The following is a 72,089-nucleotide window of genomic DNA, read 5'->3' on the forward strand; positions in this document are numbered from 1 at the left end:
ACTGAATGGTCATCAAAATTTTGTCCTGCTGTTCTGGGATGCGATTTGTTTTAGACGAACTCGGCTAAGAATGGGTCATAACACAAAAAGCAGCTGAAGAAGTCAAAATTAGATCCCTTTTAATAATCCTTACTGAATATCTTGCTGGATTGAATGAAATTGTTAAATCAGAATGATTTGACATAAATTTAAATATTTCTTATTAGTCTAAATGACTTTGTCTTTCTTATACTTACTGAAGTAAATAATCAGAATGATTTTGCATGTTTAATAGAAGGAATCGTGACATGCAGTTTTTAAAATATAGTCATTTCAACAGTTCAGAAATTTGGAACAAATATGACCAAGTTTGAAAACTCTTATCAAACGAGATAACCAACTTTTGCCATATTTCTGACAATTATCGTAAAAATATAGCCTAACGTTTGCTGAGTTTATTAATGTACTCATCGATAAAAGCAAATGATTACTTGACGAAATAGTAAAATATTCGAGATCAATCTGAGTGGTCAATGTAAACTTCGTATATTGGCTTTAATGCATATTTTTAACTTCACGTTTATACAAGTATACTCGACTTTACACTAACCTCTTTGGTATACGTCAAATGAAGGTAAAACTGATTGCATTAGTAAAATTATGATTGTGTTGGCCTATCATGTGTTATTATTGTTTTTAAGTCACGAGCCATCGTACCTGGTTGAATCATATACCTATTGCGATTCAATGATTTTTATTAGAGAAAAATAGGTCTTGTTGCGCAAGATCATCAATTGCTATACATAATACTATGCATGTTGATATAAATTATAAATAGGTCTATTGATCGCAAATTGCATCATTAGGTAAACTAAACTCACAAAATATCAAACAAAGAAATGAACTTGATAACAAGTTTATATTAATATATCATACACAAGGTCAAAAAACAAAAACTTTCTAACGAAATAATTACGATTTTCTAAACAAAACCTAAGTCTTATAAGGTCATGAACTTCAGGTATGAGAAAATTGGCTGTTGACGTCAGAGAGGTGTGACTTGGCTCATTCATAAATGTAAGTCTCGATTAACTAGTTTAACGACTTACAAATGCAGACTTTGTAGTGTATGCAAAGTTTGTTTGTATACAGAGAGTTTTTTTTCCTAGTAAAGAGTTTTAGATTCACCGTTATGGAAAAAACCCAAATTAAGAATTATGGAAAGTTTTTCGGGTCAAGAATTTGAAAGTTTTGAATTTAAATTTTGAACCACTGACGGATTAGACATTTTTTTGTACCTTTACTATCTGCATTAAGGCCCACAATTAAAATATTTCGACATTGTATTGAATAATCAAATAAATTTTACCGTGTTAGCAAATTTTAGTAGTTGCCACTGTTGAAGTTTTAGACATTTTTCATTAAAATCTCTGATTCCAAACCACTGAATGGTAGATGACAAGTTAACGCCCTCTGTTAGCTAAAATATATCGAGCATTAATGTATATTTATAGACCCATATCCCACTCATAGACAGCTGTTGCAGTCAAATGATCTGAAAGTTTGAAACCTATCCAGATTTAAATGCCATCTTCCCTTGGTTCTAGACCCTATATTTAGGGTGAAAGTTCAGAAATAAAAACGACTTCGTGTGTATTTGACTTTACTGCAGGCGGTTGAATTACACTCCAAGTTACATTATCAATTATATTTTAATTTATGACTTCAAAGGGGTGGATCTTTAAGTTGAGTAAAGTAATGTAGGGATGAATTTGATTCAAGTGTCAAGGAAAGGGAATGTGGTTAAATCGAAAAAAACATGCATAACCAAATTTCAAGGACATTTTCGATAAGCATTCATTTGTCAAACCAATACCACAAAGATTTGCTAATATAAACACAACATAAAATATAACAGATCTTGATCTTGAATGAATGACGTGTATCGAAGGCACTCCCTATCATCATACCCCTTGCTAAGGTTTTGTTTATGTCTTAAAGATAAAGATAATAAAAACCCTTCCCTTTTCGAGTTAAATATTAATCTTAAGACAGGCCTTAATCATGGGTTAGCCAGTGCGTGCAAGTTTAACCAAAATGCGGACAATATAACATAGAAAGACGGATTTACGAACGTTTCGCAGAAGAGATCCGGATATCTCTGAAACAAACAATAAAATATTGTCTTTGAAATTTGGTTAAGGTTTTGACTTAAAGAATTTTTTGTCCCTTCTCAATAAAATCTGCTGCTGCTTCTATGTTTCAGCTTCGACGATTATAAGGGTAATCATAGATTGTAAAAATTGACCGATAATATTTGTAAGGAGAGCCACTCCTAATCATTTATTTCCTAAAATATAAGGAGTTTTACGTTCTACTCTTCTGCGCGAAATTGGGCTTAAGAAAATGGGCAACACCATGACGTGTGCACTGAAGGAAATATTTCCATGACGTTGGTATTTGTCTACTCTTTGTCAATTTCCAGTAGCCCGTATAAAGTCGCGAATAGACGAGGTACGGTGTCCGGCGCGGTGTACGGTGCGGAATGATCGAGACAAACGAAAGTAGAAGGAAAGAACACAAGAGGTAAGGGCTCGGACTTCGTGCGGACACGATTCGTTTATTTTATTTTTTACTATATCATTAATGCCGCACCGTACACCACACCGGACACCGTACTTCGTCTATTCGCACCTTTTTACAGGGCATCGATAACTGCTTAAAAGAATAACTGCTTAAAAGAATTGCTTATTTCATCTTTATCAGGGCTATCGAACAATCAAAGGTGTCCTAAGTCAAATTATCTATGACCTTCAAATGAATGAAAACTGGAAAATTCTGGTTTCTAATGGTATTCAGGTATTGATTTTATTTGTGAGATTCGAGTATAGTAATATTTTCCTGCTGTACACAATGGAATGTTGGATGACGAAATAGTTGTGAAATAGCCTAAGGTCGGTGCAGGTCAATTCATATCATGTTATTTCAAAAATATAAATTACAATGTTGTTTATATTAAAGCAACAACCATAAAACAGCAAATTATCTAGCTTCCTTCGAAATTATGAGAAAAATTTCGGGTAAAAGTTGACGCTTATTTTTCCAGACATCCCACACCGTCTTTTGATTACAATATGAAGCGGAAAAATACTATGCCTCGAATATCCAGAATTAAGATAATTATTATGAATGGATTCTACGTCACGATATATTTATTCTAGCCAATCACAATGCGATATGTTAATGATGTAAACACGGTATAAAAGAAAATTACGCTAATGTTTACTTCAGAGTCAGGATTTCAGGCAACGTGTAAATTTGAATATCATATTTCAAATTACACTATAATTGTTGAATTCAATTTTCATTTCTTATTTATCGGAAGTTTGAAAAATATTTGAGATGGAGGAACCTTTATCGAATAAGCTGCCCTTACCTGAGTGTCAGATAGTGAGTATAGAGCAAGTCGATAACAACCAGTCTTTGACTGAGTATTTACAACAGTATGGACAAGAAATCGATTATAAATACGCGCCCGCGGTAAGTTGTATTTGTATTTTATTGTATTAGATATTTATTTGGGAGTTAAACATGGAAGCAACCGCAGATACACCCAATATTTGATTTTTCATACAGACACTTAGAGCAAGTTTTTCAATTAAGGGCATTTTGTCCTGGACATGAACGCACTTAGTCCTGGTTATGAAGACACTTACGACTGACTATGGCACATCTTTTAAAGATTTAACATTTAACATTATTTATGTAGGCTCTTTGCCCCCCCCCCCCCCTCCCCCCTCTTTCTCTCTCTCTCCATGAACATATATTATGATTTTTATAAATCGCCGGCCCACTGTGGTATTATATCTAGAGCGCGGTATTCCCTGGTGTTACTTCCCTCATAACTTCATCAGAATTTATGAGTCACCGAAAACCGGCACTACAGATGCCGGTAGTGAATTTAATTTGGGTTGAAACTTAACCCGATACTTCCTTGTATCGGCTTCATTTAATGAGGCGTTTATCATTAAATTTCTAATTCAACAAATTTGTAAAAGGAAAAGATATTGCAGGGTGTTATTACATCATCGTTTTTGCTTTTGTGGCGGGATATCTTCCTATTTTAAAAAGTGTACTCTATTCTATAGAAGAAAAATCGATATTCAGTTAATGACGTCTCTTAGTAGGTTAAGGGTAATTGTCCTGTCGATGCTAACTTCTCATTTACTCGAAGTTACTTCACACAAGCAAATTTTTATGTCCAAAATTTGCTTTCAGGCCTGATTTTGGACTCGATTTGTGTTAATGAATTCGAGTGCCAACTATTATTAGCCTTCGTAAATATGTAAATTTTTTATATCAAATTTACATGTCACAAACATGACTCAAAATTTTTGTTATTTTACTAAGGCCCTACTTATCACCTAATATTTGACTAGTTCTGAGAACTGACGTGAGTACACTAAGGTCAATCTATGACCTAGTTCCATGACCTAGTTTTATCCAGATGAAAGCGATTGTTCCAAAGAACTATATGCCAAACAATTGCTAAGGCATGGGCCTTTGATGATCACAATGGATTTTCTTCTTGTCAAACTGTATGTGGATCTACTTTCATTAAACTGGAGGATTTGTAATCTGTAGCAATCTGATTATAAAAGGATTAGTAATTTTTCATCCGCTTTCATCTGAAAAAAAACAATGCAACAATGTGATTTTGAGTTTAGCAGTAACACCCCCTCATAGACAGCCTTCATATTGTATAAAAAACGTGGTCCAAGATTATATTGTTTCAAGTAGCATTGTCTTCAGGATCTAAAGGCATGGGGAGTTTTTTTTTATGAAAACCAACAGAAACAGGTTTTTGTTTCACACCAAATCAGTTGATAACTGTAGTTTTAATCCCCCTTTCCGAGTGGTGTGAATATTACACGAGGATGTGCAATTCCTTTCCTCGAGGTCATTTTCAATCCACTTGATTACCTTTAAAATCAATACCAAATTGCGAAATACCGAATAGTGAAATGAATGTTTAGATCGACGATGGCTGAATTGTTATTTTGATGTATCTGAGGTGTAACGGAAGTCTACAAACGCCACCTGAACATGCCAATGAGCATTTCGGTTAATGTGAACCCCAAATTCGCGATAATGATTATTATATATTTATATAATATACATGTAGTCCTAATAGGTCTAATGTGGACAATTTATCTCTTTTTTTTTGGCATCCATAGGTTATTAATGCCAATATTGCACCGAATAATTCCATATTTAACATTGTGGATATCCTGTTTCTAATATTAGATACCAGACTGCCAGGAACTGGTTCTGATTTGTTTTGAAACATTATCAATCAGTACTTGGCACTACTAACAGAGTTTTAAAAATAATTCATAATTACGTCATCGGCTTTCACCTACACTGACCTTGTGTCACCTTCAACCAGACGTAAACATATTAGATCGTCTGGTTGCAGTCAGAATTTATTTTTCATCGATTTTTCTTCGTCTGGTTATAAGGAAGACCTGGGAATTATTATTTAATCAACTTATGGCTTATAATAGAATAGTCCAAGAGTTCTGGTTCTGTAGATCACTCTACCCAGTTCTTCGTGCCAGACCTATGTCTGATGAACCCTCATGTAAAAATAACAAAAACAGTTATGAAACAATATGAGGCCAACATGAGGTTGGTGCAGGTTTACTATTGACTCAAAGCATCTTCTAATAAATATCTCGAACATGACCCAAGAAAAGCAACTGCTATGAACTGGACAGTCGAAGATTCCAACTGTTCAAGTCGACGACATTAGCCTATTCCTGTGATGACAACTGGCTCTCAAATTCGACTAAATTTGGCGATTGATTCTTCCTATTACCATCATTTAGTTGCCTTAAAATTCTTTAAGTCACAAGGTCAATCTGATTAAATTGAAAATTAAGTAATAAACTTCACTTGCGGAAATAAAACACGAAACGAAACACCAGATTGTCATTTGTACCCACCTTCAGAAACAAACTTCCCCAAAAGCAAGCTACTAATCAAATGAGTTGAAACAGGAAAAGCAGATGCATTCCAAGAATAAACAAACCTTTGGGTAACTTAACTAAATTATTTACGACCCTTGGGTAGAAATAACTGACAACCGATCATATTTCAATGACCTTAATTAAAAACAATTGACAATAATTGTATTATTGAACTGTGATTTATTTATGCCATTCTAGCCGAATCGTGACCAGACATTAATCATGATTTCAGGATCTTTGTGGACTAGTAACTACAAGAACAGTTTCAGAAACGACACTATTACTTTATATTCAACATTTATTCAATAAATAAAATTATTATCGGTAATGACAAGTTTTCGCAGGAGATATTACGAAGGGCCGATTGCAGCATAATGCTCGGTAACTAGGTGTTGTGAAAATCTTCCTTCCAACAGATGATAGTTCTTGGTAATGCGCAATGTTGATATCACTATCGTCTCAAAATTACGTTGTGCACAAATCAAAAGGGATGTAGGCCCCCCCCCCCCCCCCCCCCCCCCGATAAATGGATTGCAAAAAATCTGACAACCCACCGATTTTATTACTGCAAATAACAACATATTCCATTGCACCTCCGAATATCTTACTTACGATCAATCAAGTCTGGTTACGAGCCAGGTTAGTGGAAGGTTCTATCTTCACTTAACTTATGCACTTGAGAAATAGCTTCTGATGAGTAGAAACAAACGTTAAATAATTTAATTTAGTACGTTCTGAATTGAGTGGGCAGGTGGAACATTCCTGGATGTTTGAGAAAAATTCTTTTGAATTGAATCACGAAGAAAGCACGGCTTAACATAGACCCTTTAAATATTGCTCCTTTGATTTAACTTTAATTAAAATAATGATGAATATTGGTATAATCAACATCAACAATCAATTGGTCATTTTGATTCTGAATCAATTGGTCATTTTGATTCAAAATCAACGTCGTCATTTTTTATTCAAAATCAACGTCATCATTTTTTATTCTAAATCAATCGTCATTTTTTATTCTAAAACAATTCGTCATATTAATTCTAAATCAACCTCTACATTTGGAATTCGATGGTCTGTGTACTATAATAACAGTTCAATCAATTGCGTAGTTATAGAGCTATTTGGTTTCTAAGAGCCGTTAGGTTGCATGAATTAGCTTTCTAGTTACCAATAGATTTGCTCTACTTTCTATACCCTCCAACGTAATAAATTCTTCATTAGATTTCATCCAATCAGTTTAAAACACATTATTGATCCCTACTGGTTTACTCTGTATGATCTCACTGGAAGAAAGCGACAAAAGCATCACGAAGTAGACGCGAACGTACGTGTCAAAACGCTGTTAGAATATCTTCACCAACTATTAAATTGATTAGGGTGGATTTTTAGCTTTCAGACTGAATGTAGGCCACGGATTGTTACATAGATGAGTGGGCTAAATTCAATTATATAAACGATGATGCAAGTTATTTTAAAACCTCGCATGTTATTTTCATCTACCCACAATCCCGTAGTCTTTGTACTTACATAAGTGGCAACGGCAAGGCTTCAATAGTTTATTTTTTCTTCTTTCTTATCCCCATACGTCATTACAGTGTCCAACTAGTCACTTACTTGACGCATGGACAGTTTTTTTCTTGCTCAATACATTATTTGATAGAGTCAAACGAGAATGGAGTCTCCTTATTTTCTTAAAAAAAAAAATAACACCATATAGACTGTCACTCGGGCTTGGTTTATTAACGACACCCAAAATGAAATGAAATGGTGTTTTACGTCTTACTTTTCTGCTCCATATAAGGATGATGGAGATTACAGAGCCTTTGTCATAGATATTTTAAAAAGTTGCCTCTTGAATATTGTGGCCAATTCCACCCAAACTTTCATAGAAATACTTAAAGATGGGTTCCCTTATTTTCATTTATGAAAATGAAAATGCTAATACTTATATGAACAGAAAGTGGAGGTGTTCTAATGACTTGGAAAAATACCAGTTTGTCTCACATGTCCATAATTAATTCATAATTAGCTAAGTTAGAAGGGAATTACCAGCAGAATTCCAGAAAAGTCAAAATCTTTTTTTATGTATCCAGATTGCATTTATGATTGGTTAAAACTCTGAATTACATGTATGTGCAATAAGATCATAATGATATGATTAAAAATAGATGATAATTCATTAGAAACACCAATTAATCAAATAGTTTAAAATAAGGAAACCCATCTTTAAGCTTTGTTATTTAATGTTTGAGGACCTTCAAATTGCTCAGTAAGCAGTCTCTCAAAGATAACCTTATGTAAACCTATTGCACTCTGAATAATAACTATAAAAGCATAACAAATATCCATCGTTAATCGATATTCTAAATATAACACTCAGATCCGGTACTAACTGGTTTAATGTATACTAAACTAGCAAAACCTGGAACCAATAAACAAAAATTTCAACCAATTTTAGAAGCATTTATATCGCAAACATGTCAATAATAATAAGTTTAGAAGATGAATTAAACAGATGAGAGTCAGAAATTCTATTTTCGTTCTCAAATCATTGAAATTACTTCAATCCCTCTTACTAACTCCATGACGTCAATGGCATCGATCTTAGTCTGGCACTGTGCCAGGAATCACAAGGTTACTGCCGATGTTCCTATAGTATCAACATGCCTGCCTAATATGGCATTGTTTGATAACATAGGGTTAATAAATAATCATTTAGGAAATCGTCGAGCAGGAATTTGTTTTGATCTTCTTTTAAAGACGCCCAAACACTTTAATTGATTTTCTTGGAAATAGTAAAAATCGATCGTCCTCCTTCTCGCCTATACAATGTGATTTACTATAGTGATAGACATTATTCTAGCTTCCAGGTTTATTGTAACTAAAATAAAATGTCAGAGCCTGCTATATTGTCTTAAGCATTGTTATACAATGAAGATAGATAAATATAAAGAGGACAAAAGAAATAAAAAACAAAGCAAGAGTTAATAAAAGAAATAGAAAGTAAACAATATGAATGTTATTTTGCTATTTGAAAAGACGTAGTTCTGCGGAAATTCTGCGATCTTTTATAAATCATCTGTATCAGCATACTTGTTGGTTACTGAATTATTTCAGATGCCTTAATCAGAGTCTATAGAATTTCAGCTGCGAACATTTGCATAATTTTCTGATCATATCAAAAAATGGCATTATGTCTTGATGGGCTATAAGAAGATTGGTGTCCAACGGGACATTTCTTCATTAGTCATCGGTTCTAAGAAACCATTTATTAAGTATAGTTCAAGTTGACTATAATTAAAAAAACGTAAATGGTTCCTAAATGGTCGCATCATTTCGACTTAAATAAAGTTAACGTCTGTCATAAACGGATATTTTCCATTCTTGCAGCATGGTACTCAAGCTAACGAAGATCCTGATGATTTTGCTAGTAAAGATACCATTGAAAGCGTGGAGGAAGAGAGAGCTAATTGGGGAGGAAAAATGGAATTTCTTCTCACTTGTATTGGTTACGCTGTGGGTTTGGGAAATGTTTGGAGGTTCCCGTATCTTTGTTACAAAAACGGAGGAGGTAAGGATAAACACTTTGTTCAATGTGGAGATTTTGGTTTGTTCCCTAACATCAAAACGTCTCGGTGCTAACTTATATTACATTAAATATTCCTCTAAATGCAACCATAACCAATGCAAACCGGAAGTAGAATCAAACTATTGGCGGTAAAACTCTCAAGTTAATATACTGAGAATCTTGTCATATAAACATGCCTCCAAACATGTACATCCCCATTTCAAGTCCATCCCTAATACTTATGTATCCAGATCAAGCTAGAAGCAAAAAGAACATGATACTTTAGAGTCATATCTTAAATGTTAGGCCTACCAATCTTGAAAAAGCATGTAAAAGAAAACGACTAACCACTGATTTGCACAATCATTCCAAAACACGTATAGTTGCTGTTTCCTGACGTCAGAGCAGGACTCGTGGTAATAGAGTTATTTACTATATTGATGAGGTACGGATGTCCGTAATATTCATAACTATAGATCAACAGGATTTAGTGTAATACATTATACCGCGAAGACACAAACAACAATAAATGTATGTCCGTAAACGACATATACTTATTTTCACACCAGTTTTACATCCTTATACTTTTCAGTACATGTTTTGGGCTTGGTTATTATTTAATGTTGGGAAAGTAAAAGAATATTCTTGAAAAAAAATTTCATCTTTCCTGAGCTTATAATTTAATTCCCCTTCAAATTCGATGATTTCAAAAACGCCAATAAAACTGAAACGATTTGATAAACTTAATAATGTGTCAAATTTCCCTATTATGAAATAAATGTATTGTTCGCGTTTGAAGAGTTTCGTAATATTCTTCAAGAAAATTCCAAATATAAAACTTCATTTATAAATTCTTAATTTCACAATTTCACATTTGAAATTAGTTACTGTCAAAATGGCAGCCAATATCACGAAACTACAATTGTTATATTGTAAGTGAAACAGGAAGATTTCCTCTATTCTCACGTTGTTCATTATTAAAGCAATACGTTCCCATACGATTTACAAATAAATTATTAGTCAATTTATCAAACCAACTTGGCTAAACTGAAGTAGAACGTTTGATTGAGCAAGATTTCAATTACCAAACTTCATTTCTAAAAAAAATCTAAAAATCCCATACACTTTACAAAGTATTACTTATTCAATAAAAATAACCAACGAATTTCCGTATTTGAAATATGACAGATTTGATCATATATATATATATATATTTTTATTTTTATTGTAGGTGCCTTTTTAATCCCCTATTTGATTATGTTGGCAGCGGTTGGTTTACCTCTGTTCTTTATGGAACTTGCATTTGGCCAGTTTGCAAGTTTAGGGCCAATTGCTATTTGGACTGTCAACCCCATTTTTAAAGGTAACTATTTTCATACTTTTACACTTAATAGCAAATCAAAGTACTACTTAGATAAATGGTTGACCTATATACGTAAACGTAAATTTCATGACCATGACAATAAATGCTTATATATTAAAGTAATAATGATAAAAATAATGAACTGTATTTATATTCAAATAGAAATGAGATAGCACATGATAGTATCTCATGATAATGACTATTCATATTGTGACGTAGTTTATACATGGATTTTACCTATATGACTTTAACAACATTAAAAGTCTATTAAAGCTCAATTAATACTATGACATGAGTCTCAACTCATTGAGCTAACGCATGTCACAGAATAACCCCTCGTGTTGTCCACGTCAAAATCACATGAGATGCTAATTGGATGATATTTGTCATTGATAACTTCACGATCTGTTATATAACATATGGAAACATAAGCCATGAGCAGACCCTTTGTGAGACAAAAACTTGATTTTAGACCCACTTAAAACATGATGTTTAAATTACTAACTATCTGATAGAGCACAATTTCAGACAACCTACAATCAGATCTCAGTATTTGACTCTGGAAAGTGTGGCTGAAATTGAGCCCAGACAGCTTGTAAAGCAAATATGTTGACTTTTTTATGAATTTTCAGAATGGTAGGTTTCATTTTTTGAGGCCAAGAGTGATTCCGATTATCATATGACGTAAACATAAATGAGATAAACGATGAATGTTCAGATGAAAAACAAGTCTGGCATTCGTGTCATTCATTTTAATTTGTCAAATATATTCCTAGACCGTCTACAGTAAAATAGTCGTCAAGAGACACTTAATGGCCAGAACTAAACTGTCTGAAGACTTTTAATTTTGAAAATTGAAAATGGCCGACATAAATAATACAATATTAAATTATAATAGATTTTAAAAAGTTATGGCTATTCGAAACTAAGGCGACGACCAATTATGAACGTATCAATTGTTTTTTGTATAGAAAGTTTACAACCCTCAGTGTATTCTGACCACTTAAAACTGTCATTTGCCAAGCACTGCTTCCTAAATTGACAGGAACATTTTTAATACCGACGAATTTTCTCGCCTATGATTATGATTATGATTTCGAAATGAAAGACCAATCAAATTAATAGTATGATCTTTTGTTTTGTAGGATTAGGTTATGGTATGGTGATATCATCATGGTTAATCAGTTTATATTATAATGTTATTATAGCTCATACATTATTTTACCTATATTCCTCATTTACTAGTCAGTTACCTTGGATCAGCTGTAATAATACCTGGAACACAGAAAACTGCCTTCCTTATGAGTTTACTCTTACTGATGAAGAACGTGAGTTGGTGTTTTTCCCTACTCCCCGAGATGGTCCCGCTTTATATCCTAAACAGCTGAGCCATATGTCTATCAAAAACGGAATCATTCCTTTAGATCCTGGTGTTCAAGGATAGGGTTGAACCGTTATTCCTTTAATCTGAATCTAATAGATTTTAAGAAGGTTTCAGTGCACCATTTAGCCCGGGATCTAGTGCAGAAAAGGTGCCTTAACACTTCGACATGGACCACAAATGAGGCATTAAGAAAATCTTTCACACGTATCTGTTGTGGCCCCTTTGCTTCAAATAAAGCCGAGACGAAAAGGTTTACCTGAAAGGTTGCTGGCCATTGTGACCAAATTAAAACAGGTTCCAATGAAGTTATTGTGACATATTTTTGAATATACATGTAATAAACAAATGACTATATTAAATGCAATTATCCTAATTGTTTTCAATTTGCTTGTAGGGATCAATTACACGTCTACACATGCCCATAATGGTTCAATGAATACGCCTAGTGAAGAATATTATAAGTGAGTATTGATTTTAAAGCTACTATGATGCTTTTAGGGATGTTTGATATATTATGCTACAGATTACAATGCATTTGCCTACTAACTAATGTTGCCTAAATTAATGTTTATATAGTCCCGATCAAAATACCTTGCCGATGGTATTCGCGTTGCATTTTGTAAAAAGTAAGTACATTGCTACGATCTTCTTTCAGATATTACGTTCTAGAACAGAGTGAAAGTATTGATGACTTTGGTACTGTTAACTGGAAATTGGCAATCTGTTTATTTCTTGCCTGGTTAATCGTAGGTGCATGTTTATTACGAGGTATCCAGTCTCTTGGAAAGGTAATTTTGTTTCTCTGATTTACCCTATTATCTTGTTTAATTCCACCTTTATCAATGATACCCAAAATCATTTGACCAAGAATGTAGCGATAAATAAAGACAACTACTTCTCTCTTTATTTTGATTGACTTCTGTTAATATTTTCAGGTTGTGTATTTTACCGCTGTATTTCCCTATATTATGTTATGTATATTGTTAATACGAGGTGTTACTCTAGAAGGTGCTGTTAATGGTATTATTTATTATCTGAAACCTGATTTCAGTCGACTGTCAGATCCTAGGGTATGTAAACTAAATTAGTACATCATCTTTTAAATTGCGTACAAGCTTTAATTTTGTGACTTTTTGAGGAAAAAATAATTTCATTTTAACGTTCTTAGATCTTTAAAGTCACCGAGAAAATTGAAAAGAATACACTTGCGTGATAACATTTACGCGACCAACATTTTGTAGATTGTTGATGTAACCCACATTTTTAAATATTATTTATCGTGTTTGATTTTATGATTGCATGTTAGCTTTAATAAACTGGCAAATCAAGAACTTATCTGTACTGAGTAATCATGCCTTACTTATTTCATGACCTTTTTCAGGTATGGAGCGATGCTGCTACTCAAATTTTCTACTCATTAAGTACCTGCAGTGGTGGTCTTATAGCTATGTCGTCTTACAACAAATTTAAGAATAACTGTTTCAAAGATTCCCTGATTGTCGCCTTGATTAACTGTTTCACCAGTATTTTCGCTGGATTCGTCATCTTCTCGATTCTTGGTTTTATGGCTCACGAAAAAGGCGTTGAGGTTTCTGAGGTGGCTGCAGGAGGTAAATACACAGTTAGCTTTAAACCTGGTTGAAAGAATGGGCACTGTTGCTGTGCAAACAAAAATTATAATGGACATTAAAGCCAGACTTTGATCGCAAAAAATATAACTTCAAATTAGATATGTTTTTTTTCTTTTACAGGACCTGGATTGGCCTTTATTGTATACCCAGAAGCTATAGCAAGAATGCCAGTTTCACCACTTTGGGCTGTTTTCTTCTTTCTGATGATGTTAACCTTAGGATTTGGTTCACAGTTTTCCATAGTGGAGTGTGTTTTGAGTGCTTTGACTGATGAATTTCCCAGATATTTAAGAACTCATAAAGGATCTTACAGTTTCCGTATAACAGTTATGGTTACATCATTCTTACTTGGTTTACCAATGATTTGTAAGGTAGGAGGCATAACTCTTTTTAAAATTTCCAGACAAAATTTCTTCTCTGTGGACGAAGGTTTTCACTCCTTTTGCACCAAATCAAAAATAGCGTTTTACCAGGTTGATACCATGATGGTATTCCTTGACAGTTGAAAAGGGACAGAATGCATTTTATATGGCGTTTATATGAACGATGTTGTTTATTAGCCGAAACTGGATCATATTTTTTTTCAAATTGATCATCATAGATGTTTTTATTCTTTAGGGTGGAATACATTTATTGAACCTCGTAGACTACAGTGTTGGTGGTTTCCCATTGTTGGTCATTGGTTTCCTGGAATTGTTTGTCTTGAATTGGATTTACGGTGAGCACGTCTTTTACAAGAATCTATTCTTAGCCTACTTAATATGAGCAGCATCGGACTGCAGGTGTCACATCTCCATTATAAGGATTCTGAATAGATTTCTTCATGTTAAGGCAGATAACATCCGAATAACTGCCTTACCCTTCCTTTTATGTCAGTCATTTTGTCAGTTTTGTAGGATATCTTATATACAAATGCAAATTCCACACGTAAAACCTTTCTTTTTTCTACCTTTTTAGGTTATGATAGGTTCGCTGAAAATATTGAAATGATGATTGGATTTAAACCCCAAATTTATTGGAAAATTTGTTGGAAATATGTCTCCCCCATAGCTGTGATGGTGAGTATTTTTGTTATTTCAGTTTAACTTTAAATTATTCAAAAATAGAAGAAAACCAGAGATTGAAATAAGATAACATTTAGAATAACAATATAAAGGGAACAAACCAAGGTGTTTTCATATAACATATAAAAAAGACCAAAGCTGGTACCAAGAGTACACGAATTTATCACTAAATCGAGAATTAATATTAAATATTTTATTCTTATTTTAGCATTGATTTTGCATTGAAACCTTTATCCTTTTTTCAGGTAACTATTCTATGCAATATGATCTTATATAAAGAACCAACATTTGATGATAAACCCTATCCTAGTTGGGCAGTGGCATTGGGATGGTTAATATCTCTCTTCCCTATTGTTGTTGTACCTGTATGGGCATTGTTTAAATATTGTACAGAAGGTGGCTTTACAGTAAGTTTATTTTACATTTTCTAATAAAACTCTGACGTATTTACTAACTATCTGGTTGATTTTGGTCTAAAGTCTTGGATTATAATTTGATCGAAATGGACTTCATGGAACTGCTATATATATATAGAGCTAGGAACAGTTGTTAGAATTTCAGACCAAATTCCTATGCGACCGTTTTGATGACGCTCTAACCGTACCGTGTTGTCGGCAGGGACGAGGCAGGTTTCAGAACAGCACTTGGGTAAATGGTGTCTCGTCATAATAAGATATATTTTTTTCGGGCAGATACCCTAAAGAGTGACCTGTAAAGCCGATAGATGTCATCACTCCTGATGCCTCTGGTTGTGTTTAGGAGGTTGATGGATCTTATTTCATTGTATTTCAGTAATTCAGTAAATCCATTTCATGACTTATATGGATAAATGTATTTTCATTTCAGTTATTACAAACCAATATGCAGCCTACAGAAGACTGGGGACCACGAAATGAAAGACTGAGAAGAAACATTATGCTCCCCCAATTTTTAGACGCCGCCCACATCCGACCTCAGGAGTTTAATAGACTTATAAACAGTACATCAACGGTCAACACCATTGATACCCCACTAGGATCCACCATGTCTGTGTCAGTTAACCCTAATGGTCACTCCCCACCGTCCATTACATTGAACAATCTTCTCAAAGTCAGTAAAATTGACAAAGTGTAGAACGCCGTCGAGTGAAAATAGTGTAAAAGGACTATGAGTGTGAATGATGGTTGAATGACTTATAGTGACATATTTTTCTCAGGATCTAGTCCGAAATCAAAGACCCAGTGAACTTGGATCAAAAAGAGCTATTTTATTAGATGCATATCTGTGATTTTGTCTTAAAGGGCATTCCATAGTACAAACCGGGTATAGAGTTTAAAATAATTATACATATTATAATAGAGGTTTTTTTATTATATATACGAATGTCACTGCCAGATGAAACAAGGCAACGTATATGCAATGTATAGAATAGTGCCGAAAACGAACAACTAAGAAGCACTATACAATGTCAAACATTGAGGCCTTTACATGTATAATATTCAATAAGGGCAATAGTGGCATGTGGATTGAATATTTGAAAATTGTTAAAGTTTAACTGCAAAAGTGGTTGTCAAAAGTCAACTGTTAAGTACTTAATTCAAATTAGTTTTAAGTATTTTTTCTCTCCTTGGCTTGTTAGATGCTGAGTATATTTGCTTCAAATTTCATTTGTCGTCCTCAAGATATTAATGTGATTTTGATTGTATGTTCGTCCATTTGTCGAATCTCGTTTAAAGCTAGTTTGTACGTCATTGTTAATTTTTTAGAGACTATTTTTGTAGCGATTTAGTGTTGGCAAATCCAGCCATTTGAAATTTGATTGTTTATGGTTCTTTCATGTTGGCAAGTCTAGTCATGTTTAGTGTTATGGGTTTTTGTTATAGATTAAGCCAATGTTTTTAAGTGGTTTATGTCTTTTAATGCTTCTTTTATGATTGTAATACTGCCTTGAAAATGATCTAAAATACAAAAAAACTCAAAATTATCACAGCCAGACAGAATATTATCATCGATTCATTTGTATCTTAGTTATTATCCCTGTCGACTCTTTAAGTCAACGAATCTCTTAGTCCTGCCATAAATTGTCTTGGAAACGTGTTTGGTAATACATGTTTTGGACCCTGCTTTTGACCATGGGTCACATGCTTTTCGTTCTATTTCATGATCAAGATTATCGTACATGACCACAAATTTATATTACCTTAGCTTTTTTGTCTCAGGATACATAGAATTTTCTTCATTTGCACGTCTTTTATTCAAGAATATTATTATTATTATTATACTAATTCATAAATCATTGTTCAAAATCATGAATTAAAATCCAGCGCATATTACTTATACAAAAATCATGTTTACTTATAGAAATGTTTGTAAATAATATAGAAATTTAGTATTTGTGTTTTAACATTATACAAAAGTTATTAAATGTATATTTTGTTATACAATGTAATTGTACTTCCTCTCCATGAATTTGTATTAGACAAATTCAATTCTATTTTTAACTATACAAATTCAATTGTATTTTGAGCTATACAAAGTTCGGAAGATAAATTGATACAAAAATGGTCTTAATTATAGTAAATAAACTAATATTATACAAATACGAAATATTATTTTGTATATTGAATTAATCAAAACCATTAGAAATTTGTACATTATACAAGCTCAAAGTGTTGACATTTCCACACGTTTTTATTAGATCCATGACAACATCTGCATTAGTCCGAAGATTGATTTATAATAGCTGTATATAAATTATACAAAATCATTGTATACAAATTAAACAAAATCATTGTATATAAATTATACAAAATCATTGTATATAAATTATACAAAATCATTGTATATTAACATCATGGTAATTTATTTCATTGTAAATCATTCATTATGATGATCTGAAAAATGATGATATACTATTTTGATCATTTTGAAACTGTCTTCTTAAAGAGTACTGTCCCAGAAAACAAACTTCTAACCATCATTGTCAGAATTTAGAATCATGTTTTTGAAATCAGAAATAAAATTGAATCCTATCGCCTACAGTTTGTCAGAATCAAAGTTAGACCTTTGGTATGTCAGAATCAAATTTAGACTAACGGTGTGTCAGATATCAAATTCATTTCCATTGTGTGTCAGAAATCAAATTTAGACTCATGTTGTGTCAGAAATCAAATTTAGACCCATAATGTGTCAGAAATCAAGTTAATATCTATCAAGTTTCAGAAATTAAATTTGTATCTATAATATTTCAGAAATCAAATTTGTATCTATCAGGTTTCCAATTTCAAAAGTTATACCTATCAGATATAACATATGATTAGTATATAACATGTTGATACCATTTTATTGTTTATATATAGATAACAAAATAACATAGTATATTATTGTTCATAACAACTTTATTTCTAATAAAAACTATATAAAATATAGTGCATATTTCTTTGTTTGTTTTCATTTATTTTATATCTAAATCTAAATCTTCTAGAAATGTATCTAAAATAATATACAACTTTTCTCATTCACCCGTTCCATCAACTTCGATTGCTTCAAAGAGATTTTGATATCCTTAGTATATGTACAGGGGAACATATAGCACTTGTGGTGTTAGCAATTCCTGACATGACTTCATGCTGCCTGGTATTGCAGGCTAAGAGAAAGGTATAGAATTCATATGATTTCCATAAACACGTACCAAATATCTTCTATTCTGTACTTTTATTGTCAGGAAGTAGGCCCTACCCGTAACTCGGACGTGATATCAATACGTTATGGGCTTGACATAAAATGTCATTTTTGATGGCAGTTGCTCCGATCACAATAAAGTCGAGGGGTAAGATTAACCCTTCTTCGATGTATCCTCGGATTTCATGTGCCTTACATAGGTACATTGGAATCGTGACACATTTCAGTCACATTCGTGAAGTATCCCACAAGGAAAAACCATTAGGCTACTACTTCATAATATAATAATCAATAATCAATAATTATTGAAATACAACGACGTTATGTATTTCCGGTAGAGAGAATGGAACTGATCGATCATCAACATTGGTGTTACAGAATACAGTTTTCCCCCTTTATTTGTAATGGCGTTACATAGCCGATTCTTATTGATATCCAGTTGTGAACCATATTCAAGATTCAGTAAAATGAATTGGTTAAAAGTGTAGTCTCTAGAACCTCCAACATTAGTACTATCTAAGAGTACGAAAACCATTTAGTTACATAGTTAAGTAATGTCTAGGCATATACATATCCTTCTTTCTGTCATTGAGAAAACATCTCAGAATGTCCATTAACCAATCCCAGCATTCACAACAAAACATCATAATAGCCATATATAATGTTTCAGATATAAATATTATTTTTATAGTGCTTTTATCTAAAAAAAATGGTGATAAAAAATACGACTGTTACAGAGCTGATTTCTTATTTAAATGCACACGATCACCAATAATCAATTATCCCATATCCCACGGCAGGGGATCTATTGGATGCAACCGTGGATATTAGTACCTGACTTCATACCTTTCAAAACATTGAAGTACTGCAGCTTTTAACACCCACCATTAAAAGACATCGGAACGGTTGCGTCCTTGTTACCCTTAAGCAGGGGAAGCGGCAGGATGCAACCAATGATGTGAGTTCATGACTCGATACTTGCTTTAAACAAGTTGTCGATGGTGTAGATTCTGAACACCTTCCATAAAAGACCATCGGGTTGGTTGCCTCCTGGATCACCACAATCACCACATTCTTGCCGAATGCAGCCTTCCATTAGTCGATTCGAGTTGACCGAGTCGAACTGTAAAGCATATATATCGCTATGCCGCGATTGCTGCCCAGCTTATGGTTGATCACTTTGCAATTTTTTTTCTTGTTCTAGTTCGTTCTTTTTTTGGCAAAATGGGTCGATTTGTCTTGTACAGGGCACCTATACCACAGATTAATGATGATGGACTTTTATCACTGACGATTGTTACACCATTTTCACTATAAAACAGAAAGTTTCTATGTAACCTTGATAAAGGAAATCGAACCCCAAATTCAGATCCTACCCACACGACTTCAAAGGGGTCATTAATGCTAGATGAACCATTGAGTCATTGATGTTTGACACTATAGTCAGAAAACCATCATCATTTAGGCCAATCAGTGGAGAATTTTCAGATTCATTTCATGTCTTATGACATGGAGTGAACGGAAAAATGAGGGTTTGGTTTCTACTTCAACTTTGACAAGCCCATAACCTCACCCATAAAGCTTACCTTGGATGTTGTGTTTTTGAATAATCTTGAGTAATTAATGAGAGAGGACGACTAAGATTCTTTCCATCATTTGCGTTCCCATTTAGCTTCTTAGAGTCTTCATTATGGGATTTAGCAATTGATGTCTCTTCAGTTGTTCTACAATTAATAAATTACCATATTACATATATATAGTTCTTCCAACAGAGATACTAAATAACTTTATCAGACACATGGAATGATTTGCAGTACTGGAAGATCCACAAATCATACTGCAATAAGTAGAGCCCAAATTGTGCACTTGGCCGTATCCAGTAGTTGGTTGTCCAAATTTACGTTACCGCCATATCCAGACTCAGTGCCGTTTCTTTGGATAGGAGACAGGGAAGGTTGGATGTTACAAAACTGAGAATGACCCGTCTTTGACACCTCCATTCCACCTCTTCTTCCCTCTGTCTCGTATTTATCATAAAGATCTTAAATGTCTGCTGCTCTGACCTCATCTTTAGCCTTACTCGTCGTTCGCCCTCCAACATAGTGGTTGATAGAAAATCACTGACCGGCTTTTGCATTTTGCACACACCAGATTGAATTGAGCGTATCTGTTCACTCGTTAAATTTTGTATAGCAGCGTTTTAAAAAAAATACTGATCTTACTTCGTTCCTGGTGAGGTAGGAGACAAAAGACTTTTCATGCCAAACTTTTCTGTGTTTTCATTCTTTGCAGTCGACGTAGAATTATTGCCATTGGGTTTCGTGGAATCATCGGATCTAAAACAAACCAGTAGTACATAAATAAGGATAATAAAAAGGTGCTGAGATTCATTTTCAAATACTAATAGCATTGATATGTTGTGTAAAAATAATATTCCCGAACAAGATTTTCATTACCCACGGTACTTAAAAAAAAACTTTAAATTTAAATTGGGCGTTATAGATCTAAAGGTTCAGTCACAACGTAGTTGATGGTGGTTGCAAGTGATTCAGGTAGAATGATTGATGAACAGCCCGAAGCCGTTTGTGCCCCTTAAGGATTCCTCGTTATTTGAAAATCAGAAAAGAGTCGATTTAGAAACATTGTAAAAAATTTTACTTTGATATTAGGGTACGATCTCTTCTAAATGGTGTAGGAGGACGATCTCTGGTCAGATGAAATTGTAATTCTGAATCTTCAGTTGACGCTTTGTGATCAAATTTAGAGAAGAGACTGAAACAAAATAAACGACATTGCCAGCATAATGTTTGGTAGATTATTAATCACTGATAACTCAAATCGTATTCATGTGATGAATGGAAGGGCACAAGGAGATACCGTTTTAACCTACAGAAAGTAGAAAATCTCTAAACCTATGATTGTGGTGAGTATCGAGGAATATGGCTATAACGTTGATCTGAACCTGGATCTACCTGTTGCAATATTTGAGACAATTTTGACATCAGAATAATAATTTCGCAATGAAAACTTACAGATCTCTTTCCTTTACAGTCATTCCTTGACTAAGGGCTGCAAAGGGACAGGTAAACCCTTCCATTCCCGAACTTCCACTATTCTCCCTGAAAGGTATTGTATCAGGCTTGGATTTATCGTTGTTTCTGAAAATAATAATTTGAACTTTAACTATATATATATATATAAATATTGACACTGAAGTTGAGCTTTGGTCAAAAATATCTACACTTTTCAAACGCCAAAATGGCAAATGGTAATTACGTCATAATGTGGCCAAGATGTGGAATTAAAAGAGCCACGTCGAATCAGAATGTACACCATCCGTAGGTGATAAAAAAAACCTCTTTATTTCTGAAACAAGCACCTACATTATTGTTTGATTCCCGGTTTCTTCTTCATTCATCAATTTTAAATCGATAGTTTTGTTTTCTGTTGTGGGAGAACTGACCTCATCTGGTGATTTTGGATTTTCAACTCTGAAAGATATAAAAGAAGTAGTCTAGAGGACAGCTCGTTATTAACTTCTAGTGGAATTCCCATCATCTAAAAATCTAATCAAGATATGCGACTGTTTTTGCGTGATGCAAACAGTTTGATGGTTTCAGATAAATATTATGTGTTACAGAAAAAAAGCCCTTAATGGAATTTTTTCGTCCCTCTATTCTGCTTCAGACCAAACTATTTGCAAGGATAAGGAGTCAATTCTACAAACGGGTGATCATCAATAAGAAGAGTTTGTAGTACACCTGTTTTCCTTTATTTCATTCGGACGAGTAGACCAAAACAATAAGGTTCAATACATACAATGAACCCATTCAACTTTTTAAAATGGCCTGTTTAATAAAAAATGAACAAAAGAAATTAAACAAAGAAACAAAAGAAACTTACATATTCCTCTCTTTGCGACCAATTTCTTGACTAAGGGCGGCAAAGGGACACATCGGTATCAGTTCTTCCTTTTCAGAACTCTCATTGTTTCTCTTTAAAGGCCCTGTGTGTTGGTTTTCTTTATCGTTGCATCTAGATATAAAATACATTTAATATAGTCTACAACAAGTCAAGGGACAGATTCGCCATCCGTCACAAAGCACAGAAAATAGTGAATTGTTTATTCAAATTTAGTCAGAAAACAACCACATTTGTCTTTCAAGTATTTCTATGACATATCAAGGATCTGGTCACGTGATCTTTACAGATGGTGGCTGAAAAGCAGTATCTGGTGTATTCACCTTGTGCGTTAATAACGGCACAGTATCTTCTGCACATGGAGTGGCACAAACGATTTACAGACGCCATTGGAATCTGCGCCAAGACTCTTAGGAAAGCTGCACTGATTTGGAAGCGGTTGGATCTGGTTTAGTCGTCATTGGATGTCATCTCACAAGGGTTCTATAGGGTTTAAGTCGAGGCTGAGTGAGGTATATGGTATTACTCTAATGTTATTTTTTTGAAGGAAGGTTCTGGTGGCAATGGACGGGCGTAGTTATGATGGAAGGTGTGGTTTTGGCGTCTGTCAAAATGTGGTACAACGTGGGATCGATGTCGATGTAACGGGCAGCTGTGACCCCGTGGCCTTTGTCTGGGCAGATATTCTGGAAGACAACAGGTTCAAGTTTCTGATTGCACCCTTTTTCATAATGCTTGGCCCTCCCCACGGATCTCTTTCAACTACACACTGTTCTGTAAAACGTTCACCTCTTCTTCGCCACACCCGTACTCTGCCATCTGCGATGGAAATGCAGTACCGACTTTCGTCTGAGAACACGTGGATCATCACTGCTGATGCCGCCAATGTTGTCGTTGGGTGGCCCACACAAGGCGTTGCTTACGATTATGGGGAGTGAGCACCGGACCTCTTTATGGACAGCAGTTGCGGTGCAAATCCCCACCCCCTCCCTCGCAGCCCCGAAAGCAAAGTTTTCGGGCAAAAATCTCATAACTAGGTTAAAGATTCGGGCAATCTCAGGTATCTCGCCCCCTCTCGACCGTAGACCTGGTTCCGCCACTGATGGACAGCGACATTGGTGGCCAATGGTCTTACGAGCTGTCTGTGGTGAATCTGTCATGCAGATGTTGCCGCAGGATATATCGATCTCGTCTTGGTGTTGTTACTCGGGTAGGACCACTACGTGGACGGTCATCAGTACTGTTGATGGTGTTGTAACGAATCCAAAGTCTCTCAATGGTTAGTATACTACAGTTAAATGTATTGGGAATGACTTGAACACGTTGTCCGACATGTATTCGTCCGATGGATTGTTCACGTTGTTGGGAGGTTAGACGTGCCATCAGCTCGCTGTCTTCACGGAAACTGAATTCTCAGCAGGCGTCAGTTTGTTTTTATACAGAACTCTGGTACGTGTTGCACGTGCATTTCGATTTTCCTTAATCACTTACAACTTGCTCCCACGGACAGTATAGAACATACATACATGTGGAATTCCTAGTTTGAGGATTTATGTTTTTCGTAGATGACTATCTACATATATTCAAGACACAAATCAACCCCCGAAAATGAGAATAAACATGTTTGCAAATTCACAGTCAATGCGTACAATTGTTCGGTTTCATTTAGTCTAAAAAATTCATTAGAGCCAATTCAGATGGATTTGAGACGAGTTTAAAACTATTTTTAAAGGAATCTCGTGATTTGTCTCCCTTGACATACAAATAAAGCATGGTAAATACACTTACATGGAAGTTTGACTTTCCGTATCTTCACTGGTATTATTTTCTTTAGTTGTAGGTGAGACGGTTTCTTCTTTTTTATCACTTGGACTTTCATAATTAAAAGATAGAAAAATTTGATATTTTCCAGAGGACACAATTTTTACAGACATATAGATGAGACGGCGAATAAGAATAAAAAAACATTGTATTTTGTAAGAGATTCCTCAGGAAAAGACCAATGATTTCTTTAGGGTAAGATTACGACAGCAGTGTTCTGATTTATTCGAAATCCCAAACAAAAACTATGACAGGTGTAGCTTGAAAAGCAGAGGGAGTGCACCTTGTGTCACTATGCGAACTTGTATGTCACCTCGACATCTCTTTTGAAACAGTCCAACATGAAAAGTACATTTGATATCAAATATTCGGCATCTATTGAACATACTACCTAGGAGGTTTTCTAGTGTACTTTCGTAGATCAGTTTGTATTAATTTATTATGTAATTCTTCTTCATCCTCTCTGCCCTCTAACCAATAAGTTGTTTGAAGACCTTTTCCCTGTAAAACATATAAAAACAAATTCATAAACATCAACGATTCCAGTTCACATAATCTAATTAAAATACAGCTCGTGATATTTTGTTCCGTTTTTCCTGTGGGTGGAAATGAATTATCGTTGTGCAGATTTTGACACAATGACAGCTGTTAATAAGCTATCCTTATCACGTTTTTGAACGAAATTTGACGTTTAGTTTGATTGTTATAAGAATTAAGAAAAAAATGCTATGAAGAATTGTTAGTTATGAGCTCTCATATCACGGATATAATGGCATATAAGATGCGTATGAAAATCGTAACTGCTCTTGAATTTCGCCGATACGCAGGCGAAACAGACACCAGACATGATATTCTGAAAAGTGATTTGGATGGCTTTAAATTGAGCTTAAAAGGAAAATATCAAGACTATATCTCTTACAGATGAGAACATTCAAAGATATTTCGACCTCTATTGGAATTGGAATGCAATAGAAACATGTCAAAGAAAATCATGCAGTAATACTGTTTATCTCAATATAACATTTTCATTTTTTTTCTACAGAAAATGCCAACGGCGTTTGAAATGAACCACAATCTATTGGCAGCATCATAAGAACAATAAAACAAAGGAAACACACAAAACATGTGGCCTTCATTTTGAAAAGGATCTATTGGTCGTGTTTTTGTCACATATGTTGTCAATCTGTAATCGGTGAAAGTTGATTCTCCTCTAGTCACCCTTTTATCATGTTCGTTTTCTATCGAGAAATTTCATAAAGAGAATCGTGCCAAGAATAAAGTAGTGTTTTTCAATGTGGTTATAATTCTTGTAATACAGGTAGGCGGTAGATATTTATACGCATGCTAACAGTCTCTTAAATAATGTTTTTAGAATATTAATCTTTTTATAAGTTATCACTCATTGTTATCCCATTTATGACAATTTGATGCAATGAGTAAATTTGGCGAATTTGATAAGGTCTTTCTATAAAATTGATTTGTAATGTTTGCTTTCTCTGAAATTAATTTTGTAATGGCACCTATGGTCATATCAATTACTTTTTGCATAGATATCAAAGCTCGGTTTGCTAGCCAATATTTATAAAGTTTCCCTTGTAAAATAAACTTAGGACCTAAAAGATTATAACATGTTTAAGATCCCTCGACAGTCGGAAAAAGAAATATATTTCATTTTATTTTATGCCTCAATACAGGAATTGTAGGTTAAGTAAGTACACAAATGTAAAATAACGACGATCGTAATCCTTGAGATGTTCCATTTTATGAGTTCCCTGACTGTTGTACACAATGTCAATATTTTCCAGTTAAGATGATATATCATCTGACCAGTGTCCTACTGACAGTATTGACCATCTTCGCTCTCCAATGTCAAAGTCAAGAGAATATCTGTCAATCCTCAGCATACCGGAATCTACCAACAGCGTTACAGAATGAACACCAGTGTATGGTGCTGGAACGTCTACAGTCAGATATGTTGAGTGAAAAAAGCACAAGAGATCGACAATTCAACAGCATCCTTACGTAAGTGTAATTGTCACTCATTAGCAATTCCCTATTAGGGTTGTCGTGAATCAATACAATACAGTATCACACGAATGGTCCACCATTTGCATCGTCTCCAAAGTTCGAAAAAGTTTTTGAAACAGTCAATATCCGATCTGATTAAAATGCAAATCTGGATGGTTTTTTCTGTCATTTTTTTTACAGTTAGAAAACAAAAACATGAAACGAAAAATCCATAAATAGTTATAAATAATATAAAAATCTGTTGTGGAAGCATTTAAAAAAATCTAAAAAGCACAACAACCTTTATATCAGTTGTTAACAGATTACATTTACAGACTGCACTTACAGACAAATAATCCCTCTCAATATCTTCAGTAGGTTTTCACTATGTCCACTATATTTGAAACCATGTCATTGTGATATTTTTTTAAACGATTTTTCATAAAACATATTTATGCCCTTAAATTTCTTTGAAGGTTGTATTATCTTTGAAGTCCAGTGAATTTATTTTGATTGTAGAAAATTGTCCCGCCTTGACACCAAAATGCAAGCTGGTTTTCATCGAGTAAAAAATCTACCAAGTTCAAATAGAGCTCGAGGGTTCCCTGCACTCAAGGATATCCCAGTAGCACGTAGTAAGTTTATTATTGTTGTGAATGTTTATAACCCGGAGTATCCAATTATGATTTGTATTATATAACGTAGTCAGATGTAATAATGTGAAACACGTTATGTGAATATCAAATGAATTTGATATGAGCATTGAGGTTATACCAAATAAATCAAATCCGATTACGTAAGGTAACAAAATCAAGAGCGCAAAATGGCATGAAAATGTTCGTTTCCGATATGCTCCTTAATGAAAAATGCTAAATGCCGTTTGTTCTAATTTGGTAGCTGTAAGGTTATAAAAAAGAGTTTTTAATTCCATTCCAATTGTTTTCAGATTGTTATGAATTGAAGATGAGTCAAATCACAATAAGTGGTATCTACCCAATTAAATTACCAAGTGGATACGTCGTCAATGTATGGTGTGATTTTGAGACAGATGGCGGAGGTTGGACATTGATACAGAGACGATTTGATGGATCCGTCAACTTCACCAGAAACTGGGACGATTATGCTTTCGGATTTGGGAACGTCAATTCCGAATTCTACCTTGGAAACGAGAACATGTACTATATGTTACGGAACACCAACTACACTCTGCGTATTGATATGTGGGATTGGGAAGACCAACACGCATACGCCCAGTACGATTATTTCAAAATTGCAAACGAGGATGACAAATATCGTTTGAACATTGGTGCCTTCTCGGGAACAGCCGGTGATTCTCTGGGATACCACAATGATATGTTTTTCAGTTCCATGGACAGAGATCATGATAAATGGTATGCTAGCTGTGCTAATAAAGATCGTTCTGGATGGTGGTTCAATGCTTGTAGCTATGCCTCTTTGAATGGTATCTTCTACCCCAATGGCGAGCAGAATATCACACCAGATGGAGTTATTACTGGTATCACGTGGTTTGAATGGAAACAAGACCTCACATACTCTATGAAACGAGTGGAAATGAAAGTAAAACCACGAGTTGCCCTCATGGCGGAAGCGGAAAGTAATTTCGAGGGAATTTAAGTGCATTTTTCTCTTGTTCTATATTATATTCACATATTTTCTGAATTAAAATCTTAGACTGTAACATTTAGACTATAGTTTGATTACACTTACAGACGTTTATAAAATCCGATTTTTTAACCAAATTGTCATGTTAAGAAAAATTGAGACATTTACAAAAAGTAAAGGTAAATTTTCCAATGATTGGAACTGATCCGATTAATGACGTTTGGTGTCGGCCTAAGGCTATAATTATGTCATCATTATATTTCTTTCAAGGAGAAAGGTAACCGGTTTAAGAACCATTCCAGAAAGATCTGACATACATAATATTCACATTTATGGCTGAAGATCATTATATCGTCTCTATCGCAATGGTCCTATAAGATGTTCTTCGCAAAATTTGCAATAGTTAAAGAAACCCTTAACAAGCTCTGTGACATGTTATATAGCGGATTTAATAAACGATCATCAGCAAAATCTGCGTCTGAATGGGACGCCACATTTAATCCGACTTATGATGATCTCAATCCAATCAAAGGTTGTTTCCGGAACCGGAAGTAGAATAATACTCACCTTAACTTCCAGATAGCCTCGATATTTAATAATAAATCCTTTATCCTGTAAGTATTCTTTACATGGTTCACTAATATGAATCTTTCCTGCCTGAAATAGAAGGTTGTGTATGTCTCAGTCGACATTTATGTATATATTTATATATATAGCCAGCCAATATTATATTAAGCCAATTAAAGCGCGGAAAGAAAAGATCAAAACTTAAACCGATTTCGAATTCTCATGACATTTTTTTGATATAAGCAGATTCAAATTAACTAGACCGTGTTTCTTAAAAAAATCTACAATAAATCTGCTAATAAACTTATCTAGAACAAGTACAGTTCATTCACATTCTAAATTTTTGGGGCCAAAGTGTCAAATGTGTCCAAGAACCTAAGACTTAGGGTACAGACAGAGGGCAGCATAACGCAATGGGGGAGATAACTGTCGAGGCTGAATTCAAAAAGCGGCAACTCTCGAATAGAATTTACAATTTGGGACGCAAACAATCTTTTTAGGGTGCCCCCCCCCCCCCATGACCTCACTGGCGCCGTCACTGTCAAGCACAGATTTTTATGTAATTTAAGTGCGACTTGCACAAATATAAGTCATATGTACTGGTGTTGGACAGCCGTTTGGAATAATCAAGATGCTTTTTTCAAATGTTTGTCAAATCAGGTTGCCCAAACAGCAAATTTTGAAGACTATTGTTTGTGTATTGAATTGTCAAAGATCAATGTCGACCTTCGTCTGATAACCATGTTAACATTAAAGATCTAATGATATTTATTAACCAACTGATATATAAACATTAACAGGAATGAACAATAGAATGATAAATGGAATAAAAATTTGGTTAATTATTTGTCAACAACATACACAGTGGCATTCATAACACTGCCAATTATTTTGGATATAAAGATGGATACGAATCTGACCAGGCTAAGTTATAGAAATAAATTTGACTTTTCAACTAAAAGTCCAAATCTGTATATTCTATCTATCCGATGAGGCAAATTTGACCATCCTTAGAACCTACTCAGCGATGTTATTTAATTTTCCTACCAGCTGTCATCAATGACCCAATTCTATGTATTAAGTGTTGACGGCGTCCAAGAAAACCAATCAAATATCTCCAGACCTAAATTAATTGTGAACTAAACCACTACTAAATTGTGTCAGTAAGAGATTAAGTGTTAGAAGTAGCCTTGTAAATAACTAAGATCGACTGATATATCGACAGATCTAACACTGTAAATTTTTCCGGATTATCCATACCTTTTTACAGCTGTGTACAGTGGACTGGTGAGGAACGAGGTACCCAAACTTTGATAGGCTGATCGAACCGAAGACCACCATTTGTTTGACATGACCAAGCACATAACATCATGCGCATCATAAGAATCTTTTTAAATTAAGTGAACTACCGTCTCATCTGTTCATCGGTTTTTTGCGTCCAAAGTGACCTTACCTCACCGTAGGACTGCATCCTTGAGGCTGTGTTAACAGTATCACCAAATAAACAATATTGGGAGGTTTTCCTTCCTACCAAACCAGCTGCTATACTTCCTATATGCATACCTGAAGATAAATATACATACTAAAATTCCAAAGTAAAATCTTCTTTATCAGCCCAATGCAGATGAAACATATTTGTTGGCAGTAACAATTTTCAAAAAAGAAATTTGCTATTTTCATTTTTTTGTAGAATAACGCTTTGTAGTGGAGAGGGCGCTTGGGATATAGCGATTATTAAGACCGTTTACGTCATTCAACGATACGTGGTCAACAAGAAAAAGGTTACGACTTAATCCGATGAATGACATTATATTTAGATTTGTCATACCACTAGTATTGTTAAATTCCTTAATATCTCCATTAACTTACCAATTCTAGCTTGCAAATTAGTTCCAGAAAGTGGATCTTTGAAGGCACTTGCTTTTTCTACAAACTCCAGAGATAGATTAGCTAATCGTTCTGTATGACCAGGTTGTCTGTCTGGTACACCACCAGCGACCATATATATAGCATCTCCTAATGTTTCTACCTAAATAGAGTATACATTATCAATAACCAAACCAATTTGTATGCACCATGTGATGAGACTGTGATGATACACTGGTTGTACTTCAGAGCTTATTTGGGCATTAATATTCTCTGCCGAACAACTGTGCAAATTAGAACTAGGCTTATTCTTTGTCAGTAAGTAGCTGATCATTGGGGTTTCCATAACACATATGAATCGAGTGACACTTATTATCACGGAAGGTCACAGCAAACCAGGCAGTTAACAAATTGTTCACATACGAGTCAAGAGGTGGTTCTATGCCTCTCCAGAAGCAGTTTTGCACTTTGCAAGAGAAGGGGGAGGGAAGCGTAACGCATGTGACTCGGTTTGCCATTTATTAAGTTTTTGGTTGTATATTAAGACCCGTGTATCTGTTTCGCATAACGCTTGGAGACTATAAACGGACTGACAAGACTTGCAATCTGTCCATTGTAAACAAAACGGTCAGGCTACCGAAAAGATATGATTATTATTATTATATATACAGACAAATTAAGTTCTTTGGTGTAAATGTGTCAAAATACCATACACATACCTTAAAAGCTTTATGTCGGTCAACCACATCATCAAATACAATAAAAACATTGTTTATAAACTCAACAACTTGTAATGGTGATGCCCTCCCACACATCTCGTCAAATCCAACAAAATAACAAAACATTATCGTTACACAATCAAATGTCTGAAAAACCAAAAAGAGAGACATAATCCTTGCCATTAGCATCCACAACAACTTAATAATAATTGTTTGTATTTTAAATTATTTTCATTCTGAAGAAGTTCTAAGGCGTTATTACTCAATAAACCTTCTAGGCATTATCTTTCTTATTTAGCTCTTAAACATTATGATCATTCTTTTAAAGTTGTAAAGTATCATTCCTATTCATATTTAAAACATTATCTTTATCATTCCTCTCCATTTTTAAAACGTTTTCATTCCCATTCAGTTTTCATACAAAGATAACTCTCATTACGTTTTCATACTAAGATATTCTTATTACGTTTTTATTCAAAGATAATTTTTATACAGGTCTAAAACATTATCATTCCTATACAGTTATAAGCATTATCATTCTTATAAAGTTTTAAAATATTATAATTCTTATACAGTTTTAAAACATTACCATTCTTATTCAGTTTTAAAACATTGTCATTCTTATAGTTTTAAAACATTGTCATTCTTATAGTTTTAAAACATTGTCATTCTTATAAAGTTTCTCATATAGTTGAACAACATCATCCTTCTTATTAATTTTTAAAACATTATCATTCCTATACAGTTTTAAAATATTATAATTCTTATACAGTTTTAAAACATTACCATTCTTATTAAGTTTTAATACATTGTCATTCTCATAAATTTTTAAACATTGTCATTCTTGTATACGCGAGAAAAGCACTGATCGTAAACAATGCGTATCTATTTTTTCAGGCTTGTCAGTGCCATTCAGTCATGAATCGAAATTCCTGTAAAATTACTTTACATGTCTGCTAGGTCTGGTTGCCAGTAATTCAAGTAATTTGATCTTAATTCAGAGAGTCATATGCGTGACCAACTAGTTATTAGCAATAGACATTTGTTTACGTGATATTAGGCTGTATGATGATCAAGATTACTGTCAACGAGAATCAGATATGTGACAAAAAAGCTGTTTTATAAAATGTCACTGGGTCTGCGTGACAATCATCATGTGTAATTTCAGATTATCTTCCGTGAGAGGATTATTTATTTAATTTTAAGCGCTAAATTTAGATTGCAATTAAATTGAATTTTACATGCTTCCTTTCGACGTATTATTTGTCGTATGACCAATTAGTAAACATGGTAAAATTAATCATCCTAATGGCTGACTGCAAGTCTCATAGTCTCTGACTGATCATTTTATAGACTGGTGACATTGAGCTAGTTTGGGACTAGGATGTTGTCAGAAAAGAAAATGTTACATGACTCAGTAAATAGTCGGTCGATCCGACCTGCTTCATTGATAAGAGGGGAATCAAAAGGTTTTACTCAAGTCTTAGCGTCTACCTTGACGACTTCCGATGATATTCGGAGAGTTCCGATGAAACATCCTCCCTTGTGATGTAATCAACGATACATCCCGGAAGTCGTTAAAGGGTCGTTTGGGTGTCAAAAACACTCTGAGGCACTAAGTGAAATATGATCACACCATTCTGTAATAAAACCATTATATTCAATTACAACTTATAGTAAATCCTAATAGAAAATCGAATGAAATGTGGTAGATTTTATTTCTGGAATGGGGCTTTAATATCACAGATCGATTTAGCACTATATTATCTGAAATGTCCACTGGAATTTATATAAATCATGAATGAGAGTATCAGAACCAGAGTTTTGAAAACTTTCTCCACAAGATAAGATGGAACTCTTCCTCACTGGAACCATTATCATGATTTGCTTCGCCAAGCTATTCCCAACAATATTATCGAGCTATTAGTTTGTGCTAAGTGAGGTCCAACCGGTGCAGCCTACTAGTTTAATGTGTATACATTTAGTCGGATAAGGATACCCGGGGATACTTTAATTCATGATGCACACCATAAACGAGTCTCAGAGACGGGATGTTTTGTAGCTAAGCCAATCAGTTCTAGTGTTCAGAACTCACCGTCGAAATTTGAGTCTTCAAATCCATGTCCAGAATTATCCGTGTTAAAAAGAGTTTTCATTTTTCTGAAGACTATTTACATATATTCAAATCTCAAATCAACCCCCTAAAATGGCGCACCTGTCCCTGTAAATAATTACTTGACATGCAAGATTGTCTTCAATGCTGCTAAAAATAGGCTGATCTGGTTGTCGGATGTTGAGATCTCCTGGGATTTGATATACAAGAGATCGTTTTCTCAACTCTGTCATTGGTGCAAGTCTGTATCGAATCGAGTCTTGTCTTACGGGTGGTATAACCAATCTCATTGCTCATCTACAATTGTCCAAGACAAAAAATCATGACGTTAAACTACATTTAATTTCATTTGTTTATCTCAATCGATTCCAATATACGTGAAATATTCAACGTCCTTTCTACCTTAAGTGATAATCAGTACTTTTACTAAGTCAAGGGCAATAACTCAAAAACCGTTCAATCAACATATATAATATACACGCATACTAAGTTTCATCGTGATCGAATTAAAACTGCAGTCTCTGGCATGTCTACAAGAAAGGTGACGGACAGGGGTCGACGGAAATATACGTCCAAATTTGAATGCGTATAAAAAGAGGTTATAATTGTTGATAGTTGTTTGAAGATGTAATGTTATTGAGATGCCCTGGGGATAGCATCGTTGTGATATTTATTAGTTTCAGACTTGCCAGTGTCTGTGGTATAATATTAAATCTGAATTATGGAGTAGATATTTGGAGGGCCAAACAGCAGACTCTGATATTAAAAAGCCTATCATTTAAGTTGTAAATCTTGTAGAGCATGATTAATAAATCTAGGTAACACATTCTTAAAGCAAACTAAGGAACAAGTCCTAGAGAAATCCATCTAAATATTTCAATGTGCTGTTTGGACTAACTTCTAAATAACAAGCGCTCTATCCCATTGTACACAAATCTGCAGGTTGTAGTTGGCTTTGGGAAGATTTTTTCCAATTTTTTACTATGCGTAAATAGCGGAAGTACATCGTGTTTGATAGATTGCATAAAATACAATTACCCATTAAAAATTCAGAGACAAGACAATCAGATTATGTCATATTTCAAATCTAATTAGGCCTGCATAACCACTTAATCGATTAGATTTATCAGACAGCATTAATCCCTAATGGTTAAATTTAATGCTACTGTCTGTCAACATAGTTTACAGAATCGAATTGTATCAATCATTTTCGTATGAAATATCCACTACAAAATACTACAGAGAGTCTTATATTGTTTTTGGATGATGAAAATATCAACCACTGAAAAAGTGATTATTTGTAAATATGTTTTTATCAGATAAAAATGTGGGTCATTGTTACACGATTTTTTCTCGAGTGAAGTGTTTTTATTTCTAATAGCTTTTTGTAGAAGAGAATAGCTGTTTATTCATGGTCCATCAGGGAAGTAAGTAATACGGAAAGTTCCCATTTTACAGAGCCTATTTTTCCGCCAGGCAAATAGCTATCAGATGCTGGAATATAGGCAGATGTTTCGGTCTACTCCGGAATACACTATACAGAAGGTCTGTAGATCTGGTTACTCCAGCATTGTAAACCCATCTATTGCACTCTAAAGAAGTATATCAGAACATGCCATGTGATAAACAATGGTACAGAAACATACCAAAAGGTTCAAGGAAAGACAATTAAAAAGCAATCATTATTTTGTTTCGGGGCAATTAATATACCATATAGTTTTCTGGTAAAAATAATTACCACACTCCATCAAAACAAATTGACAGTCAAGATGACAACGGCTTCACTAAATATCGATCACCTAATCAAGCCCGAAATGTGTCCACGAAAACGTCAAATATATCAAAATAAAAAGTGACGAGAACCGATTGTTTTATGATATATTTAAAAGTTATTTTGTTAAAAACTTTATTTCGCTAATAATCGACAAAGATGGTGCTGGTAAATCTTTTGGAGCAAGTTGCGTCATTATAGAAAAAACTTGTTCAGGTCGACTGGTGGTTCAAAGCACCTCACTTGATCCGCTATCGATGACTTGAGCAAAACGCTCATATCCAGAAGTTAATCGACTACTAGAAAAGGATAGATGATCGAAGATTCCGGCCACTCAAGTAGACGCATCTCCATAATGCTCGTGGTATCATGTTTCCATCTTATATTTTGACCGCAATGACCCACTGTCTTGTTTCACTGAAGTTTGTGAAAGCACCAAATTGATTGGATTGTGAGCTAGCGAATACAGCTAATCTGATCCCCGGGCATAATAACGCATGAAATCGGAGGTTTTAATTGGCTGTATTCGCTGGCGTACAATCCAATGAAATCGTTGAATGTGAAACAAGAAAGGGGTCATTGCAATCAAGGTATAAGATGAAGACCTTGTCCATTGTGCAGAATGGGGGAGACGATAAAAGTAAAAACTGTCTGAATTAAATGACTCAAACAATAATTTGAAATTCTCGATTCTGTCATTTCAATTTTTTTGATCGAGCCAATGTGATGGATGTCTGCATTATATAAATCCTAGATGAATTGTATGGGTTACTTCAGATATTATACGGTAATCGAAAGTTATATATGATCTGTTAATCAATAAACCATTTTAGCTGTTTTTTTTATTAGATATATCACCCCATAGAGAGCATCTTCTTGAAGCCCTTGAGCAGTTCATTGATCAATTTGTCGTAATGCTGATGATGTCTATATTACGTGTACTTTTATCCTGGTACGGTATGAATCTTGGATATGTTACAGAAATATCTACTTTCAGGCCAATGAGAGGTCTCTTCCAACCCAGAGCAATTATATAATTAAGTCGGAACACAGTGGTTATTTTGAGACTTTATCAGATAATATTAATTTATAGAAGAACGGCCCTTTGTTGCAAGGGATTGAAAAAAAGATAGCTTGCCAGGCAAGGTAACATACGCCCACTGGCAGCTGTCAGAAATGATTAAACAATCTTTAGTGACTACAGGGTTGCACAATATAGCTAATAGAGTGAAACGTCAAGTCAGACACGATATTTCAGTGAAATATTATCCGATCATCGCGAAAATCGATAGGGATCATCTTCATAATGACATTGACATACAAAATAAAAATCAAAAGAATCTGTAAACAATTGTAGCCTGTAGAGTGAGCACGAGTTGAACAATATAGCTAATAGAGTAAAACGTCAGGTCAGACACGTTATTCGGTGAAAAATTATCCGATCATCACGAAAATCAATAGGGATCATCTTCATAATGACATTGACACACAAAATAAAAATCAAAAGAATCTGTAAAAAATTGTAGCCTGTAGAGTGAGCACGAGTTGCACAATATAGCTAATAGAGAAAAACGTCAAGTCGGACACGATATTTCGGTGAAAAATTATCCGATCATCACGAAAATCAATAGGGATCATCTTCATAACAACATTGACATACAAAATAAAAATCAAAAGAATCCATAAAGAACTGTAGCCTGTAGAGTGAGCACGAGCCAAATGTGAACGGACGGACGGACGGACCGACGGACCGACGGGATGGTTACAATATACGCCCATCTTACGCGTGGGCGTATAAAAATGAAGTTCCAACATAAAGGTGGCTTTCAATGCGTTTACGATCCGATCTATATTCTAGAAATAAGGAACATCAGACTTCAAATGGGTTGATGCAAATAAGAATACAAGTGTCCTCGATAAATGCTGATACCCTTTGAGATATTACAAGTATTTGGTAGTAGTATATAGTAGTGATGGTTGTCGCGCGCGAAGTAGACCAGGCTCACACTTTTCGAAATACCTAATGGTGTTTGAAGGAGTCTACTTTTATTTAGATATTGAGCATATTGAGTAAGAAAATTTGAGAGGTATTTACCTCGCATGTATTGATAGGATCTTCGCCATTTTTCAATCGTTTAGCTATGGTTATAGGCATCATAGAATATAACAGAAGATCACCCTTCCGTCGCCATTGTTCTTGTTGTTTCAAATTTTCTTCAATCTTCTTACTGGCTGCAACTTGCTAAAGAACAAGATTAAAGGAAACCGTTATGCAACAAATGTGTTCTGAAGAGCATTCACGGTTCGGAAAATCAACAGTGAAATACGAATAAAAGACATACGTTGAAAAGGATTTCGCACTACAACCACTTATGACTTTTTGTCTATCATGCTTTAAAATCTACTTATTTCAACAGTAACAGTAACAGTAGTCGTGTAACTTTCTCTGATGCAGATGCATTCGCTAGGGATTAGATGAAGTAAGTGTCTCTGTCGCTCAGTATGATGCACTAAGTATCTCTGTCGCTAAGGATTAGATGCAGTAAGTATCTCTGTCGCTAAGGATTAGATGCAGTAAGTATCTCTGTCGCTAAGGATTAGATGCACTAATTATCTCTGTCGCTAAGGATCAGATGCAGTAGATATCTCTGTCGCTAAGGATTAGATGCAGTAAGTATCTCTGTCGCTAAAGATTAGATGCAGTAAGTATCTCTATCACAAAGGATTAGATGCAATAAGTGTGTGTTTAGGTGACTGACATTAAATACTTTTAACTAACTTGCAATACATTTTTCAATATATCGACTATGCAATCAGTGGTTCACTTTTCAACCCAATATTGAAAAATGTTACACGACTGACTGTATTGTACCAGTTTTATTCAATGACAAGAGAACAATGCCACTCAACGTTTAACTTTCAAGTTCATTGCAATTTATTCCTTAAATAGTGGCGGCTGGAGATCAAATTCATTGTGTTCCAGAAACGTGTTTAAAATTTGTTAGAATCTTGTCATTGTGAACAATTGTCTCATTTCTTCAGACTGTTTAGTACATTAACAATGCTATTGAAAATTAAGGTTACATTCAATACTTCAATGAGTTTAAAAACAAAGTTCAACCAGCTTTTGCATTTGCTATTTATTTGTGTTTTGAATCTTCATCTTGGCACGGTATACAGTCTTCTTTGATCGAGGCAATATTTTTCTATATGATGCCTTATTGGCAACCGTAAGCAAAACAATTATTGAACGCTGAAATCAATAATTCATATATACGTGTTAACGTTTAGATCTTCACAAAATCTTTTACGGTTAAGTAAGGCCCAAACCGGAAGTCATGTTTTCCTTCATTCAAATCAAGGAATGTAATACTATGTGAGTTTGTTAACTTATTATTAATGTACCCCACAAACGTGATGTCAGCTCTACGACACAGGTTTCTGCTTTCTCTAAAATATTCTCTGATATCAATTTCTCGATCATGTTCATTGAGTTTTATTCGCCGCTTTCGTCTGTACACATGAACTCCAATATTGGAGTTGAAAGTTAATCCATGTCAAAAGCCCGTTACCCTGATGTGTATCGTGTATCCTATACTCGTGTCGACAGCATTTGATTTGCACCGAGCACTAACAAATAATACAAATGCCATTCAAAAATCATTTTCTTGGGTTGCCTTATTTAATTTAAATGGGCAATTTTGATCTAGATTATCCCGGTACAGTATTTGGAAGAAAACAAGAGTCGAATTATTTTATTGGATATTTAAGAATATTGGTAATTTAAAAACAATTTTACACTTAAAACTGATTGAATTATGAATTTTTGATCTGTTTTATTGCCAATAAAAATCACATTAGAAAATATAATTTAATCAGAACAGAAACATTCCTGTGTCCTATTTCTACTTTGAACATTTATCTAAAATCGCAGTTTAAAATTATTCTTAGTTGCAAACGCCTATAACTACGGTGGCTCGTTTACGACATTATTTATTTATTTTAATTATGAATTAAAACACTGGAATATAATTATAAAGCATAATTTTGAATTAAAAACTTTCAACCGGATGAAAATTCTAGAATTTTGATTTAAAAAGTTAAATTTTCACCCTCAAGTTTTGAATTAAATATTATTGAATTATCACCGAGGTGAAAATACACCTTTTTAATTTAAAATTCTAGAATTAATACCTGGGTGAAAATTAATTTTCAAGTTTTTAATTCAATTTTTTAAAGTAAGGCTTTACCATTTTCTACGTATAAGTAACGAAATTTCATCCGTTAGTCGACATCACTCCATTACAAAAGACATGAAAGGTTTCCAGATCTTATGTTTTGAACCGCGTGTTGTAGAAAAAATTAAAAAAATCAAATTTCCTTATCGAAGAAGACTTCTCCAGGGGAAGATTTCCTTTGTTTTTGATCCGACGCTAGGTTTTCACTCCATCATAGAGTTTTTTCAAAATTCCTGCTCAAGCTAGACATCATATAAATCTCATTAAAACCAGTAAATTAGTCTTATTGACTTGCTGATTGGGTGAACTAAAAGCTTACCTGATCAACCCGGTGTTCTAATTGCGAGGCATTATGCCAACCTTTTAACACCATTTCTCGACTATTATCAAACATATTTAAATCATTTATATATAATCCCATTTTTTGCATATCTTCTAGATTAGTTATTCTGAAAATAGATAAATATGTTTTTGTACTTTCACTATTAAAATAGTTTACTATTTATTTGGATATAAAGGGAGTGTGGACTGAAAACTAGAGCACATTTAAAGGAATAACCTCGAGTATCTTGGACTTTATACCAGTTGTAACAGAACTAAAAACACTTTCAGGTACCAGACGAAGTATGCGTCAAATTATAATTATGTAAATTGATCGGTCCCAATCGGGGCTTGAGTATACGACTAGAGTCCTTTAAAGAAAACAACATTAACACAATCTACAAAGTAGGGTTAATGATCTCTGCTGATCACAGTTCAACGGGTTGCCTAAGTATTATCAAACTAAAAAATTAATGATGCTTTCATGATTTTAATTGACTTCTGGTAGAGGTCAAAGATCTGTATCAGCTAGTCATGGGTTCATCAAAGGGCGTCGACAAGGACAAAAGCCGAGAAAGCTCAGAGCTCATTCCTCTGATGGAGGTCAGAGAGTCTGATGTAGGCGGAGTGTTCAGTTTTTGTGATGGGTTGAGTTTTGCCTTTCCTATAGATTGTATCCAACCATCGAGTTTACACAGTAAACCATAACCTCTTTCAGCTTCCCATCTCCGCTCCTTGCATACAGGTATTCAAAGATGAAGTAAGGTATACTACTTTGTCGACACCAATACTTACAAAGGAGTGCATAAAAAGGCCACCATCTTCCACTCTTTTAAGAGCTTCATTTGCCCTTTGAGTAAAAGCTTTTTGGAATGGCTGGATTTCTTGGAAGAACTAGATTTATTTTGAGGCAATTCAAATTTATTTACAGCTTCTAATTCAAATATAACTTTCTGGAGACTTAAAATCTGTAAATAGAAGAACATAAATCAAATTTGATAAGAAGCTTAAAGAATCAAGGGAAATTACTATTATGAATGGGACTTGAATAGAACTCAGATCTAGAATAACAAGTATGTTCATTTGACAGGAGATCAGAGGCTTGGTCTAAAATAACAGTGATTAAAGGGATAAGATTTAAGCCAAGATAATTTATGATTAACACAGTTACACGTCAAAATCAAACCATAGATTCCATAACAATGCATCAAATGACATCTCAACTGCGTAACATATAATTTCATCTTAAAGGGATTGTTCAGAGGTTTTCTAAATTTTGTATGTGTATCGGGGACACTGATAGCATCATTTTGCACCATTCCCATTTTTGATCAGACGCCAGTGGTTCCTGCAATTCCTGCAAGATCCTTATCCGGAGATTCGAAATTCGAAAAAGAACTTTCACCTATAACAGATTGAAGTCCATAAGATCGAAGTTTAGAGTCTATTTCTAAATATCAATATCTAGGCATTCGAAATCTATTTAGGGTCATTTTCAAGAAATCAAATCCGACAAATAAAAGTAACTTCGCATTCGAATAACTTGAATATGGAATTTAATGAGTGTCTCATTCGACCGAAATCAATGTTTACATTTTTCTTCCAAATACTTTCGGTTTTATTGTCATATTATTTAAATCCAAATCTAAAAGTTCAAAGTCGGTTAATTGTTATTGGAATCAGATAAACGATTTCTTTCAAGAATTAATAAGTTTAGCTTTGCTTCAGAGGAAAAGTTTTAATATGTTTCGGATTAAGCTTTAAAATGCATTACAAGTCCTCCGATGCAAATGTCGGAAACTTATTCTGAAATCGAAAGGAAATTTGAAATGAAACTGTTCAAGACTACACTGCATCTTAATACCATTAAATAACCCATCATTAGGAAAAGAACATAGATTTTAATAAATCGTTCCCTTCAAATAGAATCAAATATTCTTTAGGACGGATATAATAAATCGCGTGTGGTCTTAACTCTTCTACGGTGCCAGTATTCTTCTCGGTGAAACCTGATCTTTGAGAATTGGAAATGACCCAAGTGGTTTGATATGTGTAAGCCATTTAAGATATATATATCTTGCACGCTATTAAACGATTTTATGCAAATAATACAATATCAATAATACAAGTTAAAATTCATTTCATAATAGGTTATGAGTATCACACGGTTTTAAAGAGAGATTTCCGCAAAATAAAAAAGTGATACCGGAAGGAAAATATATTATATAATTGGATAATAGTTTGCAGAATTCAATCCACTCATGCGCTTTATAGATTTTTTTTTACTTCCGTTAGCGTTATTTCACATGTGTCTGATTGGTTCCAAGCATTTTTACGTTACAACTCGGATGCTTGGGTTGCTCAATAGCTACCCGAAATTCTCCAATAGAAAACACGACTTCCAAGCAACATTGGAAGTGACGAATATTTACCACTTCGGATGTCTTGCTTTCCTTATATCCCACGGCAACAAATATAGCTAGAAGAGCAACTCGTAACATTCTCAGAATGAAAACCGTGCGTCTAATCTAGAAATAGAACAAGTAACAACTGTTTGAATTCCATACATCTGCTGACATTTTTCAAAAAGAATCATGTCTAGACATATTTTATTCTTTAAACACTCCTGAGGTCTACCAGAGATCAGATATCTACATGATTGTATCCCTTTCCTCTCTTGTATTATTTAGTTACATTGAATACAATAGTATAACTGAGAAGACGATATTGATTTAGTTATGTGCTAGAGCATCTCAAGTTCAAGTAGATTCAGATCTGTTTGGTTTTCAACCATATATCTTTTAAACTCAAAAGAGTTATATTGATCCAAGCTAAACTGTAAACTTTCCCTGATTAAAAAAGTCTCATCCATGAAGCAATCAGTGCTGTTAAAGGCTTACTGAAATATCTCTCAGTTCTTAGTACTCTTTGTGGTAAATAATACTCAACACATATCCAAGCTGCAATTCACAAGTCAAACGCAAAACCCAAAAGCAGATAAAGGGAGAAAGAGGTCCAAAGGCAACCCAAATTAACTGAAAAATCTGAGCAAGTCAAGAAAATATCAACAATCAAATGATAAACACTCTGTTTAAAACAGATTGTAAATTTATAATCGCTTGCAATCCTACTAGGAAATTGACTTGACAAGATAACTAAGCTTTTTCTCCATTTGGGAACAAATGCTTCTTTTTGTTGTGGTAAGATGTCTAAGCTTTCACTACGATTTTACCGTTAGTTATATATTGATTTGTGACAAAATGGTTTTCCAGTAAACATAGTTCCAAAACATACTTAGTATAAGATAGCGATTATAACATAGAAGCACATGTCAATTAGTATAACCCTTACAATAAAAGGAATAAGAACTTCTCGACTGCTTCATTTTACTGATCTGAAGTCATAATTCATACCGGACAACGCCTTTAATGTTTAATTTATAGAGTCTTATTTCATTAGAAGTATGCTTTAAAATATCTGTATGTCAACTATACGGTAATATTTTTGCTCTTGGCGTCTGTTGGTATTCTTTGATTAAGTTAAAGCGTTTGATCTCATGTTTAGACGGGAGTTGAATTGATTTGAAGATTACGACAGTCTCAAATAATGATGGGAAAATTAGATTATGCCTCGTCATGTAAACATACTTCTCCTATAATAGAATAGAAGTGTCTCAGATGAGAGCAAACGATGAGAGCAAATGTTCTGGTTTTTTCATTGGTATGAACTGTTATTAAGCGTCTATACACCAGGGTCATTTCGGTGGTGAATGTGACAATCACGTTAAGAAAACACGTCAAGATCTCGGTCAGGATCATGGCGATTTTTACAAAAAAGAATAAATAAATAAAAAAGAAATTTAAAATATGAATATGATATGTCTATGAGAAAAAGTGGATACCGTTTAAAGTCTATCATGATCCTTCAGCCAAATATTTTTGGCTTTTGTCTGAGAACAGTCGAACAATTGTTTGAATCATGTCCAATGGCGTGTCACCTCCACCAAACGCAGTCGATAGCTCCCGTAGGGGTGCCTTTCCTGTCAAGCAACTAAATTAATGATACGCGTGAATACATCATTAAATAGACAACAATATGTCTTTATTAAATATCAATACAAAAATCTTACTCCCACAATTTTGAGAAACCTTTTGGGAATTGTTGCAATATTTAAGATAATAATATGGTGTCTTTATGATCAGTTGCATAACGTAATTAAATTATTACATTTAACTTCCTGCATCCGAAACCCTTGAAATACAACAGTGCAAGAATTTACAAATAACACCAGGACAGCAAGGACACCCTACAGAGGCCATAGTGCCAGTATATTTTTCAAAGTAACAACCGCGTTATGTAAATGAAATATATTTTCTTTAAATCGGTATCACTCTGCGTCTGGGTTTGTCGACAGGGCACTCTTTTCTGATGGTCCACACAGCTAATACGGTTTACTTGGAATTATCACATTTTCTACGGTAACATTAGTTCATATTTAATTGAACTATATTTTACGTTTAAGTCGCGATTTAAAACATCTTCAAAGAGAGATACTGAAATCAAAATCTCCTCGAAGGTATACGGCGCTATTCAGGATTCGTGATCCCAAGATGAACTGTTCTGTCTCTGTTGTCTGTTGTCAATGATAAGTGTCAGTTAAGAAGAATATATACATATGTACAAATCTATTGGGAATAACATAAATATCCTATTTCTTTTGCTATCACATGGTTAGTACCATGATCGATTGTTTAGCAGTTTGGGAATCTAGTCTTTAGTTCGAAGACGGTTTTTAAATGATAAGAAGTAGTTTTGGCACGATATTATATCGGTAAATCGATGTATCGCGATACGACATATACTTCGATAAGAGGTCGTGTATCGATACTTGGTGATATTTCTCATTCCATTAAAATCGGGGATACGTAGTGTATCGTGACCCTTGTATCGCAATACGTATCATATCATGGCATGATTGGCGATACCCAGCACTAATTAGAAGGCAGTCGGCGCTTAGAGGGATATTTTTTCTTTTCACAGCACAGAGCAAGACAGAACATGACATTGAAGTGCAGGACAACGAGAGACAATACATGACATTGATGGGCAGGCTAGTCGGGGAAGGGCACAGCAAGTTAATTTGGACTAGAGAAATAGAGCATATCTGACCAGAAAAAGTTAGTAAAAGCAAGACTTACATTTTCCCAAGTAAAATCAAATAATGGACGTCTAAGGCTAAAGTGGTCTTCTAATTTAGTTTTTGTAACATTTCCAATAAGATTGGCTAGACTCTCACCAACATGCTGTATAACAAACTTTTCATCAAATAATATACAAAATGGAAATAACTGAAAGAAGAAGAAAAAGAGAAATTGATATTGTAAATTGATGCCATAAAAAATTCAGCAATCGTTCATTCTGACCGTCGTATCTTTGTCAACCGACACAACAGTGTTTCACTGAATAGAAATATGTCAAATTGCTTTCAGTTGCCTTAGGTGAAAATTGTATTCAAGCTGCAATAATTTCAATTTTATTAGAATTGTCTTTACATGAATCACCATTACAGACTAACAATCCTTTTATACACACTCCATTATCTGCTTCTATGAAGGCTTTATTGCATGTCGTCTTGTTTATACATATACGATAGGTCAAAATCCTCATTGTTCAGAGATCAAAACAGCTACGAACTTTAATGCTTTTACTCAAAGATCCTAACCCATACCTTTCGAAGGTCATAAATAGTAAGCAAGAATGAAGATGGTGAAGATGTCGACGGTGGCGGAGATGATACGGCGATGATGGCGAAGATGATGGTGATGGAAGATGCTGATGATGATAATGATGACCTACCTTTAAAAATGTTGCACCCAGGACAGTCCTATATTCAGGACAAATTGCTGCCTTCTTAACGTGGTCATAACCTTTATTGTCAAATTCTAATCGGAATGTTGCATTAGTTCGATTATTTTTCACTACGTTTTCTTTTAAGGTCACTTTAACGTCCACGTTATAAAATTTCTTTGCACAATGGCTCAGTTGCCCGGCTACGTAACTGGTATATCCTTGTCTCACAGACCTGTAAATGAGGGTGCATCCGTTGGCGTCTTCACTTTCAACAATAAAAGACGGACTTTTTAATTTGGGATAACTGAATCTGATTGTTTCGTGTAGGTTGTCAATACCAATTAGAAAATCTCTGTAGTTACGCCCTGCAGTTCGCAGTATTTTATCGTATCCATAGGAGGCACAAAAGTCGACAAAACACGTTCCAAAATAACCTAGAAAATACAATCAATTTAGAACTTAATTTTTTACGTAAAATCATGCTTTTTGTTGAAAACTCTCTGAATTTTGTAACCTTAAGGTTTTAAAAACCTTTAGTAAATGCGCATGAAATTGCTGTTCTTGTTTGGAAGCGATACCAATGATGAAAGGAGCATTATAAGATTAATGCATTGCTTGTCTTCATTGTTGTTTTGCCCAAGTGTGGAATAACCGTAAATAAAGGAGGTATACATCAAAGTACGAATAAGATGTCTATAACATCCGCGTTGCTTCTCCGTTTTTACGACTTAACAAGATTGAGATCATTGCAGACATCAGGACGATATGACATAGCCAGAACGATCATGAAATACTTAACTGAGATTAAAAGGGATATAAAACTTGAATGTGTCGTTACACAGCGGCGTAATTGTCAAAAGAGAAATTACTCAAATTGAATACATGCTAGACACCAGAACGAAATGATATATACGGCTTATCTATAATTAAAGGATGATAAAGCTTCAAGTGCCATTGTGTCGTTTCTAATGATCGCGTAACGACTAAGCATAGAATTTTCAATGGCAAATTTGGATTAAAAAAAACATATATCAGGACGAAATAACATTTCAGTTTATGACAGAACATAGCATTTTTTACTCAAATAGATATAAAAGAATCTTAAATATATTTTTAGTACGTGGTTTCTAACCGATGTCTTGCGTTTACTACCAAACGACATATTTTTCAATAGCTATTTGGACAAATTTAGAATATGGCAGACACCAACAAAAATGACATAACTAGACAGCCCATAGCATGCTTAACTGGAATAAATAAATATAGTTTAGACTTAATCTGCTTCATCAAGCCATCTATCTATTAAGAGACTGTATAATGGCATTGTAATTTATTGACTTTCCTTTTTGTCATCAGGTGACGAAGTATAAAAATCTAATGAGTGATTAAACACAGTTTTTAACAAGGAAAGGCGTGAGGAAACCGTCAACCATTCCCATCCTTTGTGGATTCAATTTAAAGTAATTGTGCCCGTCGTTAAAATGAAATGAAATAGTCATTAATGCATTTAGCACCTTGGTGAAAAGTCATTAGTTAGGTCCATTTATGTCTATATCAATTAATGGCGGATGACTGATTGAAAGTAATTTTAATTCATTGTCTGGTGGATTATAAAATTAACTGTCTCGTTTGTTAACTTGGACGTGTTATTCTGAAAAACTAAAGGTACCTTTGTACTTCTATTTCTCAAATAAGAGTATCATTTCTCGGTATCTATTAGTTGCTATTTGCCTTCAAGTAAATAAATCGCCATTTTCGGGGGTTGACGTGGGCCTTGATGTATATGTAAATAGTCTCCAGAAGTACTAGAACTGGACACAATCTCTCAATTCCTTCAAAAATACCTCAAATTAGAATTTCGCTTTTTATTTATTTTGTTCACAAGCTTATCTTGTCTCTGAAAATGGTATGGAAAGTTGTACGTCTAGACATCTTTCGTCGTACTAGTTTGTAGACGGATAATTGTCAAATTTCGACAGTAAAGTATGGACAGGATGTTTATCTGATAGAAAAGCAACTTTTCTGCCGTACAAAGTGTTTCATTGGCTGATATATACAATTTCCCATCCAGATATAAAGAACTGTCAGTTGTTGCCATGCACTTTTCTTAAATGAATTCAAAGTGGATTTACATTCAAATTGCATTTACATGTGCAGAAAGCACCAATCAAGGGTTTTGTGAAATTACAGTAACTGCTGATGTCAGATTAGAAATAGGAATGGCGCAAATAAAAATTATAATGAAGATCATTGACATGTAATGTTTTTTCAGTTAGTTCACCTACTTCATCTTCTGAAACACCAATAACAGTAACATTACCAACATATTTCTACCACCAAAATATTATCTTATTCAATTTGAGACATATTCACAGGCAACTTCAATATTCCACCTCTTGATGTGGGTGAAGTCGCGTATGATAAATTTTATTGGAATGTTTTTTCAGTTAGAAAATCGGAAATAAATTGAAGGATATAGAAAATCCTCTTGAAGATTGGTTTTGTGTTTTGACTATCATCTGGCCTTCCAAATTTCATATTTAAGATTTATTTAAGAAGTACGATTTTATCGGTTTATATCATAATTCCTGAGAGAATTGAGCAATATAAATATCAAGACGAGACTCTTAAATGATAAATTGATGATTGCGGAAAAGCTTCGGCACAGAGTCATGACTTGAATCCATGTTTTGTCTAGCAAGGAGTGACTGCCAATAGTCCAAAAAGCCTACTGCAATTTCCGATCTCATACGTGAGCTAAAGTTTTACGTCGTTAACTTTTTATCTAATATTGGATTATTAATGATCCCTATTAGTATAAAGATAATTTGCCCGATTAGCGACTGCAACCCATGTCCTTTTTTCAATTGACGAATCATTACCGTTCAATGTGTGGAGAAACCGAGGTTATGGTTTTTCCGTTTCATCCGGATGAATTGAGACTTTTTCCCAACTAGCATTTCCAGCATACACAGATCTAATAACTGATGCTAATAAAATGTTCACGGAGACTATAAACAAATCAAGATTCCCATGAGATCTGTTTAAGTCTTAGCCAAGCTATTATCTGCTTATGTGTCTGCTTTGTGTCATCTAAATATAAAACGTAAGTCGTAAAGTAAACATCAAAAATAGACTTAGCAAAGTACACGATGGTCACAAGGGAATATGAAATGTTTGGGTTTTAAGAAAAGGTCAAGTTTATATTTTGATTTAGTATAAAATAAAATTGTTAGAGAAAAATCTTAGTTGATTACCACCAGAGGAGATGTGAGATCAGACAATTAATTAAGTGGATAAATGAAAGAAGATCAAAAGACAAATTAACATTTACGTTGGTTGTCCGGGAGGCACGTGAGTAACTGGGAACATAACACAAAGTTATGATAGAATATAACAAACATTTAGCCTTGTGGGGCGACACAGGAAATTCTATATATGTATAGTTAGGTCAAAATGACAAACTTTAAGGCTTTATATAACTAAACATCGCATGTAATATCGAAATCATAGACGAAACAGGCCAATGACATTTGGCATTAATCTCGCGATGTCGACCATGCAACTTTTCAATGAAAATCCTAATTGGAAGCAGAAGCTAGAAAGTGTTTCTTTATTATATTGCATATATTATATAGCATACTCTAGTTTCGAGCTGTTCAATTGTAAGATAGGTAAAAAGTGATCTCATTTGTTTCAACTTCCACAAATCATGGATTAATTGTGAAATGTTGAATTTGTCTGAAATTTTCATGAAAATACAAAGGTAATCTAGTGTTTCCTTTATAATTTGTAAAACAATACAATACAAGCCATAAATTTTATCAAAGCCGCAGACAAAAGTAATTTTTTGTCAGACAACAGTTAGTTTCTAATGAGGCGGAAAATCGTATTAATGACTTTCGGATTTTCTGGAGGAAAATTATAATACAACAAAGTAATTATCTGGTATTTTAGTATAATAAATTAACTGGAAATACGAAAACAATATAGCAAACACGGTTAATTTATTATTTATATTTTTCTTTCCTCAATCCCACCCACACTCAGATCTAGTGATAGTTAGATATACTACTGGTAACATATATCATATAGTTATACACTTTTAAAGTTTCTATCAGTAACAAAATTTTAAGTGCCATTTGGGAACGACTTTGAGTCTACATTTGGATACGCCCACATTTGGACGTCTATTTCCTCAAAACCAGTTTGTGTGAAAGACGCAACAGTTTTCATTCACTTTCGAAATAAAATTAATTGAATGGATTTCACGTCCTACTTTTATACACCATGTGAGCTAATGAAGACGGGAAACGCCATGCAAGGTACAATAGGGAAATCATTCACTTTCAAAGACACAGTGAAATATTATTTGGATTACGAAGGTACCGGTTTGATCGAAACTCAAAGGTTTATGCTATTATGACCCTGAAAAACATTACTATAATTATCTTAAGTACTTAAACTTTGTCAAATTGTTGAAATATGTAAGCAAACATTAATGGGTGTTAATGATATACTTATTAAACTTCTAGATGGACAATTTGATAAAGACCAAAACAATCGATTTTCCTCTTTTATTTTCTATAGATAAGTAATAGTACGATGGTAATTGGTAAAATGGACTTAAAATCAATGGTTTATAGCTAATAGGTTAAAGAAATGGGTTCTTTATCAATTTTGTGGAAGTAAGTAAAGAGACAGGTCAGGTGGGAAACCAATCAAGGAGGACATTCTCCAGAGAAGACCATCGATTAGGTTCTTTGTCAATATATGAGGTATATACCTCATCTGAGGTCATTCTGCTTTGTTTAGTGTAAGGTTAAATGAAATTGTCGCTTACAGATAATGACTTTCTGACATTCACGGTTTACATGCTCTTACTGTACGTTCGACTGTCATCATTTTAACCCAATTCGATTTCGTCCAGTTGAATGATTTATTCCAATAAGTGAAGAACACCAGGAACTCCTCGCAAAAGGACGTTGAATTTCATTGCTGTCATATTTTGAAGACTAGACAAACATCACTGTGATTCAAATTATTAAATATAGACGACGTGTTCAAAACACGTGTCATTTCAGCTACTTCATACATAGAAATTTAAAGTTCATCAAGCTATGTAATAATGTGAAATCTGTTGTTCTATAACTCCTATAAGTAGTTAAGTTCTAATGCCAAATCACAGCTCTACCTCGACTTAATAAGTCGATTTTTTCAAAAGGTTATAATATTTTTAAAGCCTCCAAATCACATTTAAAGGTTTAGAAATGGTTTTAAATGTGATTTGAAGGCTTTGACTTAGACTTGGTTGAAATATGAAATCTTTTTAAAATTGACGCATTAAAGGGGCAGGTGCGCCATTTTTTTAGGGGAGGGGGGTGGGGGCGATGGGGATTAGATTGTTGAATATATGTCTTCAGGTATTAGAAATGTAAGAAAATCGGATAATTCAATTTAAGATACTTCAAACTAGGAATTTCACTTAACTTATATCTTTTCTATATACATCACAGATTATCCTAAAATGACGAGTCGTCTTTATAACATCCAAACACGGATAATTCTGGTTACACAAGGATTTGAAGTCAAATTTGGACGGTGAACCGTGAACACTATAAATGATTGGCTTTTACTGAGACTATGGCATGAATGGTCACAAAAATGGCGCAGCTGTGCCTTTAACTCGAGGTAAAGATTTAAAATGGTTGTGACCTGCTTCAATGTAAGAACCATACGTAGTTTTGTAGTTATTTGACCTTCAAATCCAAGTTTGAAACGGACAAGCAAGTGTAAAATTGCAGTTTTAAGCGTCTTTATTGATAAAACCGTAGTATCTTATAACATGTGAAAATGATTACGGCCATTTTCGGATAATTTCCATCTCAAGTAACATGTATCCCAATTAAAATACTATATAACCTAATAAATCAAATCATCGTAGGGACTGAACATAATAGTATAATTAGTTGTTATTTTTAGTGAATTCATCATGGAGCGAATAATGCCTTGTACATCTATTATGTAATATGACCCATAACTGTATTTATATAGCTTACACATATGAAATGCTATTGCTTTTCGGCATGGAACTGGAAAACGTATTCAGGGACCGGTTTCCTACCCAGAAAACAACATCATCATCGCCGTGTTTCGGACATAAGTCCGGAGATAAAATCATGTGAAGCCGTTGCTGTTATATTTTACCAAAGATCTTAAAGGAACAGGTTGGTCATCCGTTTGCAGTTGCACAACTAGATGAGTGGGGGTCCATGGTCTTTGGTGGGTTTGGTCCCCTCCCCAGAGAACATAATGTAACACATATGCTCTCCTGCATTTGTTTCTGGGTTGTGGCCCCTTAAGGATTGGGTCCGTGGATTTGATTCAAACAGTCACTATGGTAGTTGAGTTATTGTACTAATAATATTATCTTATTCTCAGAAACGTGATTTTTTACAGCATGTTCACTGCACATCGTCGAAGTTTGAGCCTTCAAATCCATATGTGTCCAGAACTATCCACATTTGAAAGTTAAAATGACGACTCGTCTTTCCTTTCCGTCATATATAGAAATAGAAAGCGAATTTGTGTTTCGTGCTGTTTTAGTACTTCTGAAGACTATTTACATATATTCAAGAACCAAATCAACCACCGCAAAAAGCGAATCACGGTCTTTAAGTGTTGACAAAGGAATTCTTTTCACACTTACATGCTTAAGCATTGTTTCATTCTCTACGATATCCGAGAAACTACTACCTACGACAACCTTGGCTTATATTGTATCACCCTGCTGGAGCCTAAAGCCTGTAGCTACCAGTCATTAATGACAATGAAGATCAGTAGACACAAAAGCAAACAGAGTTCTTTAGCAATAAGCTTTTACTCAACTACCAAACCAACAGTCCAGAATCATCTAATTCAACAATCCTATTACCAACTACTTCGAATAATAACCACTACCTAGACTGCGATATCAGCATAATTCTCAATAAACCTTCCTGCTGTTGGGATGGCTTTCAATGATATTGAATGGCCTAGTGTAAAGGTAGATATACATAAAAGAGTTCTTAAACTATCTCAATTACCTTTCGAGAAGTCAATGCTCACAACTAGATTCTACCAGAGGACTGTTATAATGTTAATTGAGCATAACATTTCGAATCGCCTGATAGTGTGTCGCCGATCGCATCATATATTTACAACTATTGTTCAAATTCTTTATGTACATGAACATGCTAATGCAATATGTGTGTTCACAGTCTGTCGAGCAATATGACAATTATAGAAGAATATCGTTTGGGCGTTCCACCTTTAATGATAATAATTACAGAGTGGTGGAACATTAATAAAGAAGTCATAAAACTCGTGGAATTCTAATTGTTCTACTTTCTATGTTGACATTTTATAGCAAAGGTAACCGACATAATAATTCCATACACCATTAGCGACTTGGAACGTGGTTTCTATGTCAACGCTGGTGACATTTGGGTTCATATTTAATTATCTCTTTAATTAAAACGTTTTGCAATTTACTTTTACAACAACTTCATATAGATCCTGTATAGAAACAATTCCGGAAATAGCTTCGACTCAGGTGCCGCAATGACCCAGACGCTAGCTTGCTGCACTGTGTATGCACTGCAAGAGTGTGATAGCGGTATCAAAGATAGTATCTTCGGATTTTCAACCCGGTTTCCCTTAAGTAATAAAGGTACTGACAGTTCAGTGTCAGGTTGTTCGTATATGACAATAAACTAAGTTCTCGCGTGTTATAGGCTGTTAATAGGCTTTGACATATTGGGCATCGTAAAGAAGTAGCCTAGTGTCACTGTCCCTGCATATGAATTCTCTATAATGGACACTTAATTCAATTAAATCTGCATTCAAAAATATAATGTTAGTTGCGATTTGTTCTTTATACTCAATCTACAATTTATCTAACTAGGACAAGAAATAGAAGACTACAAGGGATCAGAATCTTATTGTCTTATAAGCAAAGCTTTTATTGATAATCCTGTTGGTATTCAGATGCTTTTTAACATGTTTATCTTACAAAGGCACTAACTCCATATAACTCCATGTAACTGTTGACTGAAATTGCCTTCTGCTGCTGTATGGAAGACAGTTCAAGTTCATATAATTTTTATTCGGTTAAAAACAGCAAAATATAGTAATAATCAAAGAGGGAATGTTTTGTTTTAAACGTAGCCTTTTCACAAATTCTGGTTACCTAACAGTACGATGAGATAACGCTTTGGTCAAAATGTCATACAAATATGGTGACTATAAGCCAGGCTTCTTTTGCCCTGGATCCAATTAAAAAGTTTTGATCGAGTGATTTGATGAACAAAATTGTGGGTCATAATATTGAAGACAATTTCTCAGTTACTTCAGGGGGCGCCCGATTGGTGCGTTCTGCATATTCGGGATTAATGGAATTCAATATGTTCAATTTATAACAGGGTTCAGAACATTTTCTCTGTACCGAAGAAATAGTAGGTAGATATAGAATTCAAAATTGCTGAAAGAAAGAATAGAAGGGAATATTTTGAAAGTGACATAATATTGGGTTGTGTAATGTTCGATTGGGCAGAATTGGAACAGATTGAATCTATTCAGAACTCACCATTCGAGCGCCACCCTAGTTAAAGTAAATCATAGTCAAGATATCATTTAACAATCGTTTAACACTGGGAAATCGAATTTTTACTGTCATGTCAAGCACAATTATATCCAGAATCATGCAATTATCCCAGAGACAGTTGACTTTTAACAAACATGTATCGGCAGGTCAAACAGCTTTTTAAAGATGCTAACTCGCATGTGAATAGTTAAGGTGTGCTACATGGACAAAACAGACAGGAAGCCTATATTGGCGGATCTATCATCTTATCTGATTGTTTATATTTAGATGGTTTATAAGAGTATGTTTACGACTAGTTTCAGAATGGATATTTCACAATAGTGAGATAATACCAAGCGTAAGCTTGAAGAAGAGTATAACGCCTTTCATTAAAGGTACGCGTACATGTGTATCTGATGGCACCATTCCTATTGACCGTCTGTCGTCTGTAGTGCCTCTTAAATGTAATTCCAGATAGACTTGACCAGATTACAACTATACTATCGTATATTTCATTCAAACGTTAGTATCAGGGAAGTTGAAAAAAATCTGATCAGTTATTTCTAGAATCATACGAGACATAGGAGTTGGTTGGGACGTCATCCTGAAACACATCCAGGCTAACAAACATATTTTGAATCCCTTTATGTCAAAGAAAATGATGGATCACTACATCCTCTCTTCAATATACAGAACCGAAGATTCGCATGACTGAACAGTATATAAAAGAATATTGGAAAATATTTTCTGAGATTTTCCTATTATTTATTACATATTTATATATTCAAATTCTTATAAAAATATATTTAAGTTATAAATCATTTATGGAAGAAAACATAAATAGAGGGTTAACTGCACAGTAATCAGAAATATAAAATTTTAAAGGACAAAAAACAGAAATATAACTTTGTACAAAACAAAAAAACAGAAATGTACAGTTAACTGGATAGAAAAAAAGATATAAAGTTTAACAAGATAAAAAAAAATCACAATATAACAGAAATATAATGTTATATGGACAGAAAAGAGAAATATAGTGTGAACTGGAGAGAAAATAGAAATATTAATTTTAAAGGGACAGATGCACCATTTTGCTGGGTTGAGTCTTGAATATATGTAAATAGTTTTCAGAAGTACTAGAAATGTACGAAAATCGCATAATTCCTTCAAAAAGATATCAAACAAGGAATTTTAGTCCTTAATTCTATATATGTCTTTTCTATACACAGAGTATCTTAAAATGACGAGTCGTCATTCAAACGCGGTAAATCTGGACACACATGGATTTGAAGGCTCACAATTCGACGGTGAGCTGTGAACACTTTTACTGAAATACTTAAAAAAAATCCCGTTTCTGAGACTAAAGTATGATTGGTCAAAAAGAATGGCACATCAGTCCCTTTAACAGGAAAGACAAAGGCCCACGGGATATTTAAGACCACCTACAGCAGTATTATATAACGTTAAACTTAAAGGAACAAATGAACTATGGGATATGTCCCCACTTTTGTAATAGAAATCAGAAATATAAATCTAATTGGATAGAAAAAGGAAAGTTTGTCTTACCTAAATATTCTTCCGATGTTTTATCCTGCACGACATGACTAGCACTTGCTGCTAAATCTAACATAATTTGATCTCGATAAATCTTATGGGTGGTAAACACCATGTTTTTAATCCCTGCATGTTCTAGAATTTGTTGCCAGGCCTCTTCGCCGTAATCCAATTGTATGAAATGTTGGATGCTCTCAAATAACAAGCCGTACATCGTCTGAAAATAAAAGATAAATGACTTGATAAACGAGCTTTCAATACGGTGGCCTTGCTTTGGGGATAATAGTTCATTATCTCAGTCGTCCTCAAGGATCTTGAGATTTGCGATGAAAACAGTTAACGTAGCATATACGCTTTAATTGTAGTGCATTTCCTTCAAGATAAGAATGACATGACATAAATGGGGATAACGGACACATTTTATGTACAATAAATGCTATACTCAATAAAGGCTTATGCTTCGACAATGACAATCTTATATCTTCTTCAAAGCAAGTTGTTGATTCTTACAGTAACTTTTATTCATAGCCCTGTGTATAGTAATTCATATTACATCGCTGCAACAATTTACATAAAATGTAGAGTACAATTACATCTTAATCTTCGTAATCCCTGATAATCCGTTATCATAAAATCCAATAACATTTCGGGATTATAACCCGCGTTTTAATTACAGAACTTATGGCAGATACAACGGAAATATTTACACGTAGAAAAATTTGAGTAAAGAGACAGAAAGTTGTTTTCAAAGAAAGTATCAAAATAATTTTAATTCCATTTGAAAAGAAACTGAAGTACCACTTCTGACATTCACTTGTGAAACCACAGAAATACCAGAAAATTCCGAAGCCGTACAAAGCAATGACCAAATAAATTGATAAAGACTAACACATAACGGTGTCTAAGAACCACAGAAAACGATTATCTGACTTCTTTTTATCAAGTGTGAAATTGGAGTTCAGAAGACAAGTCACAGAATAAAATGTATTAATGAAGAACCGTTCTGTTGACATGATAACTTATTTAAAAACCGATAAAAGCGAGAAAAAAAACACGATAAACACGTATCTAATAACATATATTCGTGACGAAGCCTCTGGACTCAAGCGATCACTTCCAAACCAATTTGGTAATCGCAACCAGACAAATTTTTCGAAACCGTTAGACGAATGAAAGCTTAAACTAATGCTTTGTGCTTATACAATTTATCTAAAATAAATATTAACTTTACCATGATGGCGATGTACTTTTGAAGTTGGTCCCAGTGACAGAATCCCTCCTTTACAGTTTCCAACCGTTTTCAGACATGACAGCACCTCGATAGTCTCGGCACATACAAATACATTCCTAATTAGAAATCCTTTTTATAATGATAGGAAACATCGTAAAATAGATCGTAGACTTTTTATGATGGCAATCAAATGGTTAGAAAAGAAAGCTAAATAAGAAGTAAATTGTATTTCGCGTTATTTCCCATAGTCATGTAGTTATTAGTTCTGTCACATCGATCTCCACTTATTTAATTGATTTTAATGCAAATGGCGTCAAATTGTTAGAAGTCGTCGTAATTTGAGACATAACTAAGTAAAGACAAACTTAGATTTAATTTCTACCGCTATATTTTGACGGGTTTAGTGGGTAACCTAGAAAGCTATAAGTCACGTTTACTGACGGAAACAATGCTTTTTAATGCCCGAGAAAATTGTCTACGTCTACGCATGCGTTATTCTTAAGAACACCATCTTAAGAAAAGAGAATGGAAATATGTTAGATTATTGTTTTTTATCCAATGATTTAAGTTGTTTTGAAATCCAAGTTTCGTCTTGGGAGGGAGAAAAACGATCTAATTTCTAAAATCAACTTTTACAGAATGTAATTAGTTACGAGGAGTATTTTTCTGGCAAGTCAAGACGTATTTCAATGAACGGCGGAAGGATTCTCAAATAATGAGGTAGGGGGTCATTTGGTGATTAAATTTACATACAAAGTCTCCAGAAGTACGTAAATGTACGAAAATAGCACAATTCCCTCAAAAATATTTCAAACTAGGAATTTTGCTGTCTTTTTCTAAATATGTATTTTCTATACAGAGTTTCAACAATAGACGAGTCGTTATTTTTAACATTCAAACGCGGATAATTCTGTACACACGTGGATTTGAAGTCTTCGATGAGGAGCTGTGATCACTATTACTGATTAGCTTAACTAAAAAAAATCCTGTTTTACGAATGGTCAAACGAAATGCGAATCTGACAATTTAAGGGTTTCAGTGCTACACCAAACATTTACACGGTAAAGAATTGGTCAACAATAATGATGGAGCAGTGACGTTAGTCAAATTGGCTGTAAAAGCGTACTGTTGAGAATGGGTGCTTCGCGAAGATAATCCATGAGAGGGTTATGCCAATGAGCTTTGCAAATTCGAGTAGAAGCCACGATCTTGTAATTGCAAGGTACATCAATCGTCTTAAACCGAATTACTGAGTAAATTAACCTACAAATAGAATTAAGAAAAAGCAAGCGACCTAAGGGACGGGAAGAACTGTTTACTACTACATTATAGTACTCTGAGGCCCTGGTCACACTATGTAAAATCAGCCTGTACGATTCAGATTATTGACCCACTTTTCTGTAGCTACTGCTATTCTGAGCGCATTCCAAAGCGAAAGAGTAGACCAATTTATAACCTTAATTTAACCGCCATTGTTACGGTGATTTCTTGAAACGAACCTCCCATGTTCCTAGCGCCCCTGATTGACGATTCTTTGTAATCTCAGTGTAATCTTATACTAGTTTTTGGATGATATCACTCATGTGATAATAAATTTGTACATTTTTAAAACAACTAATTGGTCTCCGGTGGAAGGACATGACGTTTTTCCTATCACAGTACGTTATCAGAAAACTCCACGGTTCTTCAAAATTATTCTATGATCTGCTTAAAAACAGCAAGAAACATACGTGAGTGGAAAATAAAAAAAAAATGATAAAGAATGTCTGTGTGTCTATTCTTATATCAGCGAAAGACGGTTAATTGAGAAAACTAAAACTAAGTCAGAATAACTTTGACTTTATTAAGAATATAAGTATTACGATGGTGTCTAAAATTCTTGAGACTATAATTGGTACAAAGCTTTTACACGAAATTACGGCTCAAGACACTGGCCAACGGAGAAAAGGATGCAAAGTGTCCACAATATTAAGCTATCCGCCCTGGTAGATCTTTGTGATGATACTTTTTATGATTCCTGAAAACGAGAGCCAGGCCTAGGCACAGGGGGTAACTGTAATCCTTTTTTTATGTTTTGACGACAAGTTGATTTGGTTTTTAGTTTCAGACTCACCACATGAAGTTTGACCCAGGTCATCCTAGTCTAACAATGTCAATATTCCAAGGTGATCTTTTCACTTGGTGTCTAAGATGAATTTGGTTAATTGATGCTATGTGTATTAAGTTCGTGTTAAAACGCCATAACAAGCCTCGTTATATTGATATAAATTCTTTATTGTCGATCTGTTTGGACTCTTTGTTTAAAGTTACTGAGCGGGAGAAAAAATTCATAGGCAGGAAATGTTTATTATTTAATAAACGCAACTCAAAAGAAGAGCTTGTCATGCTTGGGATTATGACAGAGATAGATACGTGATAGCCGAGGAAGAGGTAGCAAGAGATAAGTGATAGTTGAGGATGGGGCAAGAGATTGCTAAAAGAGAGATAAGTGATAGTTGAGGATGGGGCAAGAGATTGCCAAAAGAGAGATGAGTGATAGTTGAGAATGGGGCAAGAGATTGCTTAAAGAGAGATGAGTGATAGTTGAGGAACACGAAATTGCCGAGGGAGAGATAAGTGATAGTTGAGGATGGGGCAAGAGATTGCTGAGGGAAGGATAAGTGATAAATGCGGAAGGGATAAGTGATGACGTGATAGCTAACATAATGATTTCAAATCGAATCAAGCTGGAAACACGTCTGTAATGTTAAGAACAGACGTGTTTGTCATGGTAATATTCTCAGCAAACATCGGTTGTTAACTGAAGAAAAAGAATAATAACCCACAGAATAGTAGAACGTAAAATTCCATTTTTTCAATCATTTCCTGAAGAAAAAGAAATGCCTTCAATGGCGTTGCCAGTTAATTATTAATATTATGAAGGAAATTATAACGTCAAACGTTTCATTTAATTCACTGACATTTAAGGACATTTCGAAGATCCCGTTGTCTGAGTAGCTATAAAATATGGCCTTCTCGCTTAGATTTTGGAGAAGGGGTGAGAGGGGATTTATGAAAATTAAATATGAGCCAACATACAGCTGTTCGGATGGCATTATCCAAAATCGGTTACGTCAACGTTAAGGACTACAAGATTTTTTGAAAGTATTTCACAATTTTTTCATAAAAAAAACAGTACATGAATCACCAAATTTACTGGTGTTGGTCCGTTTTGTGGCAACAATTCATAATAATAGTAATACCCCTTTCGCCTTACTTCTGGGAAGACCAATAGTGACTGTTTGAAGAACCCAGATAATTGCTATTATAAAGAAATGGGTAGAATTGATTTTCAAGTGTTTCTGACTCCAGGGACAACAACTTCAGTACTGTGTTGTAACAGTAATAAACTATAGTCAAGTGAAATGTTAGATAATTGCTGGTTAAGATAGTTTATTATTTATCAATAACGTATTTATCAATGACAGTATGTACGTGTTGTTTTCACTGTATACTGTATAAACAGCAGTAAATATTGACATTTTATATAAATGATATTGAGGATTTAAAAAAAATGATTTGAATATCAAACTTAATGACATGATTTATATTATGTAGGATTTGTTGATCATCACTTTGATAATTTGAACATTAAGCACAGAACCCCAGAATGTTTTATTGAATACTTTGTAAATAAAATGAAAGTGAAAGAATGAAAGAATTTAAAGGGACAGTGTCGACACCGGTTCGACTAATAGTACCTAATTCCTAATCAGTTATGGTATTCACAGATTTCAAATCTATGAGTGTCCAGAATTATCCTCGTTTCAAAGTAAAAATGACGGCTCATCTTTTGATATATAGAAAAGTGAAATTCCTAGTTTGAGGTATTTTTGAAGGAATTATGCAATTTTCAGTTGCAAAAGGTTAACGATATGACCAAACAAATTCGATTTTCTTTTACCTTTACCTTAAAGTAAAATACATTTTTCACCTCTGACTTACTGTAACTGAATTACAGTTACAGAATATGTCTTTTCTTTACCGTAGAATAAAAATACGGTTCTGACCTCTGACTTATAGAAACACAATAAGACTTCCTTTATCAACGAATACAAAGACGTTCCTGACCATTGGTCAACAAGAGAAAAACACTTACCTTTCACTCTGGTCTAATAGTAATCATAATGCTAAGACGGTATCCGTTAACTACTCCAAATGTATTATTGAATCGTTCTAATTAAATGTGAGAAGTAAAATCTTCAGAAATAGGTTTAAGACCTTACATTGATGTGGTGTCAGATACAGACAGTTCATTACTATTCATCTCTAATTGTTTAAAGGGCGATTGTCCGGAACAATTAGTACTGTACAGAATATCAAAATCTGTATTTTACAGAATTAGGTCCAATACACCAAAGTGTTATGGTCCTGTCTAATGTTCAGCCTATGAACTGTTGGAATTACGTCTTTTTGCAAAAAAAACAGAAAAATAATGCATCTACACGGACAGAGTGTTATATTTTAATTTTCAGATTTTAAAAATAGAGGTAGTTTGTGATAAGTGATAATTAAATGTATCCAAACTGAGTCCGTTAAGGATGTTCGTCGAAAACACGTTTGCATATTTGTCGAGAACATCAGCTTAGTTTTCCAAAACCAGTCCAAAATAAGCGACTTTAAAACTTCAGTTTTGGCGTTTTAAGATTAACGATTAGATAATTTTAGTTAATACTCAGAGATAAGGTAAGGGACAAATATCTCTAGATTTCAGTTTCATTAATTCGAACATTTAAATATTCCAGCTTTCTAAAAACGGCCGCTTTAAATGTACTAATTTAGCATTACCTAATACCTAAGCAAGTACCTTAATGTTCTCTCTAATTTTCCAATCAATTTCACCATAAGGTGGCAATGATACTTTAACCAATAACACCATTCTTTCTATCTATCTCACCATTCTTTCAGTTTCATTATCACTTTAACTTACATTAATTTACTACATAAAAACAAATGTAGATGATGTATTCAGTAATTTGTTAGGTCCTAAAGGTCATTAGTCCAATTCATAATAGTAAATGACCCGTTTTGCTGTATATTCATTTTTCAGATAACTGAAGCCTATTATGAGTTGGAAAATAAACCGTCATAGCTATGTGAATATTTATGAGAATTGGTCAAAATAGACGTTAATCGGTTTCTCTATATCCAAATCTAAATTAGTATCTTTGAGCATCCATTTATTTATTAATTTCAGATGGAATAATCGAAAGTGAAAGATAAGTGCGTTTCGACAGCTGTCAGTGGCTTATATGTATGTTGTAATGCACTCAGTATTCCTTTGAAATTGAATGTCTGGAATTCCACGATTGTATTCAACAAGTCCATCACCATACTCATATTGAATACGAGATTTTCTGAATACTGTCGACAGATGCTCGAGAGTAAGGTAAAATAGGTTGTGAAATGGAACCAATGAGCCAAGATGTGATGCACATTTCCAAACCAAAACTTTCGAATCTTCGAATGCTTGCATCCAAGATGACTGTGTGGACCCATATCAATAACAATCATATAAAATAAACCCAGTTTTGCCAAATTTGTTTTTGTTTTTCATTTGAAAATTCTCAGACACTAGCGATCCAAAAATGGATCAACTACAAAAATGTGACCTTTTGAGTATGGCCCTAACCGGGACGATATAACAAGGAACAAGGAGAGTCAGATTGGTCGATCTAAGTAAAATCAAGTCATTTATTGCAATACAATAAGGACGTTTCTCTTTTTCTCTTTTAATGTTTATCTTCTAACCTCCAAAAGATTACTATCAATTAGCAACGTGCTTAATATCATCCGGTGCTTTTACTGATCACTTCTTAACCTCACAAAACCTGAACATTACCTCTGAAGTGAGTAATTATTATTAAAGTGGAAGTAATTTTAATCAATAACTTGCAATTAGATGAAATCCCGAGTGACATGAAATTTAGTAGCTGTTAAACACGTACCACCGAATAAAAAACATATAACTAATAGAAATGTCCTGTAAAACATACAAATTGCACCTTAATAAGAATTCCAGAAATTGAAATTCTTATACCTCTTTATTTAACAATCAAAAAACATAGTTAGACATGATAAGATACGCCCACATATATATTAGTTCATTATATATGTAGGTGAAAGAGAGGTATTTAATTATTTTAGATTGAAATTATACATATTGCTCAAGATACAAATCTGACTAAAACATGTCATTTTTCTTTTAATAAAACTATGCAAGTAGCATATGAATCTGTTTACCAGATAGAACAATCAGAATACAAAATAGGCAGACAACTGTCGAGGTTGAATTCAAAATGCGGAGGTGTTATAATTGCAAACCCCTTATGGAGCGTTTTTTTTTCAAATTTGTTAAAAAATATAATGAGAGTACAATAAAAAACGACTTTTCTAAGGAGAGGGGGCGGAGGCCATGCTATACTTCCATTGGCGCCGCGACTAAACAAAAAATTATTAATGCAATTTGCAAGTCAATAAAGTCACGAGTAAGCTAAAAAATGTTTGATCGAGTCAATTTTTAGACGGGTACTATGCAAACATCAGAATTATTACTGATATCAAAGTACAAAAAGTCAATAAACGTAACGTAAACGTATCATACAATCTACCAGCTTGAAAGTGACTTTCAGGTTAGAAAGGTACCAATTGCCCTTTAATTGAGAATTAGATGCGATACAATACAACATCACCCTGAAAATAAATTCTTTGAAGTTTCTTTAATTTGGTGTAAAAACAATTATGAAAAATGTTACTTGACTTCAAGCCAAATTAAAATCCCTTTTGTTATTGCAGTGTGTAGAAAACACAACAGTTTCCGGAAGAAAAGGTTTCTTACCGTCCCGGACATTGGACAACTTGGTAAAAGATTGGCCAACCAACTAACAATTCATGCCCTTCTTGAAAGTAATCCTATGACAGTCGTATGTTGACTTGCCATTTCCATGTTGATGTATTATGTATACACATGCCCTTGAAGTTAATGATAAAAAGGTTAAGAATGATTGGATGAGAAGCTCAATTGTGGAGATAATTGTACCACTGGTACTTGAATCTACTGAGCAATAGTTGTTGTATTGTAAATTAATATTTCAGTATCTATTCTTCTAGCTAAAGAAACGAAAGCCACCTTCCATGACATAGTTTATTTCTTTAATTATATATGATTTTAAGCATAAGCATAATCTTGCCTTTTCGACAGAATACAATGTGTAGAATTGAAATGTCATAAACACAATGCAGAATGATAACGACATATGAAGTATTTTTTTATGTCTCCAGTTGAACAATCAAACTGAACCCAACAGAACCGCTAAAATATTAATATGATGGTAACACCTTATTCTGAAACCTCAATAAAAAAAATTCTGATTTTGATCACTGGTTTCCAAATAGTTTGATCATCTTGTGCCAATTATATTTTTTCCCAACAAATTTTGATAGAATCCCATCTTAAAATGTTAAGGGGTACAAACATTTAACTATCATTGTTCCGCATATTTCTGAATTCCCACCAATGTGCAACAGAGATGTTAGTAAATAAATTTTTTTAGACCTCTTCCTGTCTCCGCGCTAACTGATTTGTCGTGTTTTGAAGGCACAAGTGTTTGTAACATGAATATTTCATAGATTCGAATGCAGTGATATTTATTATAGCATATTTGTTCATGTGTTTCACATAATACTAAATGTTAAGTAGATCTGCTTAAAGCTAAAATTCCATTTAATATTCATCTCTCTTTGAAGTACACGACTATTTAATTCAGCTCATTAATAATTAAACTTTCTTCAAACCACACTGGATGCTACTTTTCATCGATTACAGACTTCGTTACTTCCGATATCCGAATAATGTTGGCTTCAGATCCCTTCAATACTCGACTCTTAAAATCGGATTTTTTAAGCTTTTTTTTAGCTTCGATACTTTTCATCACTCGAATAGCGCTAACTTCGATATTTTTCATCACTCTAATAACGCTAGATTCGATACTTTTCTTTACTCTAATAACGCTAGCTTCGACACTTTTCATTACTCGAATAAGGCTAGCTTTGATACTTTCCATTACTCGAATAAGGCTAGCTTCGATACTTTTCATTACTCGAATAACGCTAGCCTCGATACTTTTCATTACTCGAATAACGCTAGCCTCGATACCTTTCATTACTCGAATAACGCTAGCTTCGGTATTTTTCATTACTCGAATAACTCTAGCTTCGATACTTTTCATTACTCGAATAACGCTAGCCTCGATACTTTTCGGGAGCCGCGGTGGCTCAGTGAGTTAGTCGCTTGCTCGCTAACCTGAAGGTCCAGGGTTCAATCCCGGCATAGGTCGAGATAATACCTTGGGATTTTTCAACCCGGTTTCCCCCTGTCAGTGATGCAGGTAAGAGGGGCTGACATGAAAAAAGCGTCTAGTCGTTCGGATGGGACAATAAACCGAGGCCCCGTGTGCTACAGGCTGTGCACGTTAAAGATCCCTCGACAGTTGGAAATCGAAAAAGAGCAGGCTAATGCCGCTGTCCTGGCAAAATTTCCCTCATGGCACCCTGCATGGCGTTGCCCGTCTTCATTAGCCCACAAGGTGCAGAAGAGTAGGACGTAAAACTCCATTCATTTCATTTCATTTCATTTCGATACTTTTCATTACTCGAATAACTCTAGCTTCGATACTTTTCATTTCTCAAATAACGCTAGCTTTGATACCTTTCATTACTCGAATAACGCTAGCCTCGATACCTTTCATTACTCGAATAACGCTAGCCTCAGATTCTTTCATTACTCGAATAACGCAAGCCTCGATATTTTTGCATAACGCTAGCCTCAGATTCATTCTTTCATTGCCTCGATACCTTTCAAAAATTGTTGAAAACCATTAAGTAAAGTGTTACAACAAGTCTCCTAATATCATTATTTATGGCATAGCGTTATTAACTTCAATATAATTATGATAAATACTCACTAGCCGACACTAACAAAATCAATTCTAACCTCTGTGCAAGCAAGTCTTATAATTTGAAGTAGATTGTAAGATATTTTTCGTATCCGGAGATTGTAAAATAGACATAAACATGCAAATTATTAGACAAGTTGACTGCACTCTGGAATTTTCCGATTCGAATGTTTCATTGTGGTGCTTTGATACTCAATCATAGAAAATAGAAACCATATCGCGATTCTTTGAACGGAAACAAATTTATTACATTATCTTCAGTAAACAAGAAACCATTCATGCCAAAATAAATAACAGAAGTCGATTTATCCTATTGATATTTTTGCGTCGATGGCTATATATTATCTCAAATATTCAATTCAATTGTGCATTTCAATTTCGTGTTAACGCGTTTTTCTTCCCATCTCACGTGGTAAGAAATATGAATCCTTCAAGATTTAATTATAATTTCATTGTAATGTTATACTTTTTCGTAAACAGCCGTTTATCGTATTAGCATATCAATGACATTACCATGCTAAAATAAAATTATTCATATAAAATTGAGAGGATTTCTCGTTGATAATTTTGAGAATAAAATGGCATAACATACCTTTATATATCGATAAGGCCTTTATTTCGTCAATTCTTAATCCCTAGTTGTGAACGTGTGATTCTTAACACATCGTATTTGAAACTGATATTGTATACGGTTTGGGATGCCTGTCTTATCATTGATATGAGTTACACAAATAATAGGCCCAAGAGTTTTTATATTACACGGGTTTCTTATCAACCATCGAGCAGTTAACAACATAATTTATAAAGCTTTCCTTCATCACAGGATTTCAATAATACAGATAGTCTGTTACACTCTATAAATATTTCAATCGTATTGATACTTGTTTATATTATGAAGCCCACCCAGATCATCGTTACATCCCTAATATTAATATACTACAGACAAATACTTCTATCAAATTCCTACGGTTCCAAAGGAACGCGTAGTTCGAAATCTTTCAAAATCGGATTGTTCTCCAGACATGGATTATATCTTATCCATAAATTTGGACTCACTCCACTAATTCAATTGCCATCTCTTTCATTATAAATCAAGCTATTCAACCTACTTCTAATTTTTACAAACTTACTTTTTCGAAAACTTACCAATCAGGGTGCATCTTGATAATGCTTAGTGTGTATAGTTCGGAAATACCCGGATACATAAGGGTATCTTTCCTTGCTTTGTGTAGGTAGGGTCATTCAGGAACTAGGGAGTGACCTCATACTGGTCTCTCTTACTCACATTTTCTCTGATACAGGACCAAATTGTGTCAGGGTCGGGTGTGTTCTCGGGATGCTGGGCAATAATTATGTTACCGAGTCCATAATATTGGAAATTGTGGAAAATTTAACTTGGAGAATGGATTCAGACAGAGGCAATGTTTTAATTAACATGTGATTATAACCGTTGATATGTGGTAATATAATATATCAGAAGATCTCATGAGAAAACACAGACTCTCTAATGGAAGGTCTACGGACGTACTGTATGAAAGCTCACTGTTCTTTCTATTCTGAAACAATGAACTTAAAACATTAATTGTTCAATACTTATGCAGACACAATAGCTGACCCGTTAGGGGAGGGGGGGAGGGGGGGGGGGGAGGGGGTGGGGGCAAGTGATATGAGTAATGGGATTATTTGAGGGGGCAATTTGTTTTTTTTGGGGGGGGGGGGGCATTTCCAACTGGATGGAAAATGCTGAGTTGACGAGAAAGACTATCCTTTGTGGAGTTTGGTTCCTGGCTCGATACCAGAACTGGTTGAACTTGAGTTTTAGAAATTTTTATTGTCAAGTTTTCAGTATCACAAAAATTGTCATTTCTGATTGGATATTTTGAATAATTATACTGATAATTGTATAATTTTGTATAGTGTATACTTTATATTTGTGTTCTGAAATAAGTGAACGTGACATCTTGGCAATTAGGGATTATAATATTACACTACAAATACTAATACATCTATACTTGACGTCTGGAGAGTTACATTTGACCTTAAATCTAGCTGAGATCTTTTCACCCAAGAAAATATAATAACCTTGATTCGACAGAGTGTCTGTCTATCTTTTGATTTACACCAAATTAATATATCAAATACAATAGGGCCGCGTTTAATCGGTTGAACAAACATACAACTTTAGGCATATAGACACTCGGGGGAAATGGGATGACCACAGAGTCAGCATGGGAGTGTTTTCTCACTGAAGAACATTCCAGTTGTTAGCATGTGTTTCATATTGGTTTACGTTTTTCAGCCTCTTTTCATCATGACCATTATCAAGAACGTACACTGTTTTCAAGGCTCTAACACTGTTCAAGTGTCTGATCCTAGATAGTTAAGAATTGGCACCCTTACAAAATCCCTTTACTTCCCTTTCCGGTGATTTTAATTGGTCAAGAACTTTATCCTCGACCAATCAAATTTGACTTGATTAGAATGGTTAGAAGAATATTAAAAATGATCACTTTTCCGTCAGATAGACAAGATCACAGGCTCTGACACACAATATGATTGTACTACTAACGACAATTTATGACTTGTTACTATTAATTGACGGCAAATGATCAATTCTCGTTTTTCATACAATCGCGTGATGCCAATTAGCCTTAAAATAACGAGGAATGGGATCACGTTCGCACTTAGTCATCGTTAACTAACGCCGGAAATTCGGACAAATCACAAAAATTTACGTAATGGACATCAATCCGAAGAAACGTTGAACTCTCTCAGTACTCAGATGTATGAAGAATGAAGTCTGCAAGTCTGCAAGTCTGTGTAAAATGAGAGTTTGGTGCTGAGTTTAGTATCCGACCATAACCTTGACAACAATACATAACATCTCCCTTGGTAGCAAAAGAAAGATGAAAATGATCACACTGGTCTTTAAACGTAATTAATACCACAGGCTGTCGGTGTGTACGTGACGACAAATTCTATTGTAAATTTGTTCCATTATCAGCAAAACTAAACAGCGATTTGATGTTTATGTATTTCCTCCTATAAACTGATAAGGATGGGAAACTGTAGAATTATACGGCAGTGACTGAAGTTGATGTTGGTGCTGGTTATAAGGGTATTGACCTTGTTGAGGATAACTACTATAGGGCGGTACTGAGAAACTCCCTGCAAAAAGAGAATAAAATTATAAAGCGTCCAGAGCACCAGGCAAGCTACTTGTGTCAGATAAAGCAGTTTGAATAAATTATCGATTTGCACGTCTTAATAACAATTCTTATGTATTAGTAATTGTTCTGATTTACAAACAATTGCTTCTCACGTTCAATGTGTATAACACATACATATAAGTATAAAATGTACATGTACAACAACGACATGGGTACTTGTGTACTTACCAAGTTCTTGGTGGAAGTTTGGTCTGCTATAATGTTCCAAGCCTTGACAACCATAAGTCACATGATGGATCGGTACATTGCTAACCGGAAGTGATCTGTTATCCAACCAACTGTATCGATCTACTGTCGACGGTCTATTCGCAGTAAATGGTGGGAAACACCGAACTTGAGAATGCGGTTGTTGGTAAGTTGCACCCGGAAATCGAGGTATCGGAAGTTCTGAATTAATGTTGATTTGTGGGTAAGATGATTTGCTATTTCCATCACCATAATAATAATCTCCACTAAAATGTCCATTTACATTAGATAATGGCTTAACAGATGTAAATGGTGGATCACAATATGAACCTTGTGGATTTCTAGGGTAACGAGAGGAGAATTCGCTATGATCTATTACCCTTTCGCGCCTGACAACCGGAAATGGTTTTATAAACGCAACATTTCCGCGAGTTTTAGCAGCTTTTAAAGTATCGCTTTCAGTTTTTTGCACATTTTCTGTATCTTCACCTTTACCAACAGGAAGCACTGAAAATATTCAATCTAGAATAATTCTTCCATCAACATAGGGAATCATAACACTGATTTGTTTTTTCTTTCTTTTTTTATCAGATACACATCTCTCTGTATTTCGTCAATGGAGATCGACTGGTGATTCAACTCATCTCATTTAGTCACCCTGGGAGACTGTTTTAGCAAGACAAGTCTTGAGGTAAATTTTTCGTAGTCAAATTGAAAAAATAGGAATACGAAGTCGCATTCGATTGATCTGCATTCATCACGTATCGTAACGACAATCCTTCTGACTGGGACATCGTTCTCTTTCCAGAATAAAACGTGATTATATTCATTGGGATTGGTCATTGGGATTTATTCAGGTTTGTCACACTGTCATTACCGTGGTCAAAATTATAACAAATCAAGGTCTTACCCGATCGTGTCATATATTTCTGTAGATTGTTTTGTAGTGCTTCATTGTGTCTTTTATATTGTTGTGTTTCAACCACTAAGAATATATATTCATTTAACATCATATGTAATAAATGAAGAGATCCTACAAAAAAGTCAACATCGCATAGGTTAAATGATTTGTTGGGGATCATCTAGATATATCTTAAAGGGATTGTATAGAGGTTTTTTCTAACTTTTGTACAGTATGTTCTATGGCATTTCAGATAGTGATGTCATAAACTTAGTTTTGTGGAATTACAAAAACCAAAGACGTCTGACTGAAAATTGAAATGGTGCAAATCGATGCTATAAGTGTCCCAGATACACATGGAACCTCGTTAAAATCTTGTTAAATCTTACAACAGCACGCCGTGGAAGATTAAAATGCATTATATTCATCCTATAGCAATCCACAAATGACCCGTTTAGCTAGATTATACCATGATATATCTGGTTAGAACTGTGACAATACGATTGGGAGTTGCTTTATGATGGTAACAAATTGTTTTGTCTGTTCAAAGATAGGCAGAGATCGGGGTTCGCCTTGACTTGACATATATTACCGATGAATATATCATGCTAGACGTCAGATTTTAATTATGAAAAGTAATATGGACAGTTGAAATCGAGTTTTTTTCTAAAAGGGACTGTAAAGAGTCTTCTAAGATATTTATTTCTATCGATAACATCGACAGCATTTTGCACCATTTTCAATCTGACGTCTGTGATTCTTGCAATTCCACTAAAATTTGAAAATGTGCGCCACTGAGCAGTTTTACGTAATATTATCTTTAAAACTAAGTGTTTGATGACGTCACTAGTCACAATATATGTTTTATCACTCAAGGCCCTACACGATTAATGACGTCATCAAACACTTAGCTTATACTGAAATCCGACATGTACTGGGACCATAAAAAATTGTCAAATTACGGAGAGTAAATTTCTGGATTTTTTAACATCTGCCACCTCTATTGCTATTTATAATTCAGTGACAAAGATAACTTATTACTATTGTATGATACTTATCTATTTTTGTATATATTTAACTAACAGATTGTACAGCGAAACAATTGCAGTTTGCTGTAACCGGAACGTGAAAATATATATACCAAAACTAGAAGCACTTTGTAATGTCAGATCTCTCATAATAAATGCACCAATCAGCGACCAGTTTAACAGGAAATCGGCTGCAACAGCGTCATCAAATTCATCTTCTGTAACTTCGCTACGCTAGAGAAAGAAGAAATGCACATTAAACTGGAATTTGAGTCCACCTCCCCATTTCAAATTTTTTTATCGTTTCTCATTGTGGATGTTTGGTGGAAATATATCTAAAAGGAGGCATTGTCTACTTCAAATGACCTGGGAGTTCCTATTCAGACAGACCACACTGTCTTCGTGTCTAGATTATAACATCACCGAACATTAAACAATATTATTACTTACATTAAAAACATTCTTATCTAGTAATTCATCTAACCATTCTATAAGGTACTCGATAGAGGCTTGTTCAAGTAAAAGCACTTTAAATGTCTCAAAGGCTAGAATTAAAAGATTCAATGACAATTTAATTTACATAAAAACTTGTCTCGATTCCTGAGGGCTTCAACTGGTAAGATCAAGACCTTTTTCTGGAAATCCGACTTATTTTACTGCTGACGCTCAGAAGACGTTCCAATAAGTCTCGAATCTAATTTACTAAAGCTTTTCTATGATTAGAGCCAGGGTTTGTGTTTAGGACACAGGGTTATGTTCAGACATTTAGATTAGTGTTCATTATTCCGTTGTGTCCGCCAAAGATCTGCAGTGGATCAACTGCCAAAGACTGGTTGAACCAAGTC

At 34.3% G+C, this 72,089-nt stretch overlaps 4 protein-coding genes across 4 annotated transcripts in view; 1 reads left to right on the forward strand and 3 right to left on the reverse strand.

Moving 5' to 3' along the window:
• Nucleotides 1–9,458: 9,458 nt before the first annotated feature.
• LOTGIDRAFT_104165 (hypothetical protein) lies at nt 9,459–15,452 on the forward strand (the record flags this gene model as incomplete). Its single annotated transcript, XM_009053290.1, has 12 exons — nt 9,459–9,582; nt 10,811–10,942; nt 12,088–12,270; nt 12,465–12,530; nt 12,721–12,787; nt 12,982–13,114; nt 13,262–13,396; nt 13,708–13,923; nt 14,056–14,328; nt 14,576–14,675; nt 14,915–15,015; nt 15,267–15,452. Coding segments are annotated over 12 exons (1,716 nt in total), but the record flags the coding sequence as incomplete, so codon positions are not given.
• Nucleotides 15,453–19,856: 4,404 nt separating this feature from the next.
• LOTGIDRAFT_152774 (hypothetical protein) lies at nt 19,857–23,985 on the reverse strand (the record flags this gene model as incomplete). The annotated part of the gene is made up of 8 exons (XM_009053291.1): nt 19,857–19,992; nt 20,268–20,405; nt 20,904–21,017; nt 21,340–21,453; nt 21,714–21,839; nt 22,065–22,172; nt 22,585–22,716; nt 23,738–23,985. 8 exons carry the CDS (start codon nt 23,983–23,985, stop codon nt 19,857–19,859), a joined length of 1,116 nt encoding a protein of 371 aa, XP_009051539.1.
• Nucleotides 23,986–24,810: 825 nt separating this feature from the next.
• On the reverse strand, nt 24,811–55,889 carry LOTGIDRAFT_104058 (hypothetical protein; the record flags this gene model as incomplete). The annotated part of the gene is made up of 11 exons (XM_009053292.1): nt 24,811–24,924; nt 28,621–28,710; nt 30,074–30,183; nt 30,490–30,649; nt 31,206–31,352; nt 37,185–37,331; nt 39,647–39,776; nt 40,444–40,616; nt 44,847–44,996; nt 45,505–45,932; nt 55,688–55,889. The coding sequence occupies 11 exons, from the start codon at nt 55,887–55,889 to the stop codon at nt 24,811–24,813; spliced, it is 1,851 nt and encodes a 616-aa protein (XP_009051540.1).
• A 15,385-nt stretch (nt 55,890–71,274) lies between these two features.
• LOTGIDRAFT_104442 (hypothetical protein) overlaps nt 71,275–72,089 on the reverse strand; it is a gene marked incomplete at both ends in the record, with an annotated part of 6,194 nt that continues 5,379 nt past the window's right edge. Inside the window, 2 exons of the mRNA XM_009053293.1 lie at nt 71,275–71,468; nt 71,691–71,789. Coding sequence (XP_009051541.1) covers nt 71,275–71,468; nt 71,691–71,789 — 293 coding nt within the window. The remainder of the gene's footprint in view (nt 71,469–71,690; nt 71,790–72,089) is intronic.

Source organism: Lottia gigantea, assembly GCF_000327385.1.
Source record: "Lottia gigantea unplaced genomic scaffold LOTGIsca_2, whole genome shotgun sequence".
Classification (NCBI taxonomy): domain Eukaryota; kingdom Metazoa; phylum Mollusca; class Gastropoda; family Lottiidae; genus Lottia; species Lottia gigantea.